This window comes from Aricia agestis, chromosome 5 (assembly GCF_905147365.1).
Source record: "Aricia agestis chromosome 5, ilAriAges1.1, whole genome shotgun sequence".
In the NCBI taxonomy this organism is placed as follows: Eukaryota; Metazoa; Arthropoda; class Insecta; order Lepidoptera; family Lycaenidae; genus Aricia; species Aricia agestis.
In genome coordinates, this window is record NC_056410.1 from 8,829,221 (window position 1) to 8,901,309 (window position 72,089).

Consider the following 72,089-nt stretch of genomic DNA (forward strand, 5'->3'; position numbering starts at 1 on the left):
TTATTTAAAAAAAAAATGCAATATTTCATTAAATACAATTTTATTGTTACACATCAAATGTTACACCTCGATGTTGAATAGTTTGAAAAATATTTACACAAAAAGCATAGGAACAAATAGGTACAAACAGATCTTACTCGGCAATTAATATTTACAAAATGTTAGAAACCTATTCCTATGTATATTTACATTAATATGATATAATAATTATTACAATAATGGAATTACAACGGACAGTTTTACTTGTGACCAAGGTAGTCATTAATGTTTATGTACTATTTTTCCTACATTATTTATTATAACATACTTATGATCGAAGACGTGAGTGGACGAAGATGATAACTAACATTTTTAGTAACATAGAATATCATTGTTTTATAACTTAAAACATACGGACATTTACTCTTTTTTCCCTTATAACAAACCTTGGAAGTTGTAACTTATTTACTTCATCATCTGGCTATGAAAAAATAAGAAGGTGATTTCAAATCTTCCGGTCGTAAATTAAAGCTCGTACGCTAATTTAGGCAAAAATGTCAATTTTCAAATTGTTATTTATCCTCATCATCCACTCACGTCTTAAATTTTGCTCTTATTTTGCATTTAATTATCTAACAATGTCGTTAAAACTTACATTCATTCACAAATAGTTATACTGTTCTTAAGATTTTCTGCCTACAGCTATAGGTATTTTCCGGTTTCTTCATAGCGACAATGACAGTGTTACGGCCTGTCCACATCTCCACGTCACAACGTCATCAACGTGGACCGGTGCGGTAACTTGGCACGGTACATTGACGTGAAGTGAAAATTTACGTCAACGTGAAAATGCACGTCACGGTGTTGCAACATTTTACGTCTTTTTTTTTTCTTCAATCTCTCTCTCCGTCTTCTTAACAATAGCATATTAAGTAGAATACGTACTGTGCGTTTAATATCTAGCTATAAGTAGGGAAGAATGTAGTAGTTTTACAAGGTATGGTGACGTACAATGTTGCTACAACTTGACGTCTATTTTAACGTTACGTTGACGTAAAATTTCACGTCAGTACAACGTAACGTGCCACTTTACCGCACCGTTCCATGTTGACGACGTCGTAACGTGGACATGTGGACAGGCCCTTAATACATCAATGGGCAAAAAGTTTCTCGTAATTAAATGTCAGACTACGAATAATAAAAAAAATGAAAATGGGACGATAGAAGGTAAATATTATTGAAGTAGGTAAACATAATATTTTATCTTTTCTATAAAATATTTTAAAACGGTTCATTCGAGCATAGTGTACTAGACGTAGCTCGCAATTGCACACCATTCGGAGAACCGGCTACCGGACATCAATCGGTAAATTTACTTTTCGTATCCTATGTTTTTTCTTGGGATTTCATATAATTAAATTTTGTCATAATTAGTGCAGCGGTATAAAAATGGGCGTACCCAGGATTTTAGCTAAGGACTTTGAGAAAAGTCCTTAGTAGTTTCGGCCTTAGTTTCGGTTTCGGCCAAAATATAGCGGAAACCGAAACCGAAACTCATGCATCGTTCGGTAAACTTCGCAGTTAACTCGAGCTTGCTTGCCAGCGAGGCCCTGGCTCAGTTCGCCACCATCTATTTAATCATGTTTTGAGATTATGTATTCCAGATTACTCCCAAATCAAAAATTAGCACTTCGTTTTATTTTCATTAAATTGTCTTAACTTATTATTATCGAAATTATATTATTGAATTTTATTTCTACGATAAAAGCAGGCTTATTTAATATATATAACTGTTTGGCAAAATTACGTGCTATTTTAACAATGTTTCCCAAACAAACGATTTAGTAAATGCTATGATAAATTGATTATATTGTGTGTGAACTTTATTTACTTAAGAATTTTGTTTGACTATGAGATTATAAGATATCTTAGGATATATCTTATGAGATTTATCTAGTAAATCATCTCGCCTCACTCTTTTTTTTTTTTTGGACACGCAATCTCTTAGGACTTAGACCGTTCCTACCCTGCTAGAATCTTATCTAGCCCACTTCCCCGTAAGCTTCACTCTTGCGGCCCTCAGTGTATTATATTTTTCAGGTTTAGTGGCAAAACGCTTTCTGGAGAAAAAAAATGTGACGTCAACTGCAACTTTGCTTAGTCATTTCGTTTTAAACTTCGACCGCGGTCGTGTCCATGTCTCCCATAAAAATAATATATTACAATTATTGATTTTGTTTTCAGTAGTCTAAAGGAGGATTTCACCGGTCGCACAACTTCGTTTTATAAAACTTAGTTCTCATTGAACCCGTTCCTATGGGGATCAATAAAAAAGCAAGAAATGATATATAAACTACCCAAACGCATCATTTTTTTCGTCTATAATTTTCGATTCGCCATAACACTACACTGGCAGGACTTTAACGGCTTTAATGAAGTTTAACCGTGCCACATTGGACGTTCTGAAGATAAAACTCGGTTATGTTGTGAACTTTATGTTAGTGAAATGCAATTTGGTGCTATAAACGCGTTTATACGTGTAAAACCAATTTAGTGTACACTAATTTAATATTTATGGTAAGAAATGTCACAAAAAGTAAAAAATTCAATGTGGTACTTTTTCTTTAGTTTGAAAAATTGTAATTTATGATAAAAATCAATAAATTTCAGTAAATAATCGTAATTTTGAATGCTTTACCAAGTTTCGGTTTCGGTTTCGATTTCGGCCGTAACTAAGAGTAATGCCGAAAGTTCGGTTTCGGTTTTGGCTGAAAAATCAGTTTCGGTCGGACACTAGTTTTTAGAATTTGATGTTAATAAAGCGGCAACAGATATACACAATCTGTGAAAATTTCAGAATACTAGCTATAGCGGTTCTTAAGTAACAGCCTGAAGACAGACGGACAGACGGACAGACATCGAAGTCTCAGTAATAGCGTCCCGTTTTCACCCTTTGGGTACGGAACCCTAAAAACTAAGAAAGAGTAACTGTGTCAAAAAATTTGTCCATGGGTCTACAAAATGTGACTAATGCTAAGTACTCACATACAGTTTTGCTTGATAGTTTTACTCCAAATCGAAGGAAATGACATATTTGACATATTTAATTCCATCGAGCCGGCTCAAAGCGAGCCTTCGAGCTGTCAGTTTTTGCGGTCCACACGGTGGTTATTGCTCGATTTATTTGAGTAAAACTGTCAGTACTTAGCATAATACATGCATACTTTATGCATGTATTCGGTATACAATTTTGTGTAAATGTAGAAGTGACAATTAATGTCAACGGCTTTATTTCGTTTTGAGTGTTAAAGTGGTTCGTTGCTATTGCCATATTTTAGTATGCGAAAAGGAACCAAATTCAAAACGGTTGAAGTATGGGAGTTATGATTCCTTAGTTTTTACTATTCGTAGATAAGAAATAGACAAAACTTTTGCCTACGTACAAAGGTCGTAAGGTCGTAGGTTAAACCTTAGTATACATTAGCGTCAGAGGAAAATTTACTAAACCCAATGGGATTACTCTATCGGAGTGAATCGAAACAATACAATTATTTAGAGGGTTTTGTTAGTCAATTAAACTTTGATTACCTCGGAGTGTTAAAATAAACTTGTCCATTACAGTAGGTTCACACGGCACAATCCTAGTTTAAGAGACAATACAGTATCGTCACTTATACACTGTGTAGGCAAATATGTAACATTGTACACGCTAAAGTTATATTACCGCTTTTTACGTGTTACAAATTAAAGGAAAATATTTGCTATTTAAAGACGTTTCGCCTCTATTTTCAACAATTTATAAAACCTTATTAATTTATTGAACTATTATTACATCCTTCCACCACAAACTTTCGGTAGAGCCTACTTAGTGTTTATGTACATTTATCTTAAACACTAAGTAGAGTATTGACGACCTCTGTGACTCAGTAGTGAGCGCGTTGGTAGCTCAAGCCGGGGGTCGCGGGTTCGAATCCCGACGACGGAACAAAAAGTTTTTAAAGTTCCTGGGTCATGGATGTGTATTAAATATGTGTATCATATAATAAAAATCTTAAATTTATGTATAGTATAAAAGTATTAAATATATTTCCGTTGTCTGGTACCCGTAACACAAGTCCTTCAGGTACTTACCACGGGGCCAGACTGACGTGGTGTGAAGTGTCCATAGATATTATTATTATTAACTTTGGTCTATAATAATAAATGCTCAGTAGAAATATTGTACATAATAATATATTTAATGATACACTATACCTACTATATTACACTCGGGCTAACTTGTCGCTAGCGGTCATTGACTCCCTGTCAAAAACTTGTCATTCTGCATATAAACAGCGATTGACAATGAAGTGTCAGATATTGTCAATCGTGGTTTTATATGGAAAATGACAAGTTTTTGACAGGGCGTCAATGACCGCTAAAGACAAGTTAGCCCGAGTGGACTATAGCTCTCAATAAAAAGTATCTCCATAAAAGTTTTTATCATGGTTCATTGCACAGTGCCTTTTTAAAACTTTTCCCCCGAAAAGTTTACAATAATATTGTAGCACTTCCCAACTTTCATTTTGAATAAAAACGAAATGAAGTAAAAATGTTACGGTCTAAAATTAAAAAGATTGTAAGTTATAACTCCTAACAAGTCAAGTTTCGGGGACTGTAATTTGTTCCCTTTCGTAATCGTTTAAGATTTACGACTTTGGGAAATTTCATTTTTGATAGTCATTATTTGTGAAAGATATAAAAATTTATTGTTGGTTTGATAGCTTTTATTTTAATATGGTTTGCGCTTTGTTTACATAGTTGTTCATCGGTAAAACCAAGAAAAACTTGCACATCTGGCTTTTTATCTTTTTTAAAATAAAATAAAAAATCTACGTAACTTTCATAAGTTATGTAAATTAATGCTCATGCATGACGAACTTCGTACCACTAAGACAAGTGTGAAGTGACATTGCGTAGCTTTATTTCATAGCCCCGTAGCTACGTGGCTCTATAGCTTTGAATCTCAGTAGCCCGTAGACATAGGACTACAAAGGTCCGTAATAAATCCGATGCTCCATAATTACGTAGAACTGTAGCTACGAAGACTGTAGCCCGTAAATTTGAAGTTACATAGCTATGTAACTTCAAATTTACGGGGCTACGGAGCTATGAAGCTACGGGGCTATGGAGCTCCATAGCCCCGTAGCTTCATAGCTCCGTAGCCCCGTAGCTTTGTAGCTTCGGAGCCCCGTAGCTTTGTAGCTCCATAGCCCCGTAGCTTCATACCTTCGTAGCCCCGGTAGCTTCGTAGCTCCATAGCCCCGTAGCTTCGTAGCTCCATAGCCCCGTAGCTTCGTAGCTTCATAGCCCCGTAGCTTCGTAGCTTCATAGCCCCGTAGCTTTGTAGCTCCATAGCCCCGTAGCTTCGTAGCTCCATAGCCCCGTAGCTTCGTAGCTCCATAGCCCCGTAGCTTCGTAGCTCCATAGCCCAGTAGCTTCGTAGCTCCATAGCCCCGTAGCTTCGTAGCCCTGTAGCTTCATACCTTCGTAGCCCCGCAGCTTCGTAGCTCCATAGCCCCGTAGCTTCGTAGCTCCGTAGCCCCGTAGCTTCATACCTTCGTAGCCCCGCAACTTCGTAGCTCCATAGGCCCGTAGCTCCGTAGCCCCGTAGCTTCGTAGCTCCATAGCCCCGTAGCTTCGTAGCTCCGTAGCCCCGTAGCTTCATACCTTCGTAGCCCCGCTACTTCGTAGCTCCATAGCCCCGTAGCTCCGTAGCCCCGTAGCTTCGTAGCTCCATAGCCCCGTAGCTTCGTAATTCCGTAGCCCCGTAGCTCCGTAGCCGCGTAGCTCCATAGCCCCGTAGCTTCGTAGCTCCATAGCCCCGTAGCTTCGTAGCTCCATAGCCCCGTAGCTTCGTAGCTCCATAGCCCTGTAGCTTCATACCTTCGTAGCCCCGCAGCTTCGTAGCTCCATAGCCCCGTAGCTTCGTAGCTCCGTAGCCCCGTAGCTTCATACCTTCGTAGCCCCGCAACTTCGTAGCTCCATAGCCCCGTAGCTCCGTAGCCCCGTAGCTTCGTAGCTCCATAGCCCCGTAGCTTCGTAATTTCGTAGCCCCGTAGCTCCGTAGCCCCGTAGCTCCATAGCCCCGTAGCTTCGTAGCTCCATAGCCCCGTAGCTTCGTAACTCCGTAGCTTCATACCTTCGTAGCTCCGTAGCACGTAACGGTATTAACATTTTTATTGAGTTTACATGAGTGGTTTCTAGTCGCGTAGTTCTTATAAGTTTTAGTTTGGTTTCATTTACACCAGTAGGTGGTAAGAAGTTTGCTTAGTGTGTGGTCAAAAGTTGGTCCTTGTTGAAGCTCCTTCCTACGTTATCCTTAATAGCTACATAGGGTCTCTGCGAGTATTCTTTTTAATTCCACTTATTTTTTCTATTTAGTTTTAATAGTGACCTATTAGTATGAATAATATTATTATATACAAGTTGTGAGGAATAAAAAAAGCTATACTAATTGGGTTCTCAAATGCGCGGGAACAATTTTGTTGTTTAAATTTTTTTATGAAGTGTCATGTTTTAGAAAATCGTTTCGTTATCGTTTAAAAAATTACTTTTACAGATGTATCCTTTTATCTTATGCTGGATTTACTTTTTAACAGAATCATCCCGGTAAAAAATTGTCCATGCGACTCGAGAACTTCTAAAATATTGTTATAAGTAATTAGGCGCACGCGCAGGGTCAACAGAAATGGCTCCGTTGCTTCCACAAAGATTATAGACTAAAGCTTGACCGCTGTAAAGTCGACCCTCGTAGCATACTCGTAGCATACATTTAGAATGCTACGAGTATACTACGATTGTCGACTTTACAGCGGTCAAGCTATAGCACACACAAAAAAAGTACTTTCCCCCAAACTTGTTCAGTGATATAATTACGTTGTATGCGAAATAAACTCTATTTTGTGTATACTAGAGTCGACACTAGTTTGCATACAATAGGCTACAAAGATCAGTAGCTCTACCACGAGTTTAAAGTTACAGTATTTATCGATACTCGATACCGACAACGTAAATGTTTATTATGGCGATGTTAGTTCCGCAAGTAGCCGTTAGAGGCGCTGTGAAATTTGCCATACTAAAAATTTACGTAGTCGGTATCGAGTATCGATAAATACTATAGCTTTAAAATCATGGTAGAGCCACAGGCATTCCTGTCGACCGTGAGTACGGGTAGATCTTAAGCTACGTTCACACTGGCGTCCACTTCAGCCGTACAGGTCGTGCGGGGTGGGCGCGGGGCGGGGGGCGCGTCATATCCACGTGCGCTCGTCGTCGCGAACGTCACACGAGCCCGGCTCGCCGTGCCCGCCGCACGTGTTGCGCCTATGTCAGGTGCTCCCCACGTTGTTGTATGTGCTATGCATCGAAATCCGGATCGTGCCTGGCCAAAATAATAATAGATTAAGCTATGTAACAACTGTAGTCGAGTAAAGAGTTACGAACTAGTTACGAAATAAATTTTGACGGAGTAATTTTTTTATCAGAAGTGGGATGTGTTTTTAGATGTCAGAAGTGGGATCGAATTTGCTGTTACATTATGGAAGTGAGGAATTGCTACGAATGTTTTGATATTTTTAAATTAATTTTGTTTTTTTTTTTTCAAATCACGCTATTTATGGCCATGAATGACGCAATAAATTAAAAAAATATTATGCTGCTCGCCAGTTCTGTTGCGCTGGAACTTGGCTTGACACGTTACCGCGTGTCTAGATTTCTCAAGTCTAATAAGACGAAATCACGTACAGCAAATTCAATCGTACGCTAAAACAGGTTTAAAAATTTAAAACAACTCTTATGGCATACTTTAAAATAACTTTTTAATTTTTTTTTAAGTATGTATTAGCATTTAAATTACAAATACAGTAACATAAAATTTTAACTAGGAAAATACTTTTATTTTGTAGCTGACCTCAATAGTACTGCAAATAACACCTATTAGACCATCAAAGCAGCCATTTATTAAACCAACAGGAAACAGCAAAAAGCTTCTACTTAACGTTCAACATTAATAAGAGTAAGTGACTTCTAACTGCACCACTTTTCAACTGCCTCGCTGCTTTTACCCCTTACAAAATACTTTACTTAACCGACTTAATATGTGTCAAAATTTTAATTACATAGTTATTACAACAGCTGTATTAAATTAAGCTCTTATTTTAAATACAACAAGCAAAAATGTTAAGCGCTACAGAACTATAAGAAAATCTAATTCAAGCACGTAGAGTGGTATCATAATTTTATTTTATCACTGTTTATTATAATAATTAATTAAAAGTAACTACTTGTATAACCAACAAATTATGACCACCCTTAACCTGCTTTTTCATTAAATTCCCTTATAGTAAATACGAAAATATCAAATAAGCCCGAAACAGAGATCCTAACTACGGATGTGAATAGCAAGCCAATCCGCAAGGCAGTACTTGCTTACATTTCCGTCAGCGAATTTAGCCAATTATCGTATTGTTGCGAATGTTAGAATGCTTTATTAATTTTTTTTACCACTTCGACTATAACAAAGCTAAAGTCAGCTGACGAAATTAATTATGTTTATAACATCGAGATACGAGCGTTCAGTCAAGATGCATTTTCGATACATTTCGACAGCGAAGTTCGAAAACAAAATCCAATGCGAACACAAAATCCAACTCGAAGCGATGTCACTTGGCGATGGCCTGCGTCAAATCCCGTATATTCTTGTTTTGGACTTTGTCTTCGAAATCACAAATGTATCTCGAGCAAAGGGCTAAGTAATTACCAACATTGAGGATTGGCCTCCCACATCTCTTACTTGTATATTTTATGTGCATGAAGTAAATGAGGGGAGCCCGGCGGATTTTTGCTGAATTTTGTAGTTTTGACAGTCGTCTTGAATAGACCTATGAAGAAGAATGACCGTTGTTCATGAGTTAATAGTATGAAAAATTAAAAACTGGCATCTAAGCTCGATTTAAATGAGAAATTAAAAGATTAACAAAATTAAGCAAACATGAAATGCCGTGAGACTTTTGACGGTTCCCGTTGAGAATATAATCAACCTAAGAAGTGATTATGTTATTTTATTGTGTACATGTAAAACAATGTTAGTAAAGCAAATAATAAAATTACAAGAGAAGCTTTTGTTTCATATATTCAAGTCCAAAAATTTCGCTAATGGAAATGTTAAGAATGTGAATTATATAATATTAATTAATACTTATTATATTTATTAGGTATATCTTTTTAGCCTTTAATTTAGTATTTTTACAAGAATAACTGTACTGTACTTTATGTAACTATAGACTAAAATCTAAAGCTGGGTTTAAAAAAATACTATTTATACTTGTCCCATTCTTCCTACTCGGCGACAAGGATCTCATGGACCTATCCAAGCGGTCAGTTCCAAAAGCGCGATGCCTACTCAGCCTTCCGTTGCCGATGGCTCCACAGCACCAGAAGAATTGCTTGAAACCACGACGAAATCTGTGTAAGAACCGTAAAATATGGTTAAAAATTAAAGTTTCCATATACGTCATAATCAGTAGAGAGTCGTCAATACTATACTACTAATGGGTTTGAGTAATGAGACCTATTTGCTAAATGAAAACAAACGGTTAAATTACGATCTCTTCTAACATACCGAGCATAACGTATTTGAATAACGCGAGAAAACTTGTTTTCAAATAGTTTCTTTTAATAACCCCCATACCGGGCCAAGGCCGCCAACCCCGCCAACCCTTTGGAATTTTTCGAATATCGGCACTACGTCATATAGACGAACGCGTCGGCCAACGCGTTCGCCTATATGTAGTGCCGACTGAAAGCGAGTGATGAGGGCCAGCCAAATGGACCGACGGTTAACCCTCGATTTAAAAAGTTTATTTGCCTCATTAATTTATTCTAAGAAATTTATTTAAATTTAACAAAAGTTTTCCAATAGAATGCGCAAGTACTTTTCTCCCTTGGGACGAAAATAGAAAGACAAAAATCGGTTCTTTTATTTCATACGTGACGTCTATTTTTACGCGCTTATGAAAGAAATACTGTTGCATAAAGTGATTAACATCTAGCTGCGGGCGGTGTGTTGCCCCATTTTATTTTTTTCTAGTCTCTTTTCTATCCAACTTTGTTGAGCAATTTTTCGAAACGGATAAAGTAGTACTTACTTTTGAACCTTATCAAAAGCGTCAATCGCGATTAACGGATCTCTTTTGTCCCTTCTACTAGGTCAGGGGCTCACCACAATGTGACGAGGGTTGGGCGTACACTAGAAACCCTAATTATAAATATTTAGTCTAGCAAAAAGCTCACTTGGAATTCATCCAGCAGTAGATGATGGGGTTGTACATGGAGTTGCTCATGGCGAGCCAGTAGATGCCGAGGTAGATCTCCTGGATGTGGGAGTAGTTGACCACATCGGGGTAGTAGGAGGTCACCACGAAGTACATGTGGAATGGCAGCCAGCACACCGCGAATATCACCACAACCACGATCATCATTTTCACCACCTGGGGAAATTATTCATAAAAATATTATTCATGCTTCTATAATCTAAATATATATAACTCAAAGGTGACTGACTGACAAACTAGTGATCTATCAATGCACAGCCCAAACCACTAGATGGATCGGGCTGAAATGTGGCATGCTGGTAGATGGTATGACGTCGGCATCGCTAAGAAAGGCTGAAATGTGGGAATGAAAGTTTGTATGAAACTTTGTCAATTTTAAACCTAACGGGCTGAGACTTTGATACCTCATTAGTAATTAATAATAGTACTTCTTAACGCGAGCGAAGCCGCGGGCAAAAGCTATAGTAATATAATAATGCTGAAGACTTTATTGATAATTCGTTTAAATGCGCTAATTTTAAGAACTATTGGACCAATTTGTACCGATATGCAGTAGCCGACGGAAGTTTCGTCTTCATAATTTATAAAAAAGGTGTTTCTGGTTGGGCTGCACGTACTTGACGTTTTGAGATTAATAGGTCAGCGCATTAACCGAATCGAGATTCGAAGCACGAGAATTCGGGCTTCTGAGAAGAATGTTGATTAGATAGTAAATAGAATAGTATCTACAGTAGCAGAAACGTGCCTATATAGAATAAATTGATGTTAAGTTTCCTTATTCTCTCAAAATACAAACCTAAAATCACAAAGGTAAAATATGAAATCGGTATGAGAACTTCAAAGTTATTATAAAACAACTGGAACTTTATTCTGAGACTTTTTAATATAACTGGTAACTTAGATAAGCAAAATAGTATTCAATGGCTTATCTAATACACACACTGTATACACGAAGTATGAAAAGAATGCAGCCCTGAGCAAGCATTCTACAGAGTGGCTTCTTTTTTTAAAACCCCTCTCTTGCCTGGTTAGCATAATAACACTTTTTAATAAAAATAGATTACCTAGACCTAGGCACATTTTACGCAAGGTTACACATAAGAAAATATATTTTATAATCTCATATTTTGATTAAAAAGTGTTTGAAAAACGCGAATTAATTTATTTGGATAAGCATTTTGAATATTCAAAGTCATTGGCTTCATACATTACCCGAACAAAGCTTAACTATTTAAAATCACAGGGGAACATTGTTAAAGTAAATAAAATTAAACTGAACTTACCCTTCGCTTGCTCTTTACGTTGTCTAATTGTCTCTGTGTGCATTCTCCGATAGATTTTGACCCCCACAGCTCCACTCCGACCTTCGCGTAGGTGTAGGTCATCGAGATTATTGGCAGAAAATACGTTAGGACCATAAACGCTACGTTGTATCTGCAATAAAGAAGAGACGTCAAAATAAAGATAAAAGTATGAAATACAATTGAACGGATTGCCCTTTGTCTGGAAAAAGGTGTTGAACTTGGTTAAAATAATATAAATTTGATTTTTATTATAAAAGCTCTCGGTCGTTTATAAATAAAAAAAGATAAGCGTTTGCTGCAAGTGAATAATATCTACTTAATTACGCGTCTAATGGTTAGTTCTTAAGTTTATTTACACAGTAAAAGGTGCACAAAATACACACCGGAACTTTCCGAAAGTTTTTGAAAACTTTGCTCTAAAGGAAGCTCGAAGTGAAAAGGCATTAAAGTTGGTTATTTGACTCTATAATTTGCTCTTGTGTTGAAACTATTTGAATAGAATGCCAATTATTTTAAGAGCAGGTGAATTTAATACTTTTTATATTAATTAGCTAAAAGTAAATCCCTATATTTTTGGTAAGTATAAGGGAGATCGCAGACGGCACACTTTTTGTGTGATCGAGTCTGCAGCGCACATACAGTCGGCATGGTGCGGCCATGCAGATTGTATGTGCGCCGCAGACTCGATCACACAAAAAGTGTACGTGCCATCTGCGATCTCCCTATAAAATATAGTTAAGAGGAGTCCACACCGCCCTTTTTTCCATACAAACGTTGTCCCCTGTTTCCTCCCTGGATAATGCTAGTAGAGTTATAATTTTTTTCCTGAATATCTACGGCCACTAATACAATGTCGCTATGTTTTCTTTTTTTTCATAATTTAATTATTAAATAAGATATGAACGTTCAAAAATCCAAAAAAATGGCCAGATTTTCAGCTGTGTTCAAACATCCAGAAAACAGATTTGGCTAGATTACACAAAAAAAACAAAACATAGGAACACAGCTCAAGCTTTTTTTTAATCTTTAGTGAAAAAAGTACTTAAATCGATTAAATTTTGGAGAATGAATCAGGGGACAACGTATCGTTGATTTTCTGGATTTTCTGCAGTTGTCTTTATCGCATTCTGCGGTATCTAGGCTTGAGGTAAGGGAGACAGCTATAGATATTACACGGACTTTTTATTCATTTCTCTAGCCCCTGGTGTATCCTCTTAAGGATTTTGTGAATAGAAATAGAAAAATGTTAAAGCACCAGAAAAATAAACAATAAAGAAAGTTGCTTGAAATAAGCTGAGAAGTCAGAAATAATACTACATCCAGCTAGACTATTATCTAAAACCTATTATGGTAAGTGCTAATGAGAGCTTCTTCGTTTCGTAAGAAGCTCTTTATTTAACGAGTCTGATACGGAGTGCTACGTTTTCAAATACATTGTTGCACCAATTTAGCAACAAAATAAGCAAACAGTACCATCGCTATAATTATTTGCCTTAGATAATATTATATACTTAATTAATATTGAAAATAAAAACATTGATTTAATTTAATCCATCAATCCACAAGCGGCACCCGGCTGTCAAATAACAATTGAAAATCTATTGTGTCTGCGATTCCCACGATTGAGGTAATAATAATAATTATTATTTCCTGTTTCGTGAAACTTCAAACCACAGTCCATTACAGTAAACACGAGTTTTGAAATTGTAAAACAATAATTGCTACGTTTTTAAACTATAGAAATTGGTACTTTAAAAACTTTTTATTTCAGTTATAGTACTTTAAAAGTACTTACGCATACTCCAGGTCAGATCTAGTCGTGATACCGTCCGGCCACTCGGGAAAACACACTCGCCTGAAACACAAAATAAGTTAAGAAAGTTAAGAAAACAAGATTTTACAGGTTACTTAGCTAACTAGCTACTCCCAAGGTGTTTACAACTTATTAGTTCAACGTCACAAAATAGCGGCAGATAATTTTTTTTCCAAATTATCTATGTTTGTAGTTTACCTTTATTTTCTTTATTAAGTAAATTTGTTTCAGTATACAGTAGTCTTACTAGCTACGTTTCTCATTATTATTTATCAATTCCCAGGGCAATAAACAGTAAGTCCTAAATGAGGTATGGTCTGAGTCATAAACTTTCGTATTAAGTCTCTTTTAATTACAATTAAGGCTGTCACAGACAGAGCAGGTAATGTATATTAATGTACATTACATCCCGTGATGTATATCTTTACATTATATTAATGTATCACACACACAAGAGGTAATGTAATGTATCTTTCCCTACATTTCAATGCTAAACGCCCCGCTTGACGCACATTTCAACTGCTAAAGTGTTATACAGACTGTTCTTATTTTTAATGTTGTAATACTATGGCCTTTCAAGTTACTTGCTATTAGATTCACTGGATAGTTCATCAGAAGATGATTCGGATTGTAATTTTGATGCGTGCATTGTTACATATTGTGCCAAAAACAGAACGATGTGGATTGAAGATATTTGATTGGAAATATAGGCTCCAGGGAACAGACTGCCTGCAGTACCTGCTGTGAAGTGCTGTGCTAAGGTGGCAATTGGCAACACTGTGTGTATCTGTCTATCATACACATATAATATAATCACAGAAATTTTTGAACACCCTATGAAGAGAAGAGATGTATCGTAATATACAGAAATATATTGAGATGTATTGAGATGTATTTAGATGTATCAAAATATAAATGTATATATTCATATAGCTCGGTATCTTAAGATACGAAGATGTAAAAATATACATTATAGCTGCTGTGTGTGGTCTCCTGACGATTTCTATAGAAAGATGTATTGAGATGTATCGAGATGTATCGTGCTATAATATACATATTTACATTACCTGCTCTGTGTGTCACAAGCTTTAATTGAATGGAATTTTGTGATTCCTCTCGTACTGTAGGAGGTTATGTCAGTAATTAAATGTTAGTTATATCAACTTATATCTTATATTATGTATTAGGGCCGGGACATAAAAGCACGACACGACGTCGTGTCAGTAGTAGACAAGTGTAAAGTTTAAGAGACCTTGTAGTACCATCCGGCTGTGGGTCGATGTCTGTGGTGAAGTAGATGAGGTTGGGGCTGCTGATGATGGAGCTGCCGGCCCAGATGGCGGCGGCGATGCCCAGCGTCGCCCGTTTGCCCAGCCGAGGCCGCAGGGGATTCATTATTGCGACGTATCTGTAACAATGATTTTTTTATTGGAATGAAGTTCGAGGCATCTAGACGGAACGACACTTTTTGACCGACACTTATTTTAGTACCTGCGTTGAAAGTTTTTTTTGTGATTTGTAGGATCTAGTGCTCCAGCGTCATGTTTGTTTTTTATAAAATAAGGGGGCAAACGAGCAAACGGGTCGCCTGATGAAAAGCAACTACCGTCGCCCATGGACATTCGCAACATTAGAAGAGCTATACAGAAATTTTAAAAAGTTACTCTTTCGCCGCTGCTACGTTCACAGTAAACTCATAAACACCATAAAGTTCTAACTTCTATCACTATATTTCGTTACACTAACATCTATATCTATACATAATATTATTATAAAACAAAGTCGCTTTTTTCCCTCATGTCCCTTTGTTCCCTTTAATCTCCAAAACTACGCAACGGATTTTGATGATTCTTTCAGTGTTAGATAGCTCATTTATCGAGGAAGGCTATAGACTATATTTAATAACGCTAAGACTAATAGGAGCGAAGAAATAGAGGAAAGTATGGAAAAAACGGGGGAAATTATTTGAAAGGGTTAACTTGAATTCGCAAAACTCAGGAACTACTGGTCCGATTTGAAAAATTCTTTCAGTGTTACGTAGCCCATTTATTGAGAAAGGCAATTTTATCACGCTAAGACTAATAGGCGAATGTGGAAAAAACTAGTGGAGCAATTTTTATGTTATTTGGCACAGATGAGGAGTAAACCACGTGAAGGATCATAGCAATTTTTTCAGTGGCTATATATTTTATACCCGTGCGACGCCGGGGCGGGTCGCTAGTATACTATAATATTACAAAGCAGGAGAGTATGTTTGAAAGCGCTATAGTCTCAAAAACTACTGTACCGATATTTTAAATTTGTTTTTATTGATACACGATTGATTCTTAACATAGAGTCAACTACTAGGAAGTAGAAAGGTCGAAGGACATAAGCTACTTTTTGCGCGAAAATGTGGGGTTCTTGCGTTTAAGCGAGCGAAGCTGTGCGGAACGACCAGTCATTACTCATTCATATGAAGCACTGAAGTTTTTGCTTAGTATTTTTATTGAACAAATTCATATTTCCAATAATATTAAGAGCTGATGTCCTTCAGAATTTCAGATAAAAGAAAATATCTACTTATTCCCAAAATGCGCTTAGACTCAAAAGAGGCTTATTTTTAATTTCGGGAACCGACATGGGATAGTTATTATTCAGAAAATTTGCGGACAACATCTACATGTACTGTGAATTGTAATTTGTAATACTACAATTACAACAGTACCGAAATCATTATTTCTACTAGAGCAATCTCTAGTAGAAATAATGATTTCGGTACTGTCTCCAATGAGATACAACAATAATAATTACTGTCTTAGCAAAAATAAACGAATTCCGTAAGTATTCGTAAAAATAACAACATCAAATAACATAAACATCAACTCTTAAAATACTACGTAATAAAATTAAGGCAAGTCGTAAAACAAAACACTGCTTCAAGACGCCTTCTCTTTTCGGAGTTTTGTAGAATAACAATTCATTGATATATTTACCCAGTACGAGAAAATATTGTATAGATCAATCTGTATCTTTTGCATTGTAAGAAACTGTTGATTTGTCTATTTACTAATTTTACTCAACAATAGATTGAAGCAATTTTGTTCAAATATTTAATATTTTTCAATTTACTCTACTATCCAAAAATAAAATCAAAAACTGTCTGATTAGGTACCTAATCTGCGTAAAGCCTACAGGACGTATAAAATATGTTCATAATATTATAATCATACAACTAATATAAACTTTTCGGAGCATGGTCCGACTGCCAATTCACTTGGTTTTATTATCATACTAGCTGTTTCCCGCGACGTTGTATGCAAATGTCTTACCTATGATTTTGCTCGTAATCTCTACAGTGTGTTAGTGTAAACAGGTGGGAGAGCCATGCTTCGGCACCAATGGGCCGGCTCGACCGGAGAAATACCACGTTCTTACAGAATACCGGCGTGAAACAGCGCTTGCGCTGTGTTTCGCCGAGTGAGTGAGTTTACCGGAAGCCCAATCCCCTACCCTGTTCCCTTCCCTACCCTTCCCTATTACCTTATTCCCTCTTAAAAGGCCGGCAACGCACCTGCAGCTCTTCTGATGCTGCGAGTGTCCATGGGCGACGGAAGTTGCTTTCCATCAGGTGACCCGTTTGCCCGTTTGCCCTCTTATTTCATAAAAAAAACACCGGATTTTTTTTAGTTTCCAGCATTGTTCTCATAGGAAAAGTTGTTCATTTTGACGGGCTCATTTGATGATTTCAAGGATAACGGTGTTTACACTAACACACTGTATAACTGCGTCAAATATTACAATTTTATAAATATCGGTCCAGCCATGACACACACATGGTGTGGCCACGGGAATCAGGGATTAAATTTTAATTATATTAGAACATCGTTAAAGCATACTGTTTTAAATATTTTGTTGGCGACAAAAGGGTCAAAGCCACATTTAAGTTATTTAATATTTATAGTTTCCTAACAAAATATTGAAAAGACGAGGGACGAAAATAATGAGGCTCAGTATTAATTTTCATAATTAATTTAACAAATTGCTTTGATGCCAGTATTAAATTTTTTCAACCAAGTATGAAAGTAAAAAAATAAATAAAAACAAGAGTTATTAAAAATACGCAACGTAAAAGCAATTCGTGCCTACTTGATTAGTGCTATACAGGTACAAACAAATTGATTCCTAGGCAGTTGATAGACGCGCCGAGCTCGGCAAAGAGAGCAACCACGTGCTGGGGACTAACGGTTGCAGCACAAAAGCCAGCAAGTCGCCCGGCACGAGGAAGAAGCGCAAGGCTCCCTCCAAGGCTAAGCTGCGTAAGCGGCCTGGAACCGATGAGGCAGGGGCGAGTCAAAACGCCCCCGCCATGGAGGTGGGAGCCTAGGCCTGTGGGCGGTTGATCGGGGGATCACTGCCTACAACATAGGCCTCGAGGAGAAAGCCTCCCTTTGATGCCCGGGGAGCCTCTCAGTGAAGGCAGGCGGCGGCGCAGGCTGCTGCAATGATGTGGTGCCGGAAGCGACAAGCGCTGCGGAGGACGCGGTGCGATAACGATCCCGCTCCTTCGCGTGTAGCGTTGACGAAGGCATGGGGGGGTTTTAGTCGGTAAACCTCCGGTGATCCGGAGGGAGTCCGACATACCCCTGCCCCTTCCCCCGAGGGGGCGGGGGATGCGTAATGCATTTCCCCTCCTCAAAAAAAAAGGCAGTTGACAGACTTACGTAATTTGGTCAGCTTATGTCAATTCAATTCAAAGATTTGACGTAACGCGACTTAATTGCTTAGGTTCTCCATCTGCCTAGGAATCAACTTTTCTGATAGTACCTACTTACCTAGTAGTTAGTACCTACTATCTGTATATAATTATAAAACTCAAAGGTGACTGACTGATTGACATAGTGATCTATCAACGCACAGTCCAAACCACTGGACGGATCGGGCTGAAATTTGGCATGCAGGTAGATGTTATAACGTAGGCATCCGCTAAGAAAGGATTTTGATAAATTCCAACCCCAAGGGGTTCAAATAGGGGATGAAAGTTTGTATATAATAATATTTCTTAACGCGAGCGAAGCCACGGGCAAAAGCTCTTCATATTATAAATTGATACAAAGGCAGATAACGAACCTAACCTATGTCATTTGGTAGCTTGCTACCAAATGACATAGGTTCCCTCGATTAGTGATTGAGTAGAGATTGAGTTGAGTTGAGTGAGAGTGAGGAGTTCCCTCGATTAGTGATTACTTATGGATCCCTTCATCAGGTCACCACTTTGGTGATCATGATACCAAATGGGATGATACTCTATACACCAAAAGAAAAATTTAGAAAATCGATTCACCGACGGCGGAGTAATCGTTGAACATAAAAAACGAACATAACACCTCCTCCATTTTGAAAGTAGGCTAAAGTTGTAGCCTATGTGCTATTCTGATGTATAAGCTATATTATTGTAGTTTATTATTATATTATTATAATTATTATATGTATATATATATATATATATATATATATATATATATATATATATAGGTATGTATATAAGTAGGAAGTAAGATATTAGTAGGGTGTACTTAGGAAATATTCATCAAATTCCGGAAGCCTCTTAAGAAATTGAGTTGATATTCGGCAACTGTATAGTATTTCCCTATAGTCATAACAAGACCGTCTTCTTCCATCACAAGTAATTAAAACTTAAACTTGTTGGGGTGCTTTTATCCAATGGGTTTGTATAGTATATCCTTTTAGCGGAAATTCGTCCGTCACCGCCGTAACCGGGACGTCACGTCACCGATAACGAGATTATTTGGACCGATAAACTGCCACTTTATAACCTACAGGTCTCATTTTCCAACATTGGTCTAGCGACCCATGCCGCCGCCATTTGTAGTGGCGTAAAGCAAAATGCAATGCAAACCTAGCCTAAGGTGTACTCGGCGAATAGGTAGCGATCATTGACCCCCTGTCAAAATCGTAATTAGCATACTCAATGTGAACTGAATATGAAGCATATCACTTCGAACTTATAAAAAGTTGGAGATTATGATTCTAATAGTTACCAAAAGGTTTTCCGATGAATCTATAATAATAATCTGTGTATTTATAAGAGGTCAATTTTATTCTTAAACGAGCTTTTGCCCGCGGCTTTATTATTATTATATACAAACTTCCATCCCCTATTTTAACCCCTTGGGGTTGGAATTTATCAAAATCCTTTTTTAGCGGATGCCTTCGTCCTAATGATGATGGCGGTGGACAAACGCCCTTATTCTGTATCCTAAAACACGCAAAGCCACTCAAACTTTGGTCTGTTAATTCATCGAATTACTTCCTTCGTCCTTTAGGTAGGTATGTTTGATGTGTCCGTAAACTCATGATGTGTCCGTAAATTCAAATAGGGTCTGACCCACTTTTGTCTTTTCTACAAGTACCAAGTGTTCTTGGTCTGGCAAACATCTTCATAGTCCCTTTCTGTTCACATAATCAAAATCATTAAGCTATGTAGTATGTAAGTCTACGTTTAGGCCTTAGGCCTAGGTCAATATTATGTTAGTTGCCATTATTTAATTTGGTTATTATAACTAGACTTTCTAAAATAAGTTATATGCACTGTATTGTAATAAAATATCCAAGCAATATATTCGCCAACAATAATCATACAGAAACACCCAACTATATACATACAAGGAAGGAAATGACCGGTCCGTGCAATCTTGATCGTCCCGGGCACGTTTTTGGATACGGGTTACGACAAATCTGTAATCTTACCATTCTAATTGATCCATATACCTAGATTGCAATAATAAGCATTTTAATTGCTTCCCTCGTTTAATTTACTCAAATCTATACATATAATAAGACTGTAGAAATGACAATTCTGTACATTAAAGATATCCAAAAAATAATAAGCGGGGGCTGTTACTACATCGCTATTGAAGCCAAAACTGTGGTTAGTTTTTTGTCTGTCCGTCTGTCCGTCTGTTTGTTCCACCATCACACGAAAACTACTGATCCGATTTGAATGCGGTTTTCGCAGATATATTTGTCTTCTCCCAACTTAACATCTGGTGTACAAAAATTTTGCCCCCCACCTCTCCAAGGGGTCAAAAGAGGGGGTAAGATTTTGTACCAAACTTTTTTCTTTAACACGAAAACTACTGATCCGATTTGAGTACGGTTTTCGCAGATATATTGATCTTCTTCCAACTTAACATCTGGTGTATAAATTTTTCCCCCCTCACCCCTCTAAGGGGACCAAAGAGGGGGTCAAATTTTGTATCAAACTTTTTTCTTCAATGGACTAACTTCATATTATTAACTGTATTTTCCAATTTAACATCTGGTGTATAAAATTTTTCCCCACCCCTTCAAGGGGGCCGAAGAGGGGGTCAGATATTGTATCAAACTTTTTTTTTAATATGAAAACTACTGATCCGATTTGAATATGGTTTTCGCAGATATATTTTTCTTCTTCCAACTTCATATCTGGTGTATAAAATTTTTCCCCCCCACCCCTCAAACGGACCAAAGAGGGGCCAGATTTTGTATAAAACTTTTTTCTTTAACACGAAAACTACTGATCTGATTTGAATACGGTTTTTGCAGATATATATGCCTTATTCAAACTTACCCGCGCCCCCCATACCCCCCCCCCCCCCCCCTGCTGGTAATGTTGTCAAGCAAAAACATGTTGCGTCGTTAGTGTTGAGTTTTAATTCTTATTCCTTAGGAACAAACTAAGTTATTATTTAATAGTGAAACATACAGATTTCGAGTGTCATTTGATTAATATGAGGGAGGCTTTGCCTGGATATGGACAGACGGACAGGCTGATATTATATCTTTGTACTCGGGTTCCGTTTTTTACCATTTGAGTAAGGGACCATAAAAAGGAGAGAATTATCCATTTCCGTTATTATAATATGGTAACGCCTACGAAGTCGCGGGAAACAGCTGTCCATACTGATATTATAAATGCGAAAGTGTATTTGTTTGTTTGTCCTTTCTTCGCAGCCTAACGAAGCAACCAATTGACTTGATTTTTGGCATCGACTTAGTTGAAAGGATAGAGAGTAACATAGGCTACTTTTGGTCTTGGAAAAACATCATGTTTCTAAAGGAGATTGCAAGAATATTCGTATTGTACATGATTTTCGAATTTCACGCGAGCGAAGCCGCTGGCAAAAGCTAGTAATTTATTAAAATTTAAATACCGACGGTTAATAAATGATAACTTAACTTTCAATGAATGAATATTTTGACATAAAATCCATATATTTTCTGTCAAACTGTTCACAAAATTGAAGTAAAGTAATCGTTAGATCTGTCTGCGTTTTTATCATGTGAAAATATACAAAAACGAAGTTTTTCATGCCGTTTTCCTTCGCTGCATGTAATTGTTCAATAAAAAAGAACTCACCGATCTATGCTAATGGCCATGAGCGTGAAGACGGACGCTGATATGCTGAGCACGGCGATGAACTGACAGAACTTGCAGTAGAAGTGTCCGAACGGCCAGTCCGAGTACAGCATGTACGTAAAGTTGAACGTCACGTTGAGGGTCGACACCATCGCGTCCGCCACCGACAGGTTAACTGGAACAACCGGACATTCGAAACATGAATTTCAAAATCTATTTGGAATATTCAAGTTTTTTTTTAACTTGTGATGTGATGTGCTTGGCACAGGTCATTTGTATGAACCGTCCTTCTTCGTGAATCTTATTGCCGAATCTGGATTGAATTAATTAGTAGAAGCCTGGCGAATCAAAAAGAAGAGGCTTATAATTATTTTATTAAAATTCATGCAAAGCTTTTTCTTTGCATTTGCACGTAAACCATTTTAAAACGCGCGCCACGCAGTAAATTTAAGCAATATCTACTGGAAAGTTTATAGTACAATGTCATAGTAAGTTCAAAACATTTTATTTTAAGGTGACTTTCCGATCTTTACCGCAAGCGACCGCAACCGACAAAAAATCAAATAAAATGCTACTTTATGACCTGGGCCCTAGGCTATAATTTTCGTTTTTCAGCGGCGGCATGAGTCGCTAGACCAATTTCGGTAGAAAATGAAACCTGTAGCCTCGGTCATAAAGTGGCATTTTATTTTAATTTTTGTCGGTCGCGGTCGCTTGCGGCAAAGATCGGAAAGTCACCATTACTTTAAATATAGCAGTAGCTCTACCATGAGTTTAAAGCTATAGTATTTATCGATACTCGATACCGACTACCGTAAATATTTAGTATGGCGATTTTAGTTCCGCAAGTAATCCGCTAGAGGCACTGTAAAATTTGCCACACTAAAAATTTTCGTAGTCGGTATCGAGTATCGATAAATACTATAGCTTTAAACTCATGGTAGAGCTACAATAGTTCAACAAGTATACTAGTCTCTACGTACATTCCTGATTTCTGTTACCAGCATAATATTATAAACTGCCCTAGATTAATCAATGCAATAATTGGACACAAATGAATTTATAACTTCATTATAGCAATAACATATTGTACATTGTAGCTATTATTATAATAATGTTTGATTTACTACTTGATTAATTTTCTTAATTAATTAATTTTCGACTGAATGACATAACTACAGACAATTTTGCTTTAAATAGCATAATATTATTATGTTATGACTGCCGTCATTATAATATAATATTATTATGTCGTTGGCCAAAGCTTTTAGTGGCGTCATTTTTGGCAACATTTTCTGTATCAATTCGTATTTCCCGGTACTGTTATGTCATGTTACAATGTGACATGAAAATACAAGGTTCCGCACATAAGGGTCTCCTGATCCCACCTTTCATTACCGTCCCAAAAACCTCTTAAAAATAATGAGCGAAACATAAATCCACTTGTGACGAAAAAGTTTGGCTATTAACAAAAATGTCGATATAAAATATTTTCGATGGTCGCAAAACGCGATCGAAGGTCGCAGCGGCCTGCTCTCAAGTAAAGTGTAGTTATAAGTTGGAATTGAGTTGTCCACTCTAATGGACTTAGCGAAATACCATGTTATGGAAGTTTCCTACCTGAGTGTCTGTTCAGTATAATATTTTAGCTTGAATGTATCATTACGTGACTTGTGATAATATAGTTTACTCAACTTGGTTTTCATGGGTTTTTAAATTCTGTCTTCATTACTTACTAGCTGTGTCCCGCGGTGCTACACGCTGTTTAAGAGTAAAATTAAATTTGTATATTTTACTTTAAATACTAAGTACGTATTAAAATATGATATTTAACTTTAAATACTACGTAACTTAACTTTAACTCCTAACAAATTTAAAATTATGGGTACTTGGCGGGAACGCAGCTGTGTTTCAGTTAAGCGTCATTATTAGCTGCATAAGCCACGTCTTAATTCTTCTAAGAACGTGCTAAGTAAAGTCGACGCTTAACACCTATATTTTACCTACACGGGCTACACAGGTATTTCGCACATAAAAATAATGACCGTTGTTTTAAGTTTATCTTGTCGCTAGACTGTTCAACCTCGATTGTACCATTTTTTACGTTGACAGACCTATGTCGTTTGGTCGACTTATGTCAAATCAATGTAAGCTGTGATCGGTCGGATACGGGATAGGTTTGAGTTTTGACTTAACGCGACCAAATTACTTAGGTCCTTCATCTGCCTAGGAATCAAATTCTCTGATAGTACTTTTTTTATTTATCTGTATTTAATGCATCTTTAATTTTCTTTTGACCTTATTAAACCACAAGAAGTATTTATAAATAGGGCAAACAAACTCTATATACCCTGGTCTTTTATTCTATGAAAATTTCGTGTTGTAATTAAAAAGACATAACGAACTGAAATAAACTAAGGACGAAGCTGCATTAATGTTGCAAAAATATTAGAATCAAGGTTCTTCTCTTATTCATGAACATGGGAGCCAAAATTAAATCCTCAAGTAGATAATGATGATAATGCCATTAATTAATATTAAATGATTCAGAAAAAAAATCGTTTCATAATTACAGGCTTTTAGGGATCCTCAATTTTATAATCAGTCTGAATCTTTTGTTTTATACTGACGAGCTAAGTGAAGAAAATGAATTTTAAAAATGGAAAATTCTTTCTTGAAAATCTCAAAATATTCAATTATTACATTGTGTCAAAATCTATTTAAATTACGTAGTAATTAGTAATATTTTATGACATATTTTTCACATACCCCATACAAATTGTAAAATATTATTATTTTAGGCAAACTGTAAATAATGAATATAATATAAACACTGGCCCAATAATTACACGTAAATTCAGTTTTTCTTATATTTTATTTAAACAAAAGAATCCAGCCAGCTGTGCTCTCCAAATTAAACAAACCTTAATTTAGGTACAAAGAAATTATTTTTGCTTCGTTCATTCAATTTATTACCAGAATAAATTTAATATTGTCTGATTCTAACACGATTACGGCGAAACCAAAAGGGATTTTGCATGCATGTGTCCTCGTAGCGGCTAAACTACTGGTCCGATTTTAACAAATCAGCCGAGCTAGCACGGCCACCAGTAGAAATGCGAAAGTATAGACAAACAAACTTCTGTCAAATCTGTCAAAGTGCGAAGAACACGCTCCTCAAAATAAATAGTTTTCGTGTGGAAAAAACAAGAATTACGAAGAAACTTATAGTGCAACATATAGAATAATAACAGTTGCTTTTGTGAAAGTGTTATTTCCGCGTGAAACTGTGTATTTTTGTGAAAAAAGTGCTGAGAAATATGCATTTGACACTATATAATTTATGAAATATTTAAATACCCTCAATAAAATTAACATTTTCATACTGACATTGACGTTGAAAAAAAAACGACAGATAGGTCAAGTTCAGTGTTACCAGTGTTACAAAATAAAAATACCCAAAAATGGATACGCAGAAAAGTCCTAACCCATCTCAAACAAAATGTTCGAAGTGTCGCAAACAACCAAACGAGAAGAAAACTGTTACTTGCGATTCCTGCAAAATACTACTGTGTGGAGACTGTCATGGGCTGTCACCTACAGAAATCCGTGTACTTGAACTTAAAACTGTTGCTCGTGTCATGACTTTTCTTTGCGAAAACTGTAAGTCTGCACTATCTCAATTACCACTGATAATGAAGAAGCTGAATGACCTTACTGAAGAAGTCCAGCAGCTTCGACTACGACAAAGCATGCTAGCGACTGAATCAGCTATTCAAGAGATGACTGAGCGAGCCAATAGGTCTAACAATATTATTATGTATGGTGTACCTGATTCGTCCAGTGATGTAGCTGAGCAATCAATCTGCAATTTTGCAATCATAAGTACCATAACAAAGGAAGTAAAGTTTGATGGCATAAAGATGTTCCGTCTCGGTGCCCCTAAGTCTGATGCCAAAGCCAGGCCGCGTCCGCTGAAGGTTGTCCTACGAAGCAAAAACGATGCAATGCATATTCTTCGTAATAAGAACAAACTTAAGGAACCCAAGAATATAGCATCTGACTTGACCCCTCTACAAAGAGAATACTTGAAATACTTAAGAGAGGAGTTAAACAGGCGCACTAGTGAAGGAGAGAATGATATAACTATAAAATATGTCCGTGGGCATCCAGCTATTGTAAAAATAGAACAAAATAAAAAAAAACTAGCTTCAAATAATAATCCACACTACATACCTACACCAAAGAGAAACTATGCAATCCCAAATGACAACAATAAACCAGCAATTTTAAAAGCGCTTACCACCATTATAATTCTTTACACAAACATACAATCATTACTCTCTAAAATGGACCTTTTTATTGCCAGAATAATTTCTCAGAGACCTAACATTGTTGTAATAACCGAAACATGGCTCAAACCAAGTATACCAGACTCGATGATAAAAATACCAGGATATGAAGAAGAGAATGAGAATGAAAAGAAGAGATGACCGTATTGAGAAACGAAGCGGAGGAGTCGCAATTTATGTCTCAAACAAAACCGATTTCATGACTGCAAGATTGAACAATAACCTCAACAAGAAACATGAAAATTCAGAATGTTTATGACTCGACTTGAAAATTGGAAAAAGTATTATCTCACTTTGTGGTGTGTATAGAGGACATGACTCAACAATAGATTATGATGACATCTTACTTCAACAGTTACATAAAGCGTCATGCGATGGCACGGTGGCTATATTAGGAGACTTTAACTATGGTGGAGTCAGGTGGTCTCTGGAAGACACTGGTTATATGACACCAAAAGAAAATAACTTCGTTCAGTGGTACAACAACACCAACCTTTTGCAATTAATAGACAAGCCCACTAGGTCCAGGCAAGGCAACCAACCGTCAACTTTAGATCTTATACTTACGAATGATGAATCTCTTATAGCTTCTATAGACCACCAAGCACCTATTGGAAAAAGTGATCACTCATGTCTATTAGCTAATAGACATGAGTGATCACTTTTTCCAATAGTATAGCAGTTGAATAGTAGCTACTATTCAACTGCTAACACCTAACAACAAAAATACAGAAGTTAATTACAGACTAAACTTTCATAAAGCGGACTTTACAAAAATAAATGAAAAGGTTCATTCTACTATGACCACTGAAAGTATGAAGGTACCAGATTGCGTTAAAAATCAATACGACAGTTTCTTAAATACCTTAAGAGAGGCAATTAATCAGTATGTGCCGCACACCAAAATTAATTATGACAGTAAAAACAAACCATGGGTAACAAAAGAGATAAAGCACTTGGTCAACAACAAATTAACACTGTGGAATAAATACAAATTAACAGGACTTGACAAAAACTATAAAGAGTACAGAGAGGCAAACAATCGCCTAGTCAATAAAATCAAAAATGCTCGCAAAATTTATGAACAAAACATTCTAAATGCCGGCCCTGAGAAATTTTATTCATACTTGAGACAACAGGTTACATCCAAGGTTAGTATATCGGCTATACTACACAACAAACAAGGCAAAAATGTAACTCAGCCCTGTGAAATTGCCAACGTGTTTGCATAGCAGTTTGCACATGTTTTTCAAATAGAACCAGATAACCAGCTGCCTATTCTAGACCCTAAACTTAGAATGAGGACTCAATCGAGGATATCCAATTTACCCAAAACAAAATTCGTCAAGTGATAAAGGAATTTAAATCTGACTCTTCACCTGGACCAGATGAAGTCCCTGTGGCAATATAAAAAAAATGCGACGTCGCCGAACACCTGGCCATAATAATGCAAAAGTCGTACGATACTGGAACGCTACCAGATAGTTGGAAAACGGCTACAGTGACGCCAATCTTCAAAAAAGGAAACAAACTAGAACCTGCTAACTATAGGCCTATCAGCCTGACCAGCGTCGTATGCAAAGTGATGGAGAAAATTATAGTAAAGCACATTAGAAATTTCTTTAGTAGATACAAAGTAATTCCGGAACAACAACACGGTTTTTGCCCGCATCGCTCCACAATATCAAACTTACTGACTTGTCTCGCTATATGGACTGACCACTTTAATAAGAGAGAACCAATAGATATTCGATCCTGTGTTGTACATCCTATATACCTTCGATCTTCCCTACTGCCTTCAATGCAATCTAAGCATCTTTGCCGATGACACTAAGATATTTGCAAATCCATTAACTGACTACAACCGACTTCAAGATGACCTCAACAAAATAGCTAACTGGTCAAAGCAGTGGCTTTTGAACCTGAATTCTTCTAAATGCACAGTGCTTCACATTGGCAAATGCAATCCTCACTTGCAATATAAATTAAATGATACCCAATTACTTGAGGTCAATGTGCTTTTTTTTTTTTAATGTGCAACCTGACTTGGGTGTAAAGATAACATCTGATCTAAAGTGGGGAGAACATATTTCATCCATCACAAAGAAAGCAAGAAGTCTAATATACTTAGTGAGGAAAGCATTTCATGAGCTTACACCAGAAATGTTGCCAGAGGATGTTATAGCAGTCCAGAATGTTAATCATTTCAAGAACAGTGCTTCTTTTTTTTTAATGTGCAACCTGACTTGGGTGTAAAGATAACATCTGATCTAAAGCGGGGAGAACATATTTCATCCATCACAAAGAAAGCAAGAAGTCTAATATACTTAGTGAGGAAAGCATTTCATGAGCTTACACCAGAAATGTTGCCAGAGGATGTTATAGCAGTCCAGAATGTTAATCATTTCAAGAACAGACTTGACAGATATATGAAAAATCACTGTTAAAATGCACAGAGAACAACCTGATACAGGCAACATCAGTTGTGTCAACTGCTTGCCTGATTACATATAATAATATAATATAATATAATATAATATAATATAATATAATATAATAATAATAATAATAATAATAATAAACTGTGGAGATAAACTTAAGGTGAAGTTCCGATCTTTTTTCGTTCTGAAAAATTCAATTAAAATGCCACTTTATGTCAGACTAAGAATTCAAATAATATGCTACTTTATTACAAATATTATCGTCTGTCATAAAGTAGCATTTTAATTGAATTTTTGTTGGTCGCGTTTAGCCGCGGTAAAGATCGGAACGGACCTTAAGTTTATGTCCACGGTTTGTCCATACTTTTGCATTTCTACTGGTGGCCGTGCTAGCTCGGCAGGTGTAAGACCTGAGCACTGCAAGTCTCGAGGTGGGACTAATAATGAATAGGTCCAAAATCAAAATAATTACTAATAGCACGAAGCGTAGGGTCGAGGTAGACGAGCAAGAAATGCAATATGTCGACGAGTACATCTACTTGGGCCAGTTAGTTTCTTTTGAAAATAGACAAGTGAATGAAGTCGATCGTCGAATTGAAAACGCCTGGAAGAGCTACTGGTCCATGTAGACGCTGATGAAGGAAAATTTACCGATCTCCCTGAAGCGCAGACTCGTCGACATGTGCATTCTGCCTGTCCTAACCTACGGTGCACAAACTTGGTCATTGACTGATTCACAAAAGTCCCAACTTGGGGTTTGCCAAAAAGCAATGGAGCGCAGTATGTTAGCGCTCCAAAACAGGTATCAAGGATGTAGATGTCAAGGCTGCCAAGCTGAAGTGGGATTGGGTGGGTCACGTTGGCCGTATGCATTCCAACCGCTGGGCAAGGATCTCAACAGAGTAGACACCTGAAGACGGCGCCGCCGCCGAGGCCGGCCTAGAAAAAGATGGCGTGATGAGCTGGAGGCATACCAGCCAGGTTGGCCAGCGGTGGCGCAGGAGAGAGACAGATGGAAGTCTGGAGGAGGCCTTTGCCCAGCAGTGGGACAGTTTAGGCTTATAATAATAGGTGTCAATAGATCACGACGACGAGATGAGAAAACACCGCGGTCCACGGGTGACATTGGCCTGTTTTTTTAGGTCTCCCACACAAAACTGCGAATTCGCATCGCATAAATTTGCAACAGTACTAAAAATTACATTGCGATGCGATGTGAATTCGCAGTTTTGTATGGGAGCCCTTATTCGAATTTTTAGGCATTTTGGAACGAAGTTCCTTTTTTTTTTAATAAACAGCAACGCGTTGTGTGTATTCCTGAGCGTCAATAGACAGAGTTTTTTTAAATAATTTTTTGTTTACAGGTTTTTTGAACATAAGAAATAACTTCGTTTCATTAGGGTGTCCCTTGACACTCTCAAGTTTTATTACTTTGTAAATATTCTCTCATTCTACATATTTTCTAATTTCAGCGATAACTATTATTTTAAGCGACTCGAAGTTACAAAGGCATTTACGAACACACGTCTATAAACTTGTGTCTCGGTGCCATCTTCAAAGCTCTCGTGGAGTCGTGGGCTAACAAGCTCTAAGATCTCGAGTGAAGAGGTTTTATAGCCGACTAATCCCAATTCGGAGTCGCTTCGTGCGTGAAATTGCTTAATTTTTATGTCAAGTACACAATATTTAATTAGAGCTTTCGATATCGATTTTGGCTCTTTGAACCTACTCAGAAAGGGTTCGCCCTTGGAGGGCTTTGTCTCCGTACAAACTTAAGTAATAAATAAATACACAGAAGGTAGGTTCCATTTATGTATAGCGTTGTGACTTGTGACGCTTATTTTGTTTTTCTTGAGAAATATAAGAATATAGGTCGTGAAATAACCAAATGATTTGCCTAAAAGCAATGAAATGAACTCAATATGCAATATCAGTACATAATATTATATAAGTAAGATATTATAATTCAACATATACATTCTTCGTTCTTTCGTTATGACTTAAAAAAAAATCTCAAATATATTTTGTGTTTTGATTGATAGAAAATGGATTTACGTTGTATTAAAATAGAAAAAACGGTGTAATATGTAACAAGGAATATATTGAACATCGTTTAGAGGACGAATAAAGTCAAAAATTAAATATCGTTCTTCTCTCTTTACACTCAGGTTCGTCTTTCATGTGTTATGCCAGGTGAAAAAGGACGACGCGGAATCATCGCCAATTTAGTTTTTTCTCAATCCGCGAGGTCAGTTCCTCGGTGATAGAATTTTACGCATTTTTTTTAAATAATAATTAAGTTTAATGCATTATTTTGGCAATAACTTATGAAAAATTCGTCAAAGTTAGATGTATATTTGTGATTTATTTTTATCGATTTTTTTTAAGATATCGTGTTTTCGCTCAGGTCAGATCCTTGGAAATATAATGTAGTATCTTTGTTTACAAAATGAAACGATTCGGGGCCTACGAGGGCTGCCTTTTAAGTTTTGTCGTTTGGAATAAATACGGGCAATTTAATAGATTATCACCATTTATTGTTTTTTTAAGAATTCTTCGCAATGTTTAAAATGCGTTTGCATGCTTTCAAACCAGTTTTTAAAACATTTATTCCAGTCTGAAGTTAGGTAGTCAAAATGGCCGATTTTTAAGCATAAACAGCTTCTGCAGGTGAACTTAAACGTTGGCCACAAAGGCTTTGCTTAATTTTGTGGAACTTATTAAAATCCTTAGGGCTCAAGCCAGGTCTGTAAGGCGGATGATCTAAAATTTCAACGTTTTGGGTTCACAAATACATCTTAGTTTGACCGGCGATATGCGAACATGCGTTGTCATGGCCAGGAACATACGACGTCTTTTTTCGAAATTCGGTGATGACTTGTGGAAAACAAGCTGTGACCAGTCAGGTAACCGATTTTCAATCTTCGGGTACTATTATAGTGGCGATGTGACCATCCTTTGTAGCAATGGAGGCAAACATTTTTTTTAAAGTGCTCTGTGAGACCATGACTTTGGTCGATTTTGGCTCATTCTAGAAAACCCAGACAGTAGACTGCTGCGTAGAATTTGGATCATAAGCATATATCCAAAACTCGTCACCATTGGGCAATCATAAACGTGCTTCGACGATTCAACCGAGGAACGGTTGAATCGTTGCAGAGTTTTGCGACAAAAACTAACACGGGCTGTTTTTGGTCGTCGCTAAGCAAAACAAAATTGTGATTTCTCGTAAGATACCTTATCTTACGAGAAATCACAATTTTTACTCCAAGTTTTTCGTAAAATATTTTTTGGACAATGGTCCTTGAAATGCCCATGGATGCCTATATTTCGCGATATATCACATAACGGTTTTCGAGGATTAGCTGCTGCACGGCTTCAATATTCTCTTGCGTTACGACGGTTTTTCGACGACCATCACGTGGCTGGTCACCCTAGCGTGTCCACTTTAAACTTCTAAATGCCAGCGTTCCATAATCCTAAGACATGGTCCAGATAGTAGTCCAGACAGGTCCATCACTAAGTACAGAAGTGATCTCCTCAAAACGCCGAAGTCGCGATAGTCAACTTCGTTAGTTGTAAAAAATTATCGCACGGAAATTTTCCTTTAACATTTCCATTTTTACAACCGACTTGTCACCTTTGAATAGACGATACAGTAAGACTATTCGACCAATCTGAATAATTTCTTTTGTTTTTAAAACCCAAATACAATGAGATTAAAATCTCATATGGCTTTTTTTTCAATGATCGCGGGAAGTTTGCAGACGACAGAACTTAAAAGGCAGCCCTCGTATTATCAAGTACAAAAATGATTTATAAAATCAACAATTTTGGTTTATAATAATTCGCCTTCTTAAGTAAACGTATTTATTTAAACATCACAATATCTCCTACCTAGAAAATAATTAGTGACGCTCCTCATCCTCTTGTTGGCGAGCACTATCCAGATGACGACGATGTTGCCGACGGTGGCCACCACCACGATTCCAGCGAACAGCACCGTCCACACCACCTGCCGCCACCACGGTAGGATGAACGACTGGTACGGCTATAACAATGTCAAAAAGTATTTACTTGTTCAACTGTAGATATATTTTTAGTGCAATTTTGATTTTATTTTCTTAAAGAAGTAAAATTTAAAATGCTATATTTTAGGATATTTTTATGGGTTTTCAAGTCTTGATTCCTATATATATGGAAAGCAAAAGCAGAGCACAAAGCATGCTCGTTTCAAAAGAAATATTAATGATATCCGGCTAAGCATGTAGATTGTGGACCTAGCCAACGGCTTCATAACAATTATATCACAATAACAAATAACAATAGATAAATATTTCTAAATTACTCGAATTATATCACAGTAACAAATAACAATAGATAAATATTTCTAAATTACTCGAATGTTACTACAAAAGAGAGTCTGTCAATATTATTTTCTATTTTCCAAAACGCAATATCATATTTTTCTCGGTATCTTTAATTAAGTTGGTGAGTCCTCACAATAGAAATCCTACAAATGCGAAGAAAAATGAAAAGATACACAAGAAGTGGACAAATTAGTTACCTAGGTTTTATAGTGTTTCCCATATTGTTAGAGGTTTTTATTCACTTTCTGTTAAAGTAATTAGTTTTGCAAAAGTTTTTACCTTATGCAAATAAATTACTTTTATTTTGTCAAATTTAACAGTTCACAATGTAGATTATTGTTTTGTGGCAGTCCACAAAAATAAATATAAGTAATTAGTCTTTTTATAAAAGGCATTATTAAAAAAATAATTATTTATCTGGCAAAAAACCTAAATGAGTTTGATTATGTTACATCATTTATAATATATAATTTACTAGGTGTCCCGCGTGGCTTTGCTCGCGTAAATTAGGAATTTTACAGAAACCGTACATTTTCCCATAAAAAGCTTATGTCACTACTCCCTTCCCTTGGTCTACTCTATATCTGTGCTTAATATTGCCATAAAAATTGCTCCAGTAGTTGGTAATTTCTTATATTTCCTCCGTTTTTCCCACATTTTCCTGAGTTTATTCGGTCGTATTAGTCTTAGCGTGATAATATTTAGCCTATAGTCTTACTCGATAAATGAGCTATCTAACACTGAAATAAGTTTTTAAATCGGACCTGTAGTTCATGAGATTAACGCGTTCAAGCAAACATACTCTTCAGGTTTATAATATTAGGTAGGTATAGTTTTTTTTTTAACTATCGCTTGACAAACTCGAGTCTCGATCTAAAAGACTATGAAAAGTACCAGTAACAGGGTCATTATAGGCTCAGTCATAACCATGGGACGATGCATGGTATAATATGGTAGTGATGATGATGATGATGATGAATTAAATTTGCATAGTAGCATATGCTTTCCGTTCTTAAAACAACACCGAAACTCCCAAACTTGTATCTATAAAGAATCTGGAGTTCTCTCAGCACCTTCCGAACCACGGTATACCAGGTATACCTCGGTGCAAAATCTTACTTGTTGGTAGCATATGCTTAAAATACTTCCCACGAATCCGAAGTCACCACATGTTTCCCTATAAATTTTGAGGAGTTCCCTCGATTACTTATGGACCCTTCATCAAATCACCACTTTTGTGAATATAATACCAAATTGGGATGATACCCTATATACCAAAAGAAAAATTTTGAAAATCGGTTAGCAAACGGCGGAGTAATCGTTGAACATAAGAAAACAAACATAACACCTCCCCCATTTTGAAAGTCGGTTAAAATTGTAGCCTATGTGTTATTCTGATGTATAAGCTATATTATTGTAAAGTTTCATTAAAATCCGTTCAGTAGTTTTTGCGTGAAAGAGTAACAAACATCCATACATCCACACATCCATACATCTATACATCCAAACAAACTTTCGCCTTTATAATATTATATTAAGTAGGATTAGTAGGATAGGAATAGATTAAACATAACCTAGTTTCCAGTGCTAAAACGGAATTCTTAAGCTGCCAAGCCGTATGTACTTACCTATAGCTTTAGCCCGACAAAATCTTAGATAAACAAATCTAAGTGTAATTCCCCAAAACATATTTATCACCTACTGAGGACAAGCTGCAGCCTACAAAGTTACAAACCAAATAAGTTTCAAGTTCTGTTTAGCAGTTCTAATCCAAACAATACCTTATTTACCTTTAATGCTTCTTATTAAACAAGCAACAATATTGTTTCCTGAATTCTCAGTATCTTTCAATGTGAATTTAATAGCTTTAAACCTAATTTAAAGAAGATATAACACTAGATTTAAATTAGAATTAGACTACTGGATTCTTTATGAAGTGATTGTCGTCTGCACCTTTTTTAGGGTTCCGTACCCAAAGGGTGAAAGCGGGAACCCTATTCATGAGACTCCAGGCTGTATCTCAAGAACTGCTATGGCTAGTGTTCTAAAATTTTCACAAATTGTGTATATTGGTTGCCGTTATAACAACAAATATTAAAAACAATATAAAATTAATATTTAAAGGGGGCTCCCGTACAACAAACGTGATTTTTTGGCCTTTTTTGCTCGATATCAATAAAAGCAACATTTGATATTTTCACAAAGGCCTTAATTTTATGTCTACTTCAATATTTATGAATAATAATAAAATAAAATAAAAAAATAAGGGGGGCTCTCAAACAAAAAACACAATTTTTGGCCTATTTTTGCTCTATAACGGTACGGAACCGTTCGTGCGCGAGTCCGACTCGCACTTTAAGTTTATAACTAGTACGTGTAAAAAACTCTTACCTCCGTAGCGTTCGTAGCGGGGACATACTGCTGGCTTGTTTCGTCGAAGAAAGTGACAAAAAGGTTGGTCAAGTCTGTGTTGTCTGTGCTAGTCCTGTTCCAGTCTACCGGCGCAGCGGAACTCGACTCGTCCAGCATGGTAGCATGCCCCCGTCTGTTGACAGATTAAAAAAACATTTAAAATTAGAACAATAAAGTTTTCGGCAAGTGTTTTATTGGATGCTTCCTAATTGTCTTCATTGGGGTAATTGCCGAATTAAATGCCCAAACACCAGTTTGAACAGAATTGTGTAAAAGTTTCGAGATAATTGTAGTTTGAGTGAAGTTGCGATTTCGAAGGAAAATTGAAACGACTGCGAATTGAACTCGACGTTTAATGCTTAGTACTTATATTATACTAAATGCTAAAAGCCAATTGTATAATAGCTGGTAATAACTCAGGCTGAGTTTTCGATAATTTATTAAAAAGGGAATTAATTTCATTAAACAAACAAATCAGTGCCACTCAGTGTCAAAACTCCTGCGAATTCGCGGATATAAATTTTGCGTGTCAGAAACAAAGAGGTTTTGCGGGGAATATTAAAATCCGCTTTTAATTTTTTCTCTTAACCCCCAACACCCAGAAAATTCGGAATAAATTTAAATATTGTCGGTAAATAAGGGAAACGGAAGTTTTAATAATCGCTCTTGTTTTCGGCTGCCTCCCACAATCCCAATTTATCCAGAGCCTTGACTGAATGAATTTGAAGAACCTAGTAGAGCTTAAAAATTAGTATAAAGATAAAATTTATTAAGAAGATTGGAATTTCGCCACTTCGGAAAGCCAATTTTTTTCCTAAAGATATTATTAAAACATAATAGCATTAAAACAAAAGACGAACGAAATCAGGGTGTTAATGAATTGAATAATCAATCTCTGAGGCACTTACCTAATTTCTAGTGCGTTAGACAGTGACAAATGTTATAGTCATGGCAGACCTATGGTGTTTCGGTAATTTATCTTTGGTGAGAAGAATTTAATATACTTAATGAGTAGGATAACAAACAGCAATTTTTTAATAGAAAACCGCCAAGACACTTCTGTGGTTCACCTTTGTTTTATTCCCATTTTGCAAATACATAAGAATAATAATAGTAATAGCTCCCACACTGGTTTCGGTGACGGTGGCCGGTTTCATTGAAACCCGAGGGGTTAGTGCGAGTTTTATTCGATCATACGCGTCGAGCACGTTAACGCGAATTTATATGGAATCAAAGCAGTGCCATCTACTGGCTAACGTGGATACTGCTTTGATCCCATATAAATTCGCGTAAACGTGCTCGATGCGTCCGATCGAATAAAACTCGCACTAACCCCTCAGGCCAGCTACGCAGGAGTAATTTTATAGTGCCCAAGTGTGTGCGCAGTACACAAGAGCACTCTCTATTCCTTTACTCTCATAACCCAATGGGATGGAAGACACGACTATTATTGATTACGAGCAAAAAAAGCCAAAAAATCACGTTTCTTGTATGGGAATTGGGAGCCCCTTTAAATATTAACTTTATTTTATTTTTAGTATTTGTTGCTATAACGGCAACAGATATACACAATCTGCGAAAATTTCAAAAGTCTATCTATAGCGGTTCTTGAGATACAGCCTGGAGACATATAGACAAACAGACAGACGGACAGACAACGAAGTCTTAGTAAACCCTATTATTAAGACTTCTGAAATTTTCACAAATTGTGTATATCTGATGCCGCTATAACTCCATCTATCGCCAGATCAAATAAATCAGGTATGCATTTAAAAGAAAGAAAATCGAATAGCATAGCTTCAATTTAAGTTTATCGTCCTAGTTTATTTCATCTCCTCTGTTAACTACCGATACTGTATAAATAAGCGAGATAAAATCTTCCTTTACAATACGTGTCGTAAACGGTAAATGAAGGTGTCATTTACAGTAAGAAGGTTTTAGTGTCCCGTTAATATGTCGCTCGTAAACCGCGCAGACCACTTGGCTAAAAGCCGCGTATATTGGATGTCTAGATAGAATTAGCTACTGTAGTCTGAAGCTTAAGAAATATATACTAAAATAATTGTCTAGTCAGTCAGGCGCTTTATAAACCGAGTACGAGATCTTTTCTCGCCGGATTAAAAAGTGATATTTGCTGATAGGTATAACGATAAAAGCAAAGTACGTAGTAGATGAGTATATTCATAGAAATTTAATTTTTCACATTCTTTATATTATACTTTAAAGCATACTTATTCAATGTTCTAAAACTGGTATACCAGAAACTTGTTACTATTCTACGAATAATAAAAACTAAGGAAACGTAACTCCCGTACTTCAACCGTTTTGAATTTGGTTCCTTTTCGCGCACTCAAATATGGCAATAGCAACGAAACACTCAAAACGAAATAAAGCCGTTGACATTAATTATTGTCACTCTATTTAACCGTTGACATTAATTAATGTTGACATTAATTATTTGTGTCTATATTTACACAAAATTGTGTACTGAATACATGCATAAAGTATGCATATTATTGTATTCGAAACTTATTGTATGTAAAACAGGTCTGGTTCTTGTTTGAATAAAACATGTTATTTAGTTGTAGATAATTATTTAATATAATTTTTTGGACATAAACAAAGAAATAAATTATTAAATTTAAATAAAAATTTTACTTAGTAAAAAACCAACCAAAACAAAAACAGTCCTAGGTTGACAAGCTTAAGTCAAAGTTTTTAGGACTTTTATGAAGAAAAAGAATGCAAACTAACTAGGTAAAGTGCAAATATAACCCTTTTTTATTTAAATTGCACATTTTAACCGATTTTAACGGATGGCATCAAAGGATCTGCAGATTACCTAGGTAATGTGCACGTTAACGTATTCTGTATTATCATATTTGTATTAAATATACAATATACAAAATTGTTTACCGTGTATTATTATATTATAATAATACACGGTAAACAATTTTGTATATTGTATATATTATATACAAAATTGTTTACCGAATACATAAAGTATGCATGTATTCGGGTCTCATTTTGTAGACGCATGGACCAAATTTGTGACACAGTTACTCTTCTTTAGTTTTTATTATTCGTAGTTACAGGTTACTGTTAACTATTATAACTCACTGTGTCATTTATTTAGTTGACTAGATGACGCCCGCAACTCCGTTGCGCCAAAATTAGTTTATCACGTGGGAACCGTACATTTTTCCGGGATAAAAAGTATCCTATGTCCTTTCCCGGGACTCAAAGTATCTCCACACCCAGCAAAATCGGTGCAGCGGTTTAGGCGTGAAGAGGTAACAGACAGAAAGACAGACACACTATCGCATTAATAATATGGGTATGGATGTGTGCTCCCACCCTAATACGCAATGCATAATTTAAAAGTCTTCCACCTACTTTTATTACCATGTCAATTTCCTTGATCGATGACGTTAAAAGAAAAGTGATGAGCGTTGGGCTAAAATTATGTTTGTACTCGCATCATAGTCCTAACCACACATATCTCTAGCATAGGCTATAGGTGTATACACTATACAGGGTGTAACAAAACTAAGTGATAGGTTATTACCTATCACTTACTTTAGGATGTGTAATGTGTATGTGTAGCTCATTATATAAATTTAACTGTGAACCATTATTTTTTTGTGATTTGTATGAGCAAGAGCCCTCATGTCATGAATTTTTCCATACAAATGTGAAATCCTTCCATTCCAGACAACCAACAGAGATGAAAATATGACATACGATAGGAAGAGTAGGTACAACGCTTAAAACTAAAAATAAAATAAAATTATTATAATTCATAATGATATACTAGCTATTTGACCAAGCTCTGCTCGGTATTCGATAAAACATGGATAAAGAGACATTTTCTAAAAATGATTCCTAGCTAGATCGATTTATCACCCCCGAAACCCCCTATAAACTAACTATAAACTATATAAGTAGAATGAGTCCTAAGAAAATATTAAATAATAAAGAGAATATATAAGCTTTTTTTGGAAGAATCGAATGATATTCTACCTTAACTTTTAAGTTTTACCGAATAAAACTCTTTTTCTTATAAGATGATGATGTATCTATGTTGTTCTATGATGTATTTTGATAAAAAGGTAAAAGAGCCTCTAATATAAATTATGTTAATCGAGATAATATTTCGAAAATGTTACAATTCTTCATCAAAGAATTATTCCTTCTCTAAGAAATCTTTGATATTTTACGTTCTTTAAAAGTTTCAGGTTACTATACGATATTTACAGACCATTAGAAATAATTGAATGATCTGTATTTTGTACAACTGTATTTTACCTTGTAATTTACTGTCATGTGGCTCAAGCATGTCACTCTCTCTACTCCTTTATTATTATTTTTTCTTGTACTTGTATGTAACAGAAAGGGCTTTTAGCAAAAACTCCCTTCAGTATTTTCTATTACTTATAATATAATAATAAAATTTCCTTTAGTATCTTTTATCTTATAATATAATAGTAGTAATTAAAAGACAGGATTTATTATAATTTATATGAATGAGCTTTATTAACAAACTAAATTCCTAACGCGTGAAACTTTCAATTTTGGGTAAAACAATATCCTCTTACCCTGCAGGCACTAAGAAAAGATTGACCGAACTTTTACCCTAAAGGTGTACTAATAATTACATGCGATAAAAGGTAAAGAAAATGACTTTAGTAACAAGTAGGTAATTAAGAATTAGAGCTAAATAGGTAAAGAGGCGCGGCAAATCTCATAATGCCAAATGAGTCGCTGATTCACAAAGCAATGTTATTAGTGGCGGCTCAATACGTTGGCTAATGTTTGCCGACCCAACTATTGATGTTGACAACGGACCAGGCCACTTAGCCATGACCTTTTCTTTATCGATTCTTTATAAAATCACCGATCAAAATGTATGAAATTAACATGGGCGTTTCTCAATATGACGTTGACGTTCGAATGGTCTAATGTCAATTTCATACATTTTGTTCGGCGGTTCTATAAAGAAGCGATAAAAAAAACGCCTTGGCTACATGCTCAGTTTGTCCGCCACACTGTTGGGCTCGGGAATACATTATGCATCATTGCATTATAGTAGGGGAGGAGAAGGTGCTATTTGTGTAGTCACTCGAGCGTCATAGTAGTCATAGAGACCTAACTACGTAATCTACGTAGTAGGTTTTTACAGTAGGTAAAAGTGATAAAACATTATAAGAGCGTTTTTTTTTTATTTTAGCGGTAGGTTCAGAAACTGCAGCCATTTTAAAGTTTTGAAAAAGAAAATATATTCAGAAAATTGCTTAGTTAGGTAAATTATTAATACATTTTATAGAACAAGGACTAAATAATTAAGTCTAGTGCAAAATGAAATATCTGCGAAGCTTAGTTAGGAAAATATGAAGCTTTATTTTTTATATTTTAAAATGTCCTACAGGCTTACCTAACCTTTGAATCGTTAGTGCTTTATATATGGAAGCTTCTTTGAGTTATACTAAACATCCCCTATCTTAATCTGACAGACCCGATGACATTTCAATCTTTAAAAAAAAATAACCCACCACGTGAGAAATCTGATTTCTATACCATGATAATTAGACACATGTCGGAAGCCTATACAAGTTTTATCTGACACGCTCGAGCTTGTCCCGAAACCCCTCTTCCCCTCCCCAACGACTATGTTCTAGTACTTTTGAGCTTAATGGAACGTAAATGGCTTTGATAACTGTAATCATAAAAGCACAATTGACAATATCTGACACTTCATTGTCAATCGCGGCTTATATGGATAATGACAAGTTTTTGACAGGGAGTCGACGACAAGTTAGCCCGAGTGGAGTATCCTTTTGATTGGCTGACACGGCATAAGTAACGTGGGAGAGCCATGCTTCGGCACGAATGGGCCGGCTCGACCGGAGAAATACCACGTTCTCACAAAAAACCGGCGTGAAACAGCGCTTGCGCTGTGTTTCGCCGAGTGAGTGAGTTTACCGGAGGCCCAATCCCCTACCCTATTCCCTTCCTTACCCTCCCCTATTCCCTTCCCTTCCCTTCCCATCCCTACCCTCCCCTATTATCCTATTCCCTCTTAAAAGGCCGCACCTACAGCTCTTCTGATGCTGCGAGTGTCGATGGGCGACGGAAGTTGCTTTCCATCAGGTGACCCGTTTGCTAGTTGCCTCCTTCTTTCATAAAAAAAAAGTAAGTATTTTCGGATATAAATAACATGTCAAAAATCTTGCTTGGGTAGGCTGGAGTAATAATTTGCAGCTAAAAACATACATTGTACATACATAGATATTAAAAATATGATTCGCTTTCAAAGGCCCGAAAAAGGCTCTTACTAAAAAAAGAAACAACAGGTGTCTATGATAAATTCCACGAAAACCACCTAACCTTAAGCCGTAAATGAGATTATGTTGAACGACATTAAAAAAATAATTTCGTTAATGCTAGGAATAAACAACAATTTTAATTTCGTTGTGATTTTAACGGCTAAAATTTAACCGACTTAAAAAGGAGGTTATCTACTTTTTAAAAGGAGGTTATTTACTCTTATAAATTTGAAAGTGTGTTTGTCTAACTGTTACGTCTTCACGCCCAAACCGCCGAACCGATTTAGATGAAACTTTTGTATGGAGATAGTTTGAGTACCGGGACAGGACATAGGACATTTTTTATTCCGTAAAAATGTACGGTTTCCGCACGATAATCGATTTTTGGCGCAACGGAGTTGCGTGCATTATCTAGTTTTGAATTAAAAATGTTTATGCCCAAAAGAACACCTGCAGGGCTAAAATGGTCACATATTTTAGCAATTCCTCTCAATCAATTCAGCAAATGAATTGACAAAACTGTCAAACTGACGAAATACAATAGTCATGTCAAATTAGTACGGATTACTAAACATAAATTGCAAGCAAAGCATTTTGCGATTTAAAAAAGAAGAATATTATTGTGATACTTACGATTTACCAAAGCGACCAGTTTAGCCCCGCAGGTGGCTATTAGGAATTAAAATAGATCACACGACACAATTCCCTAATCCACGACTTCGCTAGACGTTCCGAAACGCCTGGCTTAAGGGATTTGGTCAATAAATAACTTTTTTATTTCTTTTTATTTATTTATTTCACGCACAAATTGTAGGTTTGTGCAATAGTGTTGGATTATAATTGGTTCTTTTCGCCGCAATTGTTTCCGAACCGGTAGTAAGCATCGTAGACTCGACGTTTAAAAAGATAACAAGTAGAATTTTTTAATTATATTTTTTTTAATCAATGGACGCTTCACACCACGCCAGTCTGGCCCCGTGGTAAGTACCTGAAGGACTTGTGTTACGGGTACCAGACAACAGAAATATATTTAATACTTTGATACTATACATAATTCCCCTTAATAAATTAGGGGGTCCCGCTCCCTTACTAATAAACGTTGTATAAGCTTTGAATAGTTATACAGTGTTTTGTTCCTGTCACACAAGTGACATTTTTAATTGGATTGAAGAAGACAAAACACTGTATAACTATTCAAAGCTTATACAGCGTTTATTAGTAAGGGGGTACGTATTTAAGATTTTTATTACTTACATAATACACAATAATATATTTAATATATTTACATCCATGACCCAGGAACATCGAAAACTTTATGGTCTTTATATGTACTTTCTTCTCAATGTAAACATGGGTTTAAGAATAGATAGTATAATAGTGGGATGCGCTATTTTAAAATTTCTTTATAATCTATACTAATATTATAAATGCGAAAATATCTCTGTCTGTCTGTCTGTCTGTCTCGCTTTCACGCCAAAACTACTGAACCGATTGCAATGAAATTTTGTACACAGTTATTCTAGAGTCTGAGAAAGGACATAGGCTACATTTTGATGTGGGAAAATATCTTATTTCCATGAAAATATCGATGAAAATTAATTCGCATTGCGCGTGGCCAGCGCTCATCCCGGGGGTTCAAGTCCCGCAGGCGGATCAAAAAGTTTTCAATGTTCCTGGGTCTTGGATGTGTATTAAAATAATATTTCAAAAATCTTAAATATATTTTATGTATAATATTATAAAAAATCCAGAAATATATCGATGCAATGAACATTTTAGTTCTAATACGATTCAACAGATGGCGTTTTATTTTTTACTTCATTGTAACATAGAACTAATCATACTTATTAGTTATTATGTTTTTGTTTATAGTTTTTAATACGTTAGAATATTATGTTTAATAATATTATCACTTGGTATAATAATAATCAATCTATCTTATCTTATAGAACTCCTACTGCATTTCTAAGGAGTTCGAGTGTACCGTGTTGGCCTATATTCCATCCAGAAAATATATCAATGCAATCAACATTTTAATTCTAATATATGAAAACAGATGGCGTTTTATTTTTTTACTTCATTATTGTAACAGAACTAATCATACCCACTTTATTGTATATTATTGTTTTTATTCATAACTAGCTGTTGCCCGCGACTTTGTCCGCGTGGACTTGGTACCCCTCTTAGGGCCGCGCTACACCGGAATGGCAGCGCTGAAAGTGCTCGCCTCGCCGCTGCCATTCCGGTGTAGCGCGGCCCTTAATTAATCAAAATACCCAAAAACAGCTGTGCAGTGTGCACATAATCTATACTAATATTATAAATGCGAAAGTATCTCTGTCTGCCTTCCTGTCTGTCAGTCTCGCTTTTACACCAAACGCCAAAACTACTGAACCCATTTGTAATGAAATTTTGTATACAGATAGTCTAAAGCCTGAGAAAGGACATAGGCTACTTTTTTACTGGAAAATGGGTTGTAAAGGTCGTAAATTTGTTCAAAAAATTCATAATAGATGGCGCCGTGCGTCTTCTACATCGCGCTGACGCTTGCTCAATAGTCTTTCTATAAGAGGTGGTATCATCTTACATTTAAGTCTCGATTTTTTTCGATTGTTATATCTATTCTACGGTATTAAATAACTCAGTACTTTATCTGTGCAGGCAGTGACATAACCTTAAGACCAAATTTCACCAACGACTGTTAAAGTTAATGCTCGAATTAGTATTACGTTAGCTGTTTCGTTTTTCATATGAATGAAAGAGAAGACAGGACATTTTAACAAGCAGTTAACACTAACAGACGTTGGTGAAATTGGGGCTAAACCTATCAATGATAAATAGTTTATGGGTAAAGTTGTGTAATTGGGGGGCTAAATAAGCTTTAAAATTTGGCATAAAATATAAAGTTTAATATAAAAAAATGAAGTACTTATTGTGTGCACACTGCACAGCTGTATTGATTTAAGGGGTACCAGGGTTTTTTTTATAAAAGCTTTTGACACCAATTTTGTAGACATCGCGCGCTATAAACTGAAGTCCACGCGGACGAAGTCGCGGGCAACAGCTAGTCGATTATAAAACGAGAAATCTGGTTCATGTAATGGGCGTGGTGAATTAATATGTTATGATCACCTAAATCTTTCGTCGATGGAAATGTGTTCTCTGTAAACGATTACGTCGGTAGTTAAAGTGTATCCATTTGATAACCACCTCCATGGGCTAGTGGATTAGAGCGTGGCTCTTGACTCGGAGGTCATGGGTTCAATTCCCGCGTTGGAAACATAATATTTCCAAGTTTGGTTAGGACGATACAGGCTGCTCACTTTATTGTAAGACTAGCTGGTGCCCGCGACTTCGTCCGCGTCAGCATAGTAGATTAGTATAGATAGTAGTCCCAAGTATTATTTTTCAAAAATATTCAATGTACAGAATTGAGTTTCCTACGATTTAATTATATGTAAAGAATAGTAAAGATGACTTAGTTTGTTCCTAAAAAGGAGAAATAAGCCGCAATACAAACGCCACGACACCATTTCGTTATGAGTAACAGATCTATGGTGGGGGGGGGGGGGGGGGGCCCGCCCCCCCCCAAATCAAATGAAACTCGAAAACCGTATGATTAGTGTAGTTTTTAAGTTTTGTGTAGAGGACAATTTTAAGGAGGGGAGGGGGGGTATGGGGGCGCCTGATCTTTCGCCAGTCATGTCGGTCTTCCGTCCCACTGGGTTATGAGAGTGCTCTTGCGCACACACTTGGGCACTATAAAAATATTCCTGCGTAACAGGCCTGATTTCAATGAAACTGGCTACCGTCACCGAAACCGGGAGTATTATTATTATTTGATGACCAATTCTTGATACTTCCAGGAAATTACTTGATAACGAAATCAATACTTCCATACTAATATTTTAAATTCGAATGTTTATCTGTCAGTCTGTCTGTTACGTTACCGCTTCAAGCCGCTGAACCGATTTCGCTGAAATTTGGTATGGAGATACTTTGAGTTTCGGTAAAGGGCTTATCTTATATATAAAAATGGATTTACAAATGTGTTAGTCGCGCTAAAACTCGAAAACGGCTGAACGGATGGGGCTGATTTTAGTCTTAAAATATTCGTAGAAGTCCAGGGAAGGTTTTAAAGTGACACGAAGTTCACCGGGACAGCTAGTAAGGATATACTTTTTATCCCGGAAAAAGTATGGTTTCGTTGCAGGCGTCATCAAGTATTATTATGGAGCCTTATATAGCTAGATTACGCTAATTTCATAGTCACAATAAGGGCCTGTTTCACCACTTCCTGATAAGTGCCGGATAGGGTTAACTTAACTGATAGAGTATGGAGGATCTGTCAAAAAAGTATAGTAGTAAAAGGATATTAACGAATATATTGACTTCATTCATTCTACTCACAATCTAAACACAAATTTAGACGTTACGATTCAATAAACGTACTACATAGTGCGAAAATCGTTCATTTTTATTAAATGAATAAAAGTTGTTAATATAGACTACAGAGATTTAATAAAGCATTCAGAAATACGAGTCATGTAGAACAAATATCGGATAAATTAAACACATTTTCTTAGGCACCGTGATTATTGCTGGCTGTTCCACATATTGTGTGGTACATCAATCTCCGCTAAATCCGACATATTGCTCTCGTAATTAAATAAGATTAGATAATAATTTAGACATGAGTAGATGAAGTGGGTAACTAACAATTTGAAAACTGCCGTTTTTAACATAAATGGAGGCTTTAGAACCGGGAAAATGATATGAAAAAAAAAATATATATATAGTACCTATACAGGCTGTAACAAAACTAAGTGATAATACTTTAGGGTGTGTACGTGTTCCTTGTAAGGAGTTCACTATGAAAGTAGCAGCGCTGTAAGACCAAATTTTTTTTCACTTTTGTATGGGCAAGCGCCCCAGTGTCACGAGTTTCCCTATTAAAAAATGTTGGTCTTTCAGCGCTGCTACTTTCACAGTGAACTAACTCTCTACAAGGAACACATACACAACCTAAAGTATTATCACTTAGTTTTGTTACAGTATGTTAGCCAGATGATGAAGTAGGTAAGTTCCTAGTTTTAATACGGGAAATTGGCCCACCACACATTCCCACCACTGCAACTCCTGTGTAACCAGGATCGACAGTGGTAACCAACCACGAAATCCCTTTGATATGATCTCAGGGGTGCTCGAGGGACAAGCTAAATCTGTCTCGGGACCCGCAACGAAATTTACAACAAGTTACAAGGTTTGTTTTCAAATTAGGTATAAGGGGAAAAATGAGTAATTGCTCTTATGTTGTAAAATTTTAGTTATCCATTTCACCCAATCATGTCTTTAAATTTGAGTTTATTTTGTGGTGTTTACGCAATTTAGAACCGATCTGTTAATTCACCGAATTAAGTTGATTATACTTTGAATAATAATAAAGCAGTGCTGCTACAAAAAAATACTACTTGGATACACATTACACACTTTAGATTCCTAAACACTACGTAAAACACAAAATAGAATGTGCATTCAGTTGCAAATGTTTTGGACCGTAAGCGTTATGCATGAGAAATGGTAGCAGTAGTTGAAGTGCTGAAAGTACTTTTCAATTCGATTATTCAATAGTTCTTGAACTTTATGCAAGAACTACACGTTTCAATTCAGAAATATTATTCGTGCATGCGAGTTGTCATATATAATACTAGCTGTCCCGGTGAACTTCGTTTCACAGGTCACTTTAAAACCTTCCCTGGACTTCTACGAATATTTCAAGACTAAAATCAGCCCAATCCGTTCAGCTAATCTCGAGTTTTGCGCTTAGCAACACATTCAGCGACTCATTTTTATATTATAGATTAATCTTAATTCACCGAATTAAGATCGCCCAATGGTCGAAATCAGACCTTTTAATTATCTTCTTCTTTTGGCCTAGTATTTTAGATTTAATAATAAAAACAAAAATCTATTTTTAATTTGATAAAAGACTTCAACCATAAACAAAGGAGTATAATTCGTGTGTTTAGGCTTGTCAGTCAAAACATGGTAGTGTGCGCGTTGTAGTGTGTGTAATGTTTTATTTATTAAAATAATGTATGATAAAAGCATAATTTTAAAACAATATTAGCTCGATGCACTCCTTCTCCATATAAACTACAACTGTGCAAATTTCATGCTCCTACGTTTCCGCATTTTTCGTAAAAAGTGTTCCAAAGTTTTTTGCTATTTAATAATATGTAGATAATGCTTTGGTAGTACCTATATATTATTATCAAAGTTATTTGATAAGTAAGTATATTTTGGAAACAGCAACTTAATTACCTATATACATAATAATCATTGATCTAAAAAATGCAATTGTTGAGAAATTATTACTTACTAATGGGTTTTTTTCGGGATTGTTCTTAGAGGAATCGATTTTGTACAAGAAAAGAATCGATTATTGTTTCAACAACGACTTTTAACTGTATTGAGCCTATATCCTATAAGAGAATTTCATTTCATGTTTCATTTTCTCGGAAAATTTGTAGGAAATGAAGTTAATGATGTAAGTAATACTCCAATTTATTCCCTGTTTCAGTCGACATGTTTTCCCGAAATTCGCTTTGGTGAGATAATAACATTTGAATAATTCGTAGCAGTTTGCGTTTGGTGTTAGATAAATCTTATATCTTTAAACGAGCAATTTTTGTATATATATATATATATATATATATATATATATATATATATATATATATATATATATATATATATATATATTAAATAAATAATTGGAAATTTTCATGAAATTTGGTATAAGTATAGGGGGTTTCGGGGGCGATAAATCGATCTAGCTAGGAATAATTTTAATTTTTTAGAAAATGTATTTTTATTCGTGCTTTATCGATAATCGATAAACTGAAAAATATGTCTCTTCTTGACATCTATTGGCGAATAAGATTACTATTTTGTGAGCAACGAATTGCTTTAACGACACAACAACAGCTAAAGCTATTCCAGCAGATGGCGTTGTTAAGTAACACGAAGTCAATGAGTGTTTGCTATACCGAGCAAAGCTCGGTCATCCAGGTACTTAATTACAATAATACGATCATTTTGCTGATTATTTTTTTTAATATCATAATATATCGTATAATCAAATATTGACTATCTGACAAGAAATATCGGATGGGCATATAAAAAGTCGGTGCTGCGCCTCTTGCCAGTCACGACGGTCCTACTGGGTTATGAGAGTATTCTCTGCGTAGTCGGCCTGGTTTTAATGAAACCGGCCATCGTCACCGAAACCGGTTGGTATGGCTGGCATTATTATTATTATTAGATTTATTTAATAATATAAATATCTTTTACACAAATAAAAATGTATTTCCAATTTTTTTTTTATGAAATAGGGGGGCAAACGAGCAAACGGGTCACCTGATGGAAAGCAACTACCGTCGCCTATGGACACTCGCAGCATCATCTCATTTACTCGGCGAAACACAGCGCAAGCGCTGTTACACGCCGGTTTTCTGTGAGAACGTGGTATTTCTCTGGTCGAGCCGGCCCATTCGTGCCGAAGCTTGGCTCTCCCACGTATATTTTGTTAGTCTTGCTAAAACTTGAGAACGGCTTAACCGATTTGGCTAATTTTAGTTTTGAAATATTCGTGTAAGTCCAGGCAATTTTTGCGTTCAGTTCAGGGAGTGATTCGAAGTTTACCGGGTCATCTTGTTAAATTTTTAAATAAAATCTATTAAGGCGGGGATTAATCTCAATCAAAAACGATAACCTTGCACACAACCAAATACCAAGCGTATACGCATCGCAATAAGATTAATTTTAGCTTAGCATAAAACTACAGGTTCTCGGGCGGATCTTCTCTATTTTTCATGTTTTTTTTAAATATCTTTGGAAATAAATATTAAAAAACAAAATTGTTCGGTTAAAGAATTTTTAATATAGATTTACTAACAATTTATTCAAATAAAATGTACAATTATCCTAGTTAATACTTATATTTCGATGAAATAGAGTTTTTTCGGAGGTAAGTTTGTAAATTAATTACAGCCAAAGTATTACGTTTTATTAAAATGTTTATGGTTTAAGGTACTTTGAATATTGTGCTTTATATCTCATATTTTTTAACACTTCGTTATTATATTGGAACTAGGTAAACCGGGAGTCACGGAATAACAAATTGGGGGTTATCCACGCCTTAAGTAATACTTATTATTATAACGAGTAGGTAGTAGGTATTGCAATCCGGCGTCATTTTCAATCCGGACCGGATTTGACCGGATTACTGTTTGATAAAATTGAACTAAAAACCGAAAATCATCGTATTTTTGTTTCTAATTCAAAAACAAGGCATATATGCATCACTTGTAGCTGATTAATGCAATATTTTCAAAGCGAGATAACCACTCTTCAAAAACTGTAGAGCATGGAATAATATTTTAAAATATGTCCGTATGGTTGCTCAAGCACATTACGGCATTATCGCAACCTAGTCGGCCTAGCCTATAAGAATGAGCAGGTTAATCGCACCCTCCCCACCACCATACGTAGCTGTTGTCAATGGCGAGTTGATATTTAACGATATACATCCTTTTGTTGCTCATCATTTAAAGCGTCACTTAGCAAATAACTTCTAATAGAGCAGCTGCGGTTCCGTAGTACCGCTAGTTTTTGATAATTTTTGTATAGTCAATGAATATACATTTATGACGTATTTTACAATACGAACAACATCATCTCAGTCACGTTCAAAGGAATTTGAACGAAAAGTTCCTTTATACTTCGTCGAATACATTTTTTTAGTTGATCGACTATTACTCAGTAACTTTGAAGTCTTCTTAGCCGTGATTATTATTTTCCTTTTAAATTCAGCACATTTCCTACTCCCGTGATTTTTCCACATTTCTATAGAAGCAACCGTTTAGCTGGTAGAGGGGGGGGGGGGGGGGCACTGGACTCTAACGATTTTTTCCACTTTAAAACTTTATATTACACAAATGGATCCCTGAATCGGAAAACGATCTGAGAATACTCGTAATATTTTTTAAAACCTATCCAATGAACACCCCACACGGTGGGGTGGACGCGAACAAAAAATCATCCCCGCTTCATGTGCATGGGAGGTACCATAAAACAAATATGTTTTTAAGATTTTATATACCATTTTGTTGGAATCATTAATATGTATATTCATGCCAATTTACAGCTTTGTAGGTCCTATATATAGTTTCTGAGCAAAATCGCGGATAGACCGTTATAGTTTCGGTCTGTCTGTCCGTCTGATAGACAGACCGAAACTATAACGGTTCATTGTTCACTACAGAATCCTAAAAAAGTGAGATAAAGCTTATCCAGGGGTAACGCATTTAACGTAAGTTATTCATGCAACAACCATAATATCAGTTTGCCACAAATTAAAGTATATTATTATTTTTAGCAAACATGAGTGAGTGTACGCATATTCATGTGCAGCACGGCATACACTCACGCATATACTTACAGGTTGATGTTTATTTCGCGGAATTTTGCTAAAATATTAATATACAAAATTTTAAGCTATGGATTTCCGCAAAGTAACGCCTGATTCTATTAACTATTGCCACAAATCGCTAACACCGAATCCGGTCTCCGGATAATATATTTCATAAATCTTTTGTATCCCAATTTAGTTAAAAGAGATTTGGAAAGTGATATATAATATATAAAAATAAATTCTTATTGAAGCCTTAGACGTAACATTTTGCGAGGAAAATTGAGCTAAATCCGACAAAAGCGTCTTCACATGTAGTAACATAAACGAATTTCACATTGCTGGCTTATATTAAATCTTTCACTATACTATTGATTTACTTGTTTCAACAGAGATAGTATATTATTACGTTGTTACTTAGATCACGGCAATACTAACTTAAACAGTATTGTACCGTTATTTAATAATTGTGATAGAGAGTGTTAAGAAAAAAAAAACGTGTGGCACTCGGGGAACGCCGCGGTAAAGCTATTGCATAGTATTTTTATCAACTTATGCAATTATAATTCGTAAACGGCTAGTCGCACGCACACATACTTACACGTTAGGTTTTTTTCGTTACGGAATTTCTTGATTCGGTCGCCGCGCTCGAACCCCGCGATAAAAGCTATGCAATAGATTAAAAATGGATATGCTTTAATAATAATAATTAATAATATAAAAACGTCTTGTGTGCTTCACATATACAATCCAATAACATTAAATCTAATTAAATATATTTTTATTCGACTCTGCGCTACCAAGTGTTGTTGTATTTAATATTTATATCTTATAATATCTTTAAACGATCAATTCTTGTATATATAAATATATATTTGGAATCTCGGAATTGGCTCCAACGATTTTCATGAAATTTAGTATATAAGGGTTTCGGGGGCCATAAATCGATATACCTAGGAATCATTTTTAGAAAATGTCATTTTATTCGTGTTTTATCGAATACCGAGCAAAGCTCGGTCAAATAGCTATAGTATTATATACGCGAGCGAAAACCTTTGGAACCCTTTTTATGAAAAATGCGGAAACGTAGGAGCAAGAAATTTCGCATAGTTGCAGTGTATGTGGAGAAGGAGCGCATCAAGCAAATATTGTTTTAAAAGGTCGCTAGCGCCAGCTCCTAGAAATACTTGAATCTGCTTATCTGTTACCTCTTCACGCCGCACTTCCGCATTTATAATATTAGTATTTTTAATGTTAGCGTAATTGATTGGCCGTTTATGAGTGCTTAATATCGTGTATTTTTTAACTTTTGACGCTAAGTTGCCGTAATAATAATAATAGTTTAATTGAACATTACGAAAACGTTAAGCAGATCGTAATATTACACTACTTATATATATATACTACTTGAATCTTAATAGTTAATACCATATATTATATAAAGTTGGATATAGTACAACACGTCATGTTTGATTTTATTCCTAACTCGTTGACGCCTGCAATTTCGTTGCGCCAAGACGCTTTTATCACTCCGGGATAAAAAGTATCTTACGTCCTTTTCCGGGACTTGAAGTATCGCTATACCAAATTTCAGCAAAATCGGTTCAGCGGAAAGGTAACAAACCGACGGACTTTCGCACTCGTAATATTAAGTAGGAAAGGAAGTATGGATCTTGATTCCCTTGAGGTGATTGATGGCTTATGGCGGCTCTCGACATAGGCGAACGCGTTGGCCAACGCGTCTGCAGACGCGTTGGCCCAATGTGTAGAACGGGCGTTCGCGCGTTGGCCAACGTCTAAATACCTACGGCCAACGCGCGAACGCCCGTTCTACACATTGGGCCAACGCGTCTGCAGACGCGTTGGCCAACGCGTTCGCCTATGTCGAGAGCCGCCATTACGTGTGTAGGATGCAACAGGGCCTCTCGGGAAATGTGTCCGTTAACAAGCCATTAAACTTCGGTTGCGGACCACGTTCAGCTGTTTTGTGCTTCTGTAGTCATGGTTGAATGTTGTTTACCCATTTAACTAGCACTTCACGTAACACTTTGTTACGCAACGTTAAATGGTTTGTACTTACGAAGTACTAACCATTTAACTTGTATTATTTGGTAACTTAAAACTGTACTTCTGCAACGCATCAGTAGTCTACTGGTTTAGAACGTTGTTCTCGCCACTCGGAGGTAGTGGGTTCGATTCCCGCGTTGGAAACGTGTTATTTCTAAGTTTTTTTTTAATGAAATAAGGAGGCAAACAAGCAAACGGGTCACCTGATGGAAAGCAACTTCCGTCGCCCATGGACACTTGCAGCATCAGAAGAGCTGCAGGTGCGTTGCCGGCCCTTTATGAGGTAAGAGGGGTAGGGGGAGGGTAGGGATGGGAAGGGAAGGGAATAGGGGAGGGTAGGGAAGGGAATAGGGTAGGGGATAGGGCCTCCGGTAAACTCACTCACTCGGCAAAACACAGAGCAAGCGCTGTTTCACGCCGCTTTTCTGTGAGAACGTGGTATTTCTCCGGTCGAGCCGGCCCATTCGTGCCGAAGCATGGCTCTCCCACGTATAATTAGAATAATGCAGGCTGATCACCTGATTGTCTGACAAATAAGACGGATCCATGCGTCGCCGTCGGTCGTTGTCCAATTTCAGCGACATAAAATTATGGGCAACATCAAGTTTAATATAACAGAGTCACAGCCAAGTTGCATTAAATGATTTAAATTTTAATTAATTAAGACCGTTATTGGAACCGATAAAACTAATAGTATCTCTAAATAACTCAAAAGTAGCTGAGAGGCGAAAAGCCCCCAGGCTGACCATGGTATACTTACGCTCCAAATTATGATAATAATAATCGCTCGGCAAAAACCGATCACTTAGGTATAATATTAAATAAAATTCTCGTGTCACGGTGTGCGTAATTGAACTCCTCTGAAATGCCTCGACTGATTTTCGCAAATCTTAGCGACCATATCGGCTAGGGTTGAGAAACGGACAACATCTACTTTTATATTGATAAGTGCATTTGTTGAATAAATAATAGTAAATTATTACAACTCGAGACTGACGGCGACCATTGTTTGTACGACGGCATAGCAATTGGACGTTGCCATGGGGACATACTTATTTAGTCACTTCAATAATATAATATTACTAGATGTCCCGCGCGGCTTCGCCCGCGTAAATTAGAAATTTTACAGAATCTGTAGGTACATTTTCCCATAAAAAATATTTCCCCCGTTTTTCCCACATTTTCCTGAGTTTCTTCTGTCGTATTAGTCTTAGAGTAATAATATAATATAACCTTCTCGATAAATGATGAGTCTTACTCGATAAATGATCTATCTAACACTGAGATAAGTTTTTAAATCGGACCTGTAGTTTCTGAGATTGACGCGTTCAAGCAAACATACTCTTCAGGTTTATAATATTAGGTAGATATAGATTTTTTTTAATTATCGCTTGAAAAACTCGAGTCTCGATCTAAAAGACTATGAAATGGTATAATATGGTAGTGATGATGATGATGATGATGATGAAGAATGTAATTTGCATAGTAGCATATGCTTTCTGTTCTTAAAACAACGCCGAAACTCCCAAACTTGTATCTATAAAGAATCAGGAATTCCCTCAGCACCTTCCGAACCACGGTATACCAGGTATATCTCGGTGCAAAATCTTACTTGTTGGTAGCATATGCTTAGAATACTTCTCACGAAACCGAAGTCACCATATGTTTCCCTATAAGTTTTGAGGAGTTCCCTCGATTACTTATGGATCCTTCATCAGATCACCACTTTTCTGAATATAATACCAAATTGGGATGATACCCTATATACCGAAAGAAAAATTTTGAAAATCGGTTAACAAACGGCGGAGTAATCGTTGAATATAAGAAAACGAACATAACACCTCCCCCATTTTGAAAGTCGGTTAAAATTGTAGCCTATGTGTTATTTATTTAATATTTTAATCAGCACATGAATTGAATAACAAAATTTTTTTCAAATTAATCGTAGCACCATCTGTCAGGACAAACTAAAATTGAAATAGAATAATATTGAATGCGATGATAGCGCCGTCCGCCGGATCTAATGTAAAACATTCCAAAATCAACAACTCCTTATAAATAAGAAATTAATTGAAAAAACATTTTCCAGTAGACCAAACTGTAAATCTAAACCATTCTCGAATCTCCACGAACACACACAAAAAATTTCATCAAAATTGGTCCAGTCGTTTAGGAGGAGTTCAGTCACATACACACGCACACAAGAAATATAATATATATTAAGATGGGCGAAATGCTTTATATGGCAAAACAACGTTTGCCGGAACAGCTAGTATTATCGAGGAAGGCTATAGGCTATATTTTATCAAGCTTAGACTAATAGGAGTGAAGAAATAGAGGAAAATGTGGAAAAAACGGGGAAAACGTGGAAGAGCCATGCTTCGGCACGAATGGGCCGGCTCGACCGGAGAAATACCACGTTCTCACAGAAAATCGGCGTGAAACAGCGCTTGCGCTTTGTTTCGCCGAGTGAGTGAGTTTACCGGAGGCCCAATCCCCTATCCTATTCCCTTCCCTTTCCTACCCTCCCCTATTCCCTTCCCTTCCATACCTTCCCCTATTCCCTTCCCTTCCCTACACTCCCCTATTACCCTATTCCCTCTTAAAAGGCCGGCGGCTGATGCTGCGAGTGTCCATGGGCGACGAAAGTTGCTTTCCATCAGGTGACCCGTTTGCTTGTTTGCCCCCTTAATTCATTAAAAAATATATATATTTAAAAGGGCTAATTTGAACGCACTAATCTCAGGAACTACTGGTCCGATTTGAAAAATTCTTTCAGTGTTAGATAGCCCATTTATGGAGGAAGGCTATAGGCTAGAATTTTATCACGCTAAGTATAATAGGAGAATGTGGTAAAAACGGGGGAAATTATTTGAACGGGCTTATCTCGCGAACTACTAGAGCAATTTTTATATTATTTGGCACAGATAAGAAGTAGACCACGTGAAGGATCATCGGCTATCGATTTTATCATTTTTTTAGTGGCTATATATTTTATACCCGTGCGACGCCGGGGCGGGTCGCTAGTATTATAATAAACTGGAGTCATAGATATTGTAGCTACTTGTACAGTTTTCGTAGGCACCTCTATAGTTTTCGTAAACACCTCTACAGTTTTCGTATACACCTCTACCCTTTTCGTAGACACCTCTACACTTTTCATTGACACCTCTATACTTCTATAGTTTCCGTAGACACCTCTACAGTTTTCGTAGACATCTCTACAGATTTCGTAGATACCTCTACAGTTTTCGTAGACACCTCTACAGCATTTGTATAATTTTCACATTTTATCAGTTTTTAAGCACATATACAGTTTTGGTAGGTACCTCACAATTATACAATTAAATATTCGTATTCCGTAGGTATGGGTTAAATTAAATAAATTAGATTAGTCTAAACGGACTGATAGCAAGTCTTTGTTGTCTGTCCGTCAGTCTGTTTATCACCAGCAGGCAGCATGCATCACTACAGTGCGACCAGTTTAAGCGCGACCTTTGACATACCAAGATCATTTTCCATACGAGAATATTTACCATATTTGAGTTATTGTTCAGCTTAAGATAGTAATAGCTAGTAAGATAGTAATAGTAATACCTAGTTTTCTGTACAAAGATTCACTTCAAAATATTTAAATACCAAAAAATATGAACGATTACAATATTTTCATACTAAATTGTAAATATTTTTAGAATCACTAATCTTTGTACAGGAAATATTCTCGTATGGGAAATGATCTTGATATTACTAATTACGTTTGTATAAGAATTTCGATGGCACCCGGACTCTGTGATCAGAGCAACCATGATTGTTACACAATTAAATTTTTGCAGATGATTTCTCTAATCGCTCGCACAAGCGATGACTTTTGTAAGAGCACTCTTAAAAATATATTTAAAAAGAAAAAAGGAGATAAGTGGGCCTTTCATACAACAAACATTTTTAACTGCTCTTTCACACTTGGATTGTTTTATTTTACTAGCATGAATAATTTCTACTCATTACAGAGAATTTCAAACTTGTTAGGTTTCAGTGTAGCATTTCATAACAAAAAGTAATTGTAAGTTATTTTTATCTTACTTATCATTTAAAGCGTTGAAAGTCGCTTTTAATAATAATGTTATTTTTCTCACGAAACATTTAAGACGTTTCTAAGAATAACGAGCGGCGAGTTGACTTGAAATTACTATTATTGTTATAGAAATAAAAGTGAATATACGTAGTTTTTTATAGGTATTGCAATTTACCCTGAAAATATTACGTCTCTATATTCCAGATCGTAATTGCAGACTATTAGGCAAAGGGCATCGTAATATACGCTCTATGTGTAAGGAAATAGATTCACAATTCACATGGTGGTGAGGTGTTCAAAAATCTTGATATATAGTTTTACAAGCTACATCTAGTGCTCGGTAAACTTCGTATCACTTCCCTACTAATATAAAAATTCCCTGGACTTCCAAACTTCAAGACTAAAATTAGACAAATCGGTTCAGCCTTTCTCGAGTTTAAGTAAGACTAACAATTTTTATTTTTTTATTATAGATTTTTTTTTCAAATACTTTATTCACTTTATTACAATTGTTTTACAGTATACATTAATACGCCAAACTGAACAAGCAGTTTGTAGGCGTTTAGATATTTAAGTAGCTCAAAAAATAAACGGCACACAAGGCCTCCAAATGGCGAAATACCTTTTAGTATTTTTGGCACATTTCAACGCTATCCCCAAACACGATCGCGTTATGCCCGATTTAACACTATTTATATGAGTCATAAATCACTCAGATATTCTTATCCGGATGTCTGGTACCCCCGCCGATATCCTCGGAGCGGGGATAACGCAAATATGTGACATAAACACATTTTAAGGGTTCCGTAGCAGTTACAAGGAACCCTTATAGTTTCGCTCTGTTCCGATCAAAGATCGGTGCGTCCATCCATCTCTGATAATAATTAATATCTACGGTACCATCCTATCAGCCTTATACGCTCTCGGTTATTTTAATTGACCAGCGTTTTTAACTTTTTTAGGATGCGTCAGTTCGACAATTAACATTGTAAACATTGTAAATTTTATTTTAAAAGATTAATTTTTTTTACCTCACTTTTTTTTGGTAAAAAAAGTGGGCCCCGTGCGAGTTTCTTACGCCGGTTCTTCTCGCCGGGATAGTTCCCGAACCGGTGGTAGGCACCGTAGCTAATATTAACATTCTGAAAGTATTTTCTTAAAATCTACTCAGAAATAAAACATTTTTTATTTTATTTTATTTTATTTTATTTTTAATTCTTATAAGTTTAGACGGAGAGAGAGTTGAGAGGAGGTTAATATTATGTTCTCTCTCTCCCTGCGCAGCAAAAACATGCCTGCTTATTCGTTTTCACACTCCCGTAGTGCAACCGGTAACTCGTTGTTTTTTACAGTGAATGAAAGGTTAGGTGAAAAGTTACAAACTTAACAGTGGCAGTAAGGGCCTTATGACATTGGCGATTAGCTAGCGATTTGAAAGCGACGTGACTGCGCAGCGACTCGTATTTTGTATACTCCCTAGCCGAGTGTACAAATTGGCGTCCACGCCACGCCCGCGCCGCCGCGAGGATGCTGCGCTGTTGCGACGTGCACACCGTGAAACCGCGGCGTGTGCGCTGCGCAGTCGCGTCGCGTCGCTTTCAAATCGCTCGCTAATCGCCAGTGTGATAAGGCCCTAACTCATATACTGTATATTTCACATTTTTAGCCTTTAATGTTAAAACCAAACTTTGATTATAGCTTTGATCATAAATAGGTACATTTTTTCTCAGATAATTTTTTAAAAGTACGATGAGATTGATTTAAGATGACTATTTATAAAACATATCGATAACTTCTAAGTTCTACTCTAAATTTACCAGAAAAAAGACGAGACGCGAGAAGGAAAATTCAATTGATGCGATTTTATTGGTTTTTAAAATGGAACCGATAGCAACATTTTATGATCGTCTATGAAATTTGTTACTCGATACAAATTTTATTTCTTTCGGAAGAAAAGCCACAAGCTCAGTAGCTTAGATCATGACCTAATATAATAATAATATCTACGGACGCTTCACACCACGTCAGTCTGGCCCCGTGGTAAGTACCTGAAGGACTTGTGTTACTCGTACCAGACAACGGAAATATATTTAATACTTTTATACTATACATATTATATTTAAGATTTTTACTATGTACACATATTTAATACACATCCATGATCCAGGAACTTTGAAAACTTTTTGTTCCGTCGGCGGGATTCGAACCCGTGACCCCCAGCTTGAGCTACCAACAGCCCAACAATTGAGCCACAGAGGTCGTCTAGCTAGCAAGCGTGTGTGCAGGCAAGTAAAGCATTACTTGCACGCACACACTCTGAGATTTAAAATGATACGCTCGAGTTTTGAGAATCAGGATCCAGATCTTGTTTAGACTGGATTTATATGTTCCCGCCCGAACGCGCGGTTTGGCGGCTATACCGCGAGATTATAAGAAAATGTCTGCAAGAATTGATTGAAATACGGTCGCGCTATCATTTACATTTATATGCTTGTCTGTTCGTGTCTGCGTTCGGGAGGACGCGTTTATATGCGTGGCTGGATTTTTATCCAGCCACACAAAATTTTATTACAGCGAAAACTATACTCGCATCAACACAAAATGTTTACCGAATACATGCATAATTTATGCATAATATGCTTTTGTGTTCGAGTCTCATTTTGAAGATTCGTGGAACAAATTTTTTGACACAGTTACTCTTCCATAGTTTTTATTATTCGTAGCTAGTATAAAATTCAAAATCATGAATTATGAAAATCAAGTGGTTTAGTTTAAGTGCTATGAAATCTATGTTTTATGCAACAATAAAATTTCATGCCCGCAACTAAGTTGCGACATAATATTCGTTTATGATCGTACATTTTTCCGGGATACAAAGTAATCCATCCTTTCCCGGGACTTAAAGCATTTGTTGAAACTACTAAAAGGTCTTTTTATAACTCAAAGGCTGCAAAGCGTTATAAAGTATCATTTATTTAGGTACTTTCCCAAGTTGCTTTAATGCTAAGTACTCACATACGGTTTTGCTCGATAGTTTTACTCGAAATCGAGCAAAAACCACCGTGTGGACCGCAAAACTCACAGCTCGAAGGCTCGCATCGAGCCAGTTTGAAGGCTCGAATCGTGCCGGCTTGACAATTTTTTTGACACTAGTTTTGTCAAATATATATATATATATATATATATATATATATATATATATATATATATATATATATATATATATATATATATATATATATATATATATATATATATATATATATATATAATATTTTGTATTATTCGTAGCTAATTTCCTTCGAACAGGAGTAAAACTATCGAGCAATGCTGAATGTGCGTAAAAAATTAGCTACAAATAATAAAAATACAAAAAATATTAAAAAGAGACTGTATCTTGGAAACGCGAAACAGCGGCGAACCGATAATATAATGGTCACAACTCACAGCACACATATCAACTCGGAAAGGGATCGTCACCGTATCGCCTTCGCCTCGGCGTCAACCAGGCGTCAACCTAACGTATGCACGTATTACCAAAATGTATTAGTAGCACCTGTACGTCAACTCGGCTACAGCTAGGCGACGCCTCGCTTACGGCTCGCCGACCGCTGTCGCCTTCCGAGGCGAACGTTACGGTTCCGGTTAGGCTGTTTACACACACGCCGCGGCGGTGACGCCGCTACATACATTTCTAAGGGCCTTTTTTGTAAACGCTAAGTGTACGTTGCAGTAGGGAGTTTCATACAAACAATAGGCTCGAGGCGATACGGTGCCGATCCCTTTCCGAGTTGATATGTATGCACTGCCTCACCCGTCACACGACAGTGCGTTAAATTGCACCTCGCTCTTTTCCTGTTTCGCAGAGTTTTCGCGTTTCGCAGCGTCGATGTACTAGAGGCGTAAATGTCTCAAAGAGTATTTTAATATTACGTCCTAATTTTGTACTCTAATATTCCTATAACTTAAGCTCATTGAAATTCCAAGTTCATTATTTTCGATTAAATTTCAATTTAATTAAGAGTTTGAAAGATAATTTATGGGGCTTAGATCAAAATCTTTATTTAAATAAGTAATTATTAATATCCGTCTCTGACTGCGGCAGAATGCATTAACTATGACGTGTTTATAAGATAAAACCCATAAGTAAAAATCAAAAAAAAAAAAATTGGCGATCGTAACAAAAACAATATTATTGATTGAAATTGATAAAGCAACAAGCTTTATCATAAGAGGATTTATGTCATTATATACCCGTAGATAAAGTGGCATTAAATATTATTAAATTATCTTATCTGATACATAATATATAGTTTAATATAAAATAACTAGCTTACCGGACGGCAAAAGTTGTATTTTATATACGTTGTTTCGGGTATGAAAAATAGATGTTCACCGATTTTTACACCTACTTTTGTATATAAAATTTCATCAAAGTCTGTTCAGCTGTTTTGGAGGAGTTCGGTTACTGATACCACGACTCTAGAATTAAATAATAATAAAAACAAAAAATATATACAGCTGAAAATTAATACGAACACAAAAATTATTGTTATTAACAATTATTATTAAAATGGAAATCTCGGTTTCTTTTAAGCCCGCTGCACACATGGGGCCAACGAATTATGCTAGCGCATTGGGCCGATGTGAAGAGTACGGTATGTCACTCCCGACCTATCGCTAACTAGGCCTCTACACTTTGGCCTAATGCGCTGATGTTTTAATGCTTTGGCCCAATATGTATCTACAGTGGGCTTTAGGAAGTAGCCGAGTATATTATGTTACAATGTTTCTCGAACAATGTATTTCCGATGCTTTACACTCCAAGTTGTTCAATGTTGTTTGATCGAGGGTTGTTTCCTTTTATAATAACATTGCGCAACTTTTTCGTTGCGAGTTGAAGCAGACTTTGTATGTTTACAAAACAAGGAGCGTAAATGCGCATCAACTCGACGATTTCGGTTGATGGATTGGTTTTTAAAATCACTGAATAAATTAACCGAATGTTTTTTAAGTGATAGTAAAAATGTATTTTTCACAATGAACTGGATTGTACTATCTACAAGATGACGTCCGTAAAATTCGTTTATCGCACAGAAACCATAAATTTTGTCCGGGATAAAAAGTATCCTATGTTTTTTTTATTACTTAAATAAGGGGGCAAACGAGCAAACGGGTCTCCTGATGAAAAGCAACTTCCGTCGCCCATGGACACTCGCAGCATCCGAAGAGCTGCAGGTGCGTTGCCGGCTTTTTAAAAGGGAATAGGGTAACAGGGGAGGGTAGGAATGGGAAGGGAAGGGAATAGGGGAGGGTAGGGAAGGGAATAGGGTAGGGGATTGGGCCTCCGGTAAACTCACTCACTCGGCGAAACACAGCGCAAGCGCTGTTTCACGCCGGTTTTCTGTGAGAATGTGGTATTTCTCCGGTAGAGCCGGCCCATTCGTGCCGAAACATGGCTCTCCTACGTATAAAGCCTTTATTTGTCCTTTATATATGTCCACGTACATATGTCCTTTTTGGGACTCAAATTATCTCTATACTAATGTCCAGCAAAATTCAGCGGTTTCGGCGTGAAGAGGTTACAGTCAGATAGACAAAAATATATTTATAATATTAGTATGGATTATATGATTTTGTAGTGCTGGCGAAACATAATAGGCGCCTAGACGCGTAATAATTGTCACAATATGTCTGAAGGTTTACGGGGGTGTAAAAAGGCATTTACCTTACGTCCTATTGTGTCATAAAACTTTATAGGCCTTCTGGCCTAATCGCTTTGGTTTGTGAAATACACAATTTTTTTCATATTGTTCGAAGTAGGTGGAATTATCCATTATACAAAAACATAAATGAAGCCGTAAGTGGAAGAAGTATAACATCTAACAATTTAAAAAGGGCCGAAATGATTTGAAATAAATAAATATGGATTTTATATTTAAATATACGAATATTAGGCAGATGATGAAGCAGGTATGTTACAAGGTTAGGTTACCTCAGGCTTAGGAAAAATTGTGTAATTGCCCATAATAATATGTCTACGTCTTCAAATATCCTCTTGCTTTTTAAATTTATAAAAAAATAAATCTAAAATCATATAAAATTGCTGTCTCTGCATCCGCGTTAGTGCGAACTGGACTAATATCCCAATAAGATGAAACTTTTGCCTCTATTATAGTACTAACTGCCGCGCTTAGAGAGGAATAAGTTAAATTAATATTTTGACAGTGTATGGCTTATGTAAAAGTCTTCACTTAATTCCTTTTAAGTAATTAACATTCCTCTCGCAAGGACACATAGTTCGTAAAATTAAGAAGCGATGAAAAATAACAAGTATTTTATACTAACAATATCCATTACAATAAATAGTCTTACACGAATAAATTGTAAAATAACCTTCAAGAACAAGCGATGCTATAAACTCTATACGTTAAATTGCACAAGTTAGATGCACATTGCACACATAGTTTGTGATGCTTCACTTAACAAAGAGGCAAATTTATTTTTAAATCAGCTACAGTAGAATACCTTTTAGATCTAGACTAGATGTAGATGGTAGTCTTGTAATATGTCTAAGGGCCTGTTTCACAACTTTCTGATAAAGTGCCGAATAGGCTATTCACAACTTTTTTGACAGATTCTCCATACTTGATCTGTCAAGTTAAGTGGTGGATAGCCTATTCGGCACTTATCGGGAAGTGGTGAAACAGACCCTAAGTCTAAGAAATGTATTTATAAATATACTAGATGTCCCGCGCGGCTTCGCCCGCGTATATTAGGAATTTCACAGAAACCGTACATTTTCAAATAAAAATAGCTATAAGTACTCCTTCACGTGGTCTACTCTATATAAGTGCCAAATATTGCTCCAGTAGTTCGTGAGATAAACCCTTTCTAATATTTTCCCCGTTTTTACTACATTTTCCTGAGTTTTTTCGGTCGTATTAGTCTTAGCGTGATAATATAATATAATATAGCCTATAGCTTTACTCGATAAATGCGATATCTAACACTGAAATAAGTTTTTAAATCGAACCTGTAGTTCCTGAGATTAGCGCATTCAAGCAAACATACTCTTCAGGTTTATAATATTAAGTATAGATTTTTTAAATTATCGCTTGACAAACTCGAGCCTCGATCTTAAAGTCTATGAAAAGGCTCATAATCATGGGACGATGCATGGTATAATATTATGGTAGTGATGATGATGATGAATGTAATTTGCATAGTAGCATATGCTTTCCGTTCTTAAAACAACGCCGAAACTCTCAAACTTGTATCTATGAAGAATCAGGAGATCTCTCAGCACCTTCCAAACCACGGTATACCAGGTGTACTTCGGTGCAAAATCTTACTTGTTTGTAGCATATGCTTAGAATACTTCTCACGAAACCGAAGTCACCACATGTTTCCCCATAAAATTTGAGGAGTTCCCTCGATTACTTATGGATCCTTCATCAGATCACCACTTTTGTGAATATAATACCAAATTGGGATGATACCCTACATACCAAATGAAAAATTTTGAAAATCGGTTAACAAACGGCGGAGTAATCGTTGAACATAAGAAAACGAACATAACACCTCCCCCATTTTGAAAGTCGGTTAAAATTGTAGCCTATGTGTTATTCTGATGTATAAGCTATATTATTGTAAAGTTTCATTAAGATCCGTTCATTAGTTTTTGCGTGAAAGAGTAACAAACATCCATACATCCACACATCCATACATCCATACATCTATACATCCAAACAAACTTTTGCCTTTATAATATTAGTAGGATAATTTGACAGCAGCAGGTTGTAACCAGGAGGGAGTTTAGTCCGTAGGTTACTGGGTAACAGCACAGTAAAGTTGGACATATCCTTATGGGCCGGCCAATAAGGAATCCATGAGGATTCTCCCGCCCTCCCCGTGGACATACAAATTTTGATACTATTTTTACCTAATTCCTTCTTTAGGGGTGGAATTTTGAAAACTTCATTTTTAGCTGATGCCTAAATAATATAATATTTTAATCAGCACATGAATTGAATAACAAAATTTTTTTCAAATTAATCGTAGCACCATCTGTCAGGACAAACTAAAATTGAAATAGAATAATATTGAATGCGATGATAGCGCCGTCCGCCGGATCTAATGTAAAACATTCCAAAATCAACAACTCCTTATAAATAAGAAATTAATTGAAAAAACATTTTCCAGTAGACCAAACTGTAAATCTAAACCATTCTCGAATCTCCACGAACACACACAAAAAATTTCATCAAAATTGGTCCAGTCGTTTAGGAGGAGTTCAGTCACATACACACGCACACAAGAAATATATATATTAAGATTATAAATGCGAAAGTGCGTGTCTGCCTGTCTGGCTATTTTTCTGTTACCTCGTCACGCTCAAAACACTGAACCGACTTTGCCGAAAATCGGTTTGGACAGTTGCGGATGTTGCCTAGTATAGAATATATTTGAATACACAAAAAAAAATTAAACTGCAAATTATAAAAATAACGTTGTAAATACTTAATCAAAATAAAATTAATCATATCAGCTAATATAAAATACACAGGAACCAGGGCCCGTACCACGAAGTCCACGATACGGTTTTGAGACTCAAACAATCGTACGAGAATGCCGCGTCCTACTCTAACTAGTTTCTTACGCCGGTTCTTCTCGCCGGGTTAGTTCCCGAACCGGTGGTAGGCCCCAGTAGCAACAACGTTCGGAAAATGTTTGAAAAAAACTTATTCCGAATATTTTTTTTTGACTTTGACATTGACTTTTACAAACGTGAAATGACGTTGTTAGAGCAGGACGCGGTATTCTCGTCCGATTGTTTGAGTCTCAGAACGGTTTCGTAGTAGGCCTACTAATTCCAATATTTTTAAAATATTTGAAAAGCAGCTTTTCGCCTCACTCTCTCTCATACACAGAAGCGTTTTATTCAAAAGGCAAATTCAAAGTTCCTCGTGAAAATGACATGAATTTTTACGAGCGAATATCCATGACCGTAATGACTGTTGGCGAAGTACTGAATCAATAAAAGTATATTACTATAGCTACACACTTGTGGTGGAGTTACGACGGTCACAAGGTCATTGACGGCCGTTAAGGAGACCGTCAACGGGTTCTACGGCTGACTCCGTCCCGTACATATTGGTTTTCACGCTTTTTGATGTGACCATAAGCACTTGAGCCGATAGGAGATAGATTTATAACGCTGCAGAGAAAATAAATTCAGTTTTCCTTCGCAATCCAAATATCTTCACCATTCTCTTTCGATATTACAATATACTTGATATTCAAAATAGAGGCCTTTTCCGGTACGAAATTCAAACGCGAAAAAGGAAAAATACTTTGAAAAATTGATTTGTATAATAAAATAACACCAGACCTTTTTTTATTTGATTCCGTAATGTGTTTGCACGAAAACCAGTGTTGTGCGGGGGTCGATAGCATTCCGCCGAATATTCCAGAAAGATGGACCAGGGGCAGCAATTTATTAGACCCGAGCCGGGAAACTTTTTGAGTTACACCCGGGTCCGTGGCCCCTGTGGAACGAAAATAAAATTGAAAAAGAACGTTTCATATTTTGACACAAAGCCAAAATTACTCAATATTTTTTTAAATTGAAATAAACAAACCGGAGTAAATTAATGATGTGCAGGAGTTAAATAATATTAATGGATGATTCACACCATGAACCGTCATGCCGCAGGGATTCTGTGGATGAACGAATTCTTCACATAAATTACTGTAAATATATTAAGTTATTAGTATTATAATCAGTTAAGTTAATTAAAACGATAAAAATTAAAATTTATCATACCTAAGGCGTTTAATACAATAATATTAGGAAAGAAATAATAGGTAGGTAACAGAAAAAATCAGTAAGGACGTTCTTATTCCTTCGTGAGTAAACAAAAGATTTTTGAATGTTTATAATGTATTATTTGGCACTGAGCATAGATTACACGAAAGGTTAATTTAAATAAAAAAGGAAATCGTCTAATTATCCCACAGGAATGAGGGAGGTGTGAGCCTGGAGGCTGTAGCCTGTAATATTCAATCTTCCATGTAACTTTTACCAGATTGTACATATTTTTTTATTAGCTTTTAAAATTATACACATACAGGCCAATGATATTATATTATATACAGACTCAAACAAATATCAAAGCAATATCAACTGCATAATAGTTAAAAAAAGGAATGTGTGTGTACACTATTGTACTAAGTATATGAATAATAATACATAAGCATAAAGTCAATAATAACATTATGTTAACCTATCAAATATACCCATATTTGATAGGTTATATTATAAGAAATAGTACCTACTATTTCTTATAATATTACCTATCAAATATGGGTATATTATCAAATATAGGGTTATTTACTTACCTAAGTAAATAACCCTATTTACCTACCTACTATTTCTTATAATATAATCAGGGAAATTGATTCCTAGGCAGATTGTATTCAATTTGGTTTGTGATTTGGTCATCATAATATTATGTCAAGTCAACGTGTCGTAACCTGTCTTCTGAGCTTGACATAACCTGAACAAATTACATAGATCCAAAAAGGATTACGTAGGTCTGCCAACTGCCTATGTATATTTTTGAAAAAATAGTTGTTTACGCCAAATGTATAAAGTTCATGAACTGCTGGCGTAAATAAATTATCTCTACCGCGTGCCGCGATCCGGAAGTGTTGTATATTAGTTGGCGGTTTTAAAAATAATTTAAATTAGTCGAAAACTTCCTTGGCCGTACTCCAAATGAGCGTGCTGGTAATGAGAATGTTAAACCGACGCCTGACTGACAGGACGCCACGGAGCTGCCAGTTTATTATTTCGTTTATAACGAGTTTAGTATATAGCATTATTTACGACTCATAAAACATTATGCGAAAAGCTTCCTAAATCATTTTATGGCCAGTTTTACGCCGCAACCTTTGACAATACGTAATTCCTAATATTTCACATTGCGGCCTTTATAAGCCTGTACCATGTACTACACACAGTTGAGCGTCGGACTTGCTTAGTAATAATTATTATTTAGTAAACTACTGCCAACAACGGCACACTAGTACTATATCGATGTCAATATGATTTTCAGAAGTTGCCTATAAGGTGAAAAAAAATCGAATAAATTACAACATTAGCATCCGTAAAGGCTATAATGATAACGTCATTATGCTGAGAAATCAGAGATTTAGAAAGAGAAAAGCATTGAAAAATAGGCGGTCTCTGAGGCCACATTCGCCGTCCGATTTTAACCCTTACGATAATAATTTTGATGTATACCAGATTTCTTAGGATATGAATCATTTCTATCTTACATAAACCATTATTCTTTTAGCGGTTCGTGACTTTCAAGAAGATAAATCTAATAAAAATAACTCAATAATTTAATCATTTGAAACCTTAAAGAGCCGCACCAATCGTAATCTCAATAAAAATGGATAAAGGTTAAAGGACAGACAGATATTTTTAATTTAGAGCTGATAAACTTGGAGTTTATGTACTCAGTAATTCGATTATAATCCAAAGATACACACGCAATTTACAAAAAATGTAGGACCAACGGACTTTGGTCCTCAGCTCTCACTGTCCAATCCTATATGGGCGTATTCTACATTCGAGAACATTACAAATAATTATTCGGACTATAGTTTAAGTTCATATCAGTAGTTCCGACGGGGGAAGGCTGGAAACGTAACATGTCCATAAACGTTATCAACCCCGGCGCTTCCTCAACTTAAGCGTCATCACAGTATCCAGACGGGACATTAAAACAAATGGACAGGGACGGACCATTAGACACAGGTTATGTGGACTAAAGATAGTTGATTATTAAAGTCATCAAACCGAGTGAATATCACGGGGTCATGGTCGCGACATAATGCCTACAAACTTACTGCAAACTATACCAACTTAAGTTAGAGCGAGCGCTTGAGACACGATAACAGAACATTGCTGTACAAAATGTTTATGTGCATGTTGATATTGTGTTTTGTAATTCTGTCATATAGCACGATTTCTATACGACGACCACGCGAACGCTCATATAGGCGGCTACACCGCGAAATGAAAAGCAATTTTATGTAAAGGATAGAGCGACAGCGCCGCTATTTCAATAAATCGTTGCAAACATATTTTGCTTGCAACCTCGCGATGTAGTCGCCAAACCGTGCATTCGGGCGGACGTATATAAATCAAGCCGAATATCGTTTCGTCAGCGAGCCGATGTATTTAAGTGTCGGGTCAATTCAGACCGCAACGCGACGAGGCGAGGCGAGGTGCGGCGCGGCATAAATTTCTATGGATTTGACAGATTTTGAGCGTGGGACGTCTTGCGTATCTGTCAAATCCATAAAAATTTAGAAATGCATCTACGCGTCGCGTTGCGGTCTGAATCAACCAACACACTAGGCGTAATCTGCCGAACTTCGGCCGCGTTATCACTAAATCGTATCTCTCATATCTTAGGAGTAAACTTGAATGTTTGACAGGTGGTTAAGGTATTAGTGAAATTAAGACCAAATTTTGACAATATTTGATTAAGGACTGTTTCACCACTTCCTGATAAAGTGCCGAATAGGCTATTCACAACTTTTTTGACAGGTTCTCCATACTCGATTCGTAAAATTAATTGGTGGATGCCCTATCAGGAAGCGGTGAAACAGGCCATAAGATTTTTAATGAGATTTACATAATCTATCGAAACTTCTGAAGGGATTTTCGTATGAGCTTCCATATTCCAGTATGGTAGCTTCTACTAGTTTTAAACAGTATATAAACGTAACTAGGCATCTTAGATGATACTAAACCTTCTTTATTTTAAACATACCTTACGTCTATACAAAATGATTAAAAACCTAATAATTTAATATACAACGACTATTGGCCACGTTTCCAAGTTAACCTTGGTTCTATCGCTAAAATAGTTAACGTCCTTTGTTAAAAATACTTTGAAGGGAGAATTAATATCACAATTTTCATATTATCATCGGAATTTGAAAAGTATGTCCCCAACGTCGCTGTGGCATTGAAATCGACTCCACGCGAGGGAATTCTTTGGATGTCTTTATAATATTATCCAGTTTTAATAACTATTATCATTTAATTAATTAATATTATTAGGTAATGGGTAGTAATATTTTTGAAGCGAAGTGAGCACAGAATTGTTTTAACGTCACAGTCTTAATTTTTTGCTAGTACCATTGAGGAAATTGATTCCTAGGCAAATGACGGACCTACGTCATTTGGTCGGCTTATGTCAATTCAATGTTAGCTGTGATCGGTCGGATGAGTTTGAATTATCGCTTTCAAATTACTTAGGTCCGCCAACTGCCTGGAAATCAACTTCTCTGGTAGTACCTATTCTACTCTACAAAGAGGATATAAACTAGGTTGCAGTTTTCGCCTCAGGCGGGTCCAGCGGCTCAGCGCCAAGCGGAGAAGAAGGCACGGACGGGTTTTAGTGGGTAGAGCTGCGGTCAATTTACCACCTTGCCGACCGCAGAGAGCCCCATATATCCGCGGCAGGATTTCCCCGTCCCCCGCGGAATGCGTAGGAGCATTTCCCGTCCTTAAAAAAAAAAAAAAAAAGGTGTACCCTAGACAATCATTGTTTTTTACAAGGCCAATGTCACATTCAGCACTGCTGATATGTCAGCAGCGCTGAAATATTTTTTATTTTTTTTGTATTTTTTATAGAAACATAGAAGTCAAAAGTTACTCTTTTAGCGCTGTTACTTTTCCAGTGAACTCTATAATATTATAAGGGACACATACATACCCTAGGGTATTATAACTTTGTTTTGTTACACCCCAAAGAGTATACAGTAACTGTGTATCTTGATTCAACCCATTATTACTTAGAATACCTACAGTATTACTATATCTAACCTTATCTATTTATTTGTTGACGTAACTTCTAACAAAGGGTTATCTTGTAGAGTTGTGTAGGCTTCTATTGTATTTTTCGTATGTAATATTATGTGCCTTTCTATTGTTCGCTATTGTTCGTTTAATTACATAGGGAATCTTCAAAGACAAAAGGCGATTTGAAATCCACGAGGTAAGGAAAGAACCATTAAACCATTAAATTTAGAGTTACAAAATATTTGTTATCAAAATATTATGACTCTAAAGTATTTAAGCTTGTTGGATTCTTCTCACTTTTAAAATTTTTATTCGAAATATTCATTCCAGACGCGAGAAAGAAATGGTCTTTACTCTTTTCTAGCACAACATTATTTTAATGTAGTCGACGAAAAATTCCTGTACAGTGGGTAATATTCTATTTTTTTAACCGACTTCAAAAAGAAGGTTATCAATTCGACCCGCATGGTAGCTCTGCAATATTTCCAGAACTGCCCAGTTTTCGTATAATATAATGATTATTAATTATGTTAATCTATATCAGCGCTTGAAAAATGGTGCCTTTCAGAAGTGTATGTTATTAATTATTATGTATGTTTTTATATTAGTGTTCGCCTAAATACGGAACTACAAGTTAATTCTTTAGTTGTTGTAGGTACTCAGTCAACTAGGCAATGTTCAACTAGGCTTAGGGAATACTGCAAGTTTCATCAATATCGACTTAGCAGTTTTTGAGATACGGTGTTTTTGCAAATATCTCGATTATATGCGATGGAACCTCCCAGAAGCGGAAATAGAATTACCGGAAAC

General features: G+C 36.3%; 1 protein-coding gene across 1 annotated transcript; it reads right to left on the reverse strand.

Annotated features, from left to right (window-relative positions):
- Positions 1 to 6,615: 6,615 nt before the first annotated feature.
- LOC121727295 (tachykinin-like peptides receptor 99D) lies at positions 6,616 to 35,574 on the reverse strand. Its single transcript, XM_042115032.1, has 10 exons — positions 35,425 to 35,574; positions 32,561 to 32,714; positions 21,871 to 22,045; positions 14,722 to 14,877; positions 13,452 to 13,511; positions 11,636 to 11,786; positions 10,312 to 10,508; positions 9,344 to 9,483; positions 6,853 to 7,402; positions 6,616 to 6,746 (listed from the first exon to the last, which is right to left on the reverse strand). The coding sequence occupies exons 1-9, from the start codon at positions 35,560 to 35,562 to the stop codon at positions 7,350 to 7,352; spliced, it is 1,224 nt and encodes a 407-aa protein (XP_041970966.1). The 5' UTR covers positions 35,563 to 35,574; the 3' UTR covers positions 6,616 to 6,746; positions 6,853 to 7,349.
- Between the last annotated feature and the right edge of the window lie 36,515 nt (positions 35,575 to 72,089).

Excerpts from the sequence above, each read along its gene's own strand:
- LOC121727295 (XM_042115032.1), bottom strand. The coding sequence starts at position 35,562 with ATGCTGGACGAGTCGAGTTCCGCTGCGCCGGTAGACTGGAACAGGACT. Across the intron at positions 11,787-13,451 it reads AGATCTGACCTGGAGTATGC|ATACAACGTAGCGTTTATGG; the intron begins GTAAGTACTTTT and ends TCTTTATTGCAG. Across the intron at positions 9,484-10,311 it reads TACTGCTGGATGAATTCCAA|ATTTCGTCGTGGTTTCAAGC; the intron begins GTGAGCTTTTTG and ends GTTCTTACACAG.